This window comes from Gymnoscopelus braueri (assembly GCF_963280865.1).
Source record: "Gymnoscopelus braueri genome assembly, contig: SCAFFOLD_187, whole genome shotgun sequence".
Taxonomy (NCBI): domain Eukaryota; kingdom Metazoa; phylum Chordata; class Actinopteri; order Myctophiformes; family Myctophidae; genus Gymnoscopelus; species Gymnoscopelus braueri.
The window spans coordinates 1-58,998 of record NW_027660828.1 but is presented as its reverse complement, the minus strand read 5'-3'; the positions used below and the strand labels follow the sequence as shown (position 1 = coordinate 58,998).

At 40.7% G+C, this 58,998-nt stretch overlaps 2 protein-coding genes across 2 annotated transcripts; one reads left to right on the top strand and one right to left on the bottom strand.

Annotated features, from left to right (window-relative positions):
• Positions 1–6,441: 6,441 nt before the first annotated feature.
• Positions 6,442–12,754, bottom strand: LOC308081149 (Fc receptor-like protein 5). Its single transcript, XM_080457545.1, has 7 exons — positions 12,686–12,754; positions 11,167–11,208; positions 10,450–10,611; positions 10,228–10,332; positions 9,325–9,585; positions 9,081–9,230; positions 6,442–7,840 (listed from the first exon to the last, which is right to left on the bottom strand). Exons 1-7 carry the CDS (start codon positions 12,717–12,719, stop codon positions 7,779–7,781), a joined length of 816 nt encoding a protein of 271 aa, XP_080313671.1. The 5' UTR covers positions 12,720–12,754; the 3' UTR covers positions 6,442–7,778.
• Positions 12,755–18,228: 5,474 nt separating this feature from the next.
• LOC308081151 (NLR family CARD domain-containing protein 3-like) lies at positions 18,229–42,304 on the top strand. The gene is made up of 7 exons (XM_080457547.1): positions 18,229–18,346; positions 22,607–22,945; positions 26,500–26,772; positions 31,275–31,400; positions 35,108–35,137; positions 35,583–35,603; positions 37,032–42,304. Exons 1-7 carry the CDS (start codon positions 18,238–18,240, stop codon positions 38,762–38,764), a joined length of 2,631 nt encoding a protein of 876 aa, XP_080313673.1. The 5' UTR covers positions 18,229–18,237; the 3' UTR covers positions 38,765–42,304.
• Positions 42,305–58,998: the final 16,694 nt, after the last annotated feature.

Below are 58,998 nucleotides of genomic sequence, written 5' to 3'. Positions count from 1 at the left end.
AACATGATCAGTGGAGCTGCCTCTGGTGTTATGATCATGGACTTCATTAACATTTTGGAAGTATTTTGACAAATACAGGGGGATCCCAATGTTGTGGTGTATCTTGAAGACCAGGCCCATAGCAAGTTGCTGTACTCTGTCCTCAACCCTAAGCCATCCAATCCTAGCAAAATGAGCAGGGGTTAGATGGGTTCTGTGATTGAGGCCAAGAAGTAGCCTTACAAGTTTGTTTTGGGATGTTTGGAGCCTTGTTTTTAAGGCCTTGGAGGTGTTGTGATACCATGAAGTGCATGCATAATCATAATGACCTTGAATGAGGGCCCCTGCAAGAATCTTCAGAGTATTCTTACTGACTAGGCGATCAATCCTCCACAAATAGCGTGTTGTTCGGTTGACATTTTTGATAACTTTTTCGGCGTTTTTGTTACCAGAGAGGTTTGCCTCCAAGATGGAGCCCAGGTAGGTAATTTCATCCTTTCTTTTGATGACATCATCACCCACTTTGATCGTGAAACTCTCTGCCTTGCTAAGGTTAGGACTGGACCCAAAGAGGATGGATTCAGTTTTACCCAGGTGTAATGAAAGTTTGTTATCAGAGAGCCAGATGCAGATCTTGTTGAGTTCGGAGCTGATTTTTTGTCATCCCCACCTCCTCCTCTCATTAGTAGCTAGTTATTTTCCATTATCTCATTCTCACTGTCTCTAATTATGATTGAGTTATTATTATTGCCAATTATTCTCCTCTGTTGTCCCAGCGGGGCACAGAACACAACATGTTATTGCCTGCCAGGCTCCTTCCCGTACTGTTGCCGAGGACGTAACAGCAAGAAAGTATCATAGCGTTGAGGAGAACTCCTTCTACTCCTTCTACGCTATGGACCAGAGCAGACCCGCCCAAGTCCAACTAGTTTTTTCCACTGATATCTAACTTGGAACTAGAATTACATTACTTAGTTTTTATTTTATTTTCTGTTTTTTACATGAAGTACTGTAAGGGTTGTTTGCTAATTCTATTAGTTAACATGCATGAAAGAGTTAATTTAACCTTTCCATTTTAAACAGGCAAATAATGTAGCTTTTACAACTCGCGTCCCGTTCCATTATTGTTCTCAGTTCCGCCAGCAGATGGCGCCTGATAACGAGTTTTAAAACAATGTTGTGGTTCTCAACTTGGGGTCCGGGGACCCCCTGGGGACCTTAAGGGGGTTCCAAGGGGTTCCCCGCTATAAATGACTGATAATATTCTCCATTATTACATGAACAAGTAGGCTAAATAAATACTACATCTAGAGAATGTACAAAATGGTTGTTTTGATTAGAATGTCACTGTTATTTCTATAGGCTACCTGTACATACATGGTAAAGCAGTGGTTTTAAACTTGAGGTCCGGGGACCCCCTGGGGTCCTCGAGGGGGTTCCAGGGGGTCCCTGATAGAAGCTATACAAAGGTAGGATTTAGAATGCATGTCAACAGCTGCAAAAACGAAAACGACGATAGTTTTACATGCATGCAAGAATTAATTGAGTTTGTGTGTGTGTGTGTGTGTGTGTGTGTGTGTGTGTGTGTGTGTGTGTGTGTGTGTGTGTGTGTGTGTGTGTGTGTGTGTGTGTGTGTGTGTGTGTGGGGGGGGTTATGGCTTCTGAAACGCATGATCTAAAAATGTCCCCCTTCTACAATTAATAGTAATTCATATTTACCATTTGAGTACATACCTGCATTCCTCCATTCGTATGTACTCAAATGTTTTATGTTTATAATGTAACAGTGAAGTCTACCTTGAGTCCATATTTATAACATAATAATGCAATGTGCTTTATTAGTGACCTATGGAGTGGTGCATATCAGTTAAGATAAGATAGTCTAATTGTATAGGCTCATTTAAAAGTTGATACGGCATTGACATGGATTGTATTATGTAAGTAATCTTTTCATTGTAACCTCAGAGTACACCAGAGTGATACAGTACAGTGCAGCGCAGCTGTAAAAAAAGAAAAGAAAAAAAGATCAACATTTTGTAATGTTGATAATTCTTGTTGTGAAAGCAAGGATCTTATTGTAAAGATAGTCTGGCATGTCTACCAAATTCATGCAGTTTGAACATAATGCAGCACTATGTGTTTGTGTGGCCCTTCACTCACTTTATCGAAATCAGTATGGCCCTCTGGACATAAATGCTGCCCACCCCTGACTTAAACCCTCAATACTTAGAAAACTTGTACTTTGTCTGCCCCCCCCCCCTTATGATCTACAATCTCATAAGCTTGTAGATCTGTTATTTTTGGATCATATCGATCACTTGGCGACCCCTGTGTAGTAACTCCCCCCAAACTCCTGTGTTGGAGTTAGGTGGTTTGACCGACAGACTGAGGATCCAATGGAGTTAGAAGGTTTAGTCAGAAGCGCCTTTTAATACTTTTCATTTGTTCAATATTTGTAAAACCCACACGTAAAGGGTGTTCAATATAACTGATTTATTAAAGAAAATAAAAAAGTTGAAATACGAAGATACTGTAGGAGGTTTGTGCCTGACAGCAATAATATATTTATGTGCTACATTGCACACCTTAAAAATCAGTAACATCACTGCTGCATTTGTGGTTGGAAAGTTTTCTATGTGCTCTAAACACGTTGACACGAAGGATGTGTGAAAGGCGTGGGCTTCCTTTGTTTGAGTCATGTGGTTTTAAAACCTTTGTGTTCTTAAAAGAGACAAAGTGAAGAGCTGCACATGCTGTCAGTTCCGTGAAAACTATACCTCCATGGAATCAAAATGCGCATGTGTGATCATGGATTCCTTTTTCATCGAGGTGAAAACATGCAATTTAATGTCATTGTCTCTTATTGTAGGCTGCTACGTAGCTGCCAGGTTTCATTTAGGAGTATAACTGACATCTAGCCTGTTAGAAAGGCATTTTACGTACAGGTATAATAGGTTGGGTCTGTAATATCTCGGAATGAACCTCACAGGTCTGGGTCCGTCTTTTAAAAAAGAATGTTGGGTCCACTCGGATCTCGGAACCAGTTTCACCGGGTCCATCATTTGAAAAAAAAGCTCGGAACCAGTCAGATCGCAGAACAAAATTCACGGGTCCATTTGGGTTTGGGTCTTTCATTTTGGACCTCTGAAGAGCTCTACATTACAGTACTGTACTACACTCCTTATAGACACGTGTTATTATAGTACTGTAGATCTACACTCCTACTGATACATGTGTTATTAAAGTACTGTAGGCCTGCCCTACATGATGTCCCACATGACACATGTATCATCATGACAGTCAGGTACTAAGTATGGAGATCTCTCATCAACAGGTAAAACGGGTATTGCATAACTGGAGGGGCATGCGCTCCAATGAAGTATAAAGTACACAATCATATAAATAGTTATAAAAGACTATGAGGTAAATCAAAGCATCAATGAAGTCAATGGGACAGAAATACGATGTTGTCTGATGGCACGCACGCACGCACGCACACACGCCACGCACACAGGCACGCACATGCACACGCACACGCACACGCACACACACTCCTCTGGTGTCTGGTGCTTCATAGATCACGTGTAACTTGGACATATATATTCCATATATCGTACTAAAAGATTGACAGAGTTTAGTGTTTTTTGTCTGCAGGGTGGATCGGTGGTTTTAATTATCACACGAAAAAAGATAAATCACTCGTTAGTTGAATAGTTCACAGTTCACGTATCGGGTGCAACGGTTCTGGCAGAAACAGTATCTTAGAAAAGGTCACCGGCACTCCGGAGTCCTTTAGAATCTCTTTATCTTTATTGTGTATACCCAGCAGCAGATCACTCACGGACGGCCTTCCTCAGCGTGAATCAAGGTTGTTGTTTTTTTTGCACACTTCTGACTGACTGACGTAGGTTATGGCTGTCAGTGAGCAGCATCAAAAGCTAAAACTAAGAGAGGATGGGGGTGGGGAGGGGTTTACTCGTGTGGGTAGTGTGGATTCATAATTCTCTCATTCTTATAACTGGTGGTGATTGAATGTAATGGATGTGGTCTGAAGAACACCAACCTTTTAAGATCAGTAGATCTACAGTATATGATTTGCGTGTCCTGAAAAAAGACTAAACATTATACTTGTTGTGTTTAACAGGTAGCACTGAGCTTGGATTGACAGAATGGTTGGAACTGATTTATTTTCATTGATTAATTTACTTCTCTTGTGTGACTCTGTCCTGGATGTTCAACTGAGTTAGTGAGTCATATTGATGCTCTTGTTTCACATCCCCTCTCTCTCTGTGTGTGTGTGTGTGTGTGTGTGTGTGTGTGTGTGTGTGTGTGTGTGTGTGTGTGTGTGTGTGTGTGTGTGTGTGTGTGTGTGTGTGTGTGTGTGTGTGTGTGTGTGTGTGTGTGTGTGTGTGTGTGAGTGTGTGTGTGTGTGTGTGTGTGTGTACGTGTGCACGCGTGCGTGCGTGTTCTCTCATGTCTTTGGTGCCTGTACTTCTAGTGCACATGACCTACATACTGTACTAGTCATTCCGTGCCTCTGTGGTTTTGACTCTTACAGATTGTGTGCAGGCCTGACACAATCAGCCTGTCAGCCTGTCACAATCAGCCAGTCACCTGTGCCTTTTATTATTTACTGTGCAATATACTGAATGCAATTTTGTTTTTAGGACTTCTTTCAATCTACATGACTGATTTTAACTGATTTTAACATGCTGCTATATTTCAGGCTTTTTTGTGCTCTTCTTTTGCGTTCTCCCTTCTAGTAAAATAAGAATGTCACCTCACTTTTATCCTGTATTTATTTTAGGACAATATACATTTTATTGATTTGATTTGATTGATTGATTGATTGAAAATAAAAAAGAGCAAATGCAACAACAACCCTCTTCAACAGCACACTCACAAATAAAAACGTACAAATAAAACCGCAGAGCATTAAATGTTTATGACCACAAATACACAAATAATAACTAGTTGGTCAACCCAGTATGTGTCGAAGTGTCCCTGAGCAACAATTAATTAATACCTATCCATGACGTTTAATATTGTTACGACCAAGGCTAGGGGTCTCTAGGTGTAACATAGATAATGGACTCCCTCCTTCCCAGTCCCCAAACAGCCAGGCCACACAGGTTTAGAATCCCAAGAATTAAGGATTTATTTCATAATTTAAGTTTAATTTAAGTCATAACAATGTACACATTACCTCAGGGTGGGATCATAAAAGCCTAACTACAAAACAGAGGGCAAACTAATAACACAAAAGAGGTCACCCATTCTCTGAGTGGACTGCCCCTCTTGGTCTGGTGTTGTAAGGTGAACCTAGGATTTATTCGATGAAATGAGATGAGATGATGAAATCTTAAGGGTCTAAAACTTTGATGGTTTAAAGGTTTTAAAATTATTTTAGTGGTTTAAAGGCAGAGGCTGGTGTCTGATAAGAGGATGCAGAAAGTTAAAAGGTTCCTTTGGAACTTACAGAGTAGACACTGGAGGATCCTCCAAAAAGTGCAATAACAGGACAAGGGTCTAGACTAGAGGGTAGCACAGGTCCACCAAATTGGACCCAGTCCGAACGGACCAGAGGAAAAAAAAAAAAATCTAAATTACTGGACCCAGTCCGAAACGGACCTGTTGATAACAGGACATGGCCCAAAGCAAGACTGAGGGAAACTGGACCCAGTTCGAAACGGTCCAAGGATATTTATGCTAATTTCACATGGCATTCACATGGATGCTGGTGAGAATTATATAGAATTATATCTTTATTAGCATACACTTTACATCATGCAATGACTAGAATTTTAAAATATATATAGTTTACAATGATTAATACTGATTAATGTTTATCAATACAGACATGAAATTTAAATGATTGAAAATAGAAGGAAAATGAAAACTTTAACCACTTAAACCCTACATACTTTGTTGACCGGGGCCTTTTCCCCCTCCAAATCTCTTCACCAAAATTAGCTGATCTACAAACTGGGTGAGCTTGCATATTACACAATACACAATGTACAATACATACAATGAACAATCTTAGTTGTGTTCACCTGTTGTTCACCTGAAACTAACAAATGAGTGGGGCAGTGTGAATTAACACAGGATTGACCCTGTGTGTTACCTGTTTATTAAGCTACTACTATTTTTCAACCACATCTAATGAGACAAGACATCAGTTGAATGAGTTTGGGAACAGACCTCATGAGACAAAAGACATAGTATACAACACATTATTTCTTATGGAAAAAATTATTGCAACAACTATGCAGTAAGTGAAGAAAAAACTTGGAAAGACACTGTCTGACAAACCATAAATCATTTAAGACCTTTCCAGCAGACTTAGAGCTGAGAAAAAGGAACTGAAATCTCAGCCATATGTATTTGTGTACCATACATGGAACTAGATAAAGCTCTCTCATCATTATTCTACTGTAAGTATTTGTCTCATCAGCAAGAACTGCACAGTGATGGTGAAGAAAGAGAACTTGGAAAGACACTTGGGGACAAACCACAAGTCATTTGACTAGACATTTTCAGCAGACAGAGAACTACTAAGGAACTGAAACCATTGCCATATAAACATATCAAGTCAAGTGCAATCATCAGTATGTGGGGTGGGTGTAGGGTGGGTACATACTGTTGTAAATTTGGTCCGATCACGCTGTCTGGGACCTTTTTTGGCGATCGCAGATAAAACCCCCCGATCTGGCGCAGATTGGGCTTTGATCGGCGACATATTGCTCGCTGTGTATGAAAGGCTCTGCGAGAGGATCTAAACCCACGACAATAGTGCTCGGCGATGCGTTCCCGAGTGTTTCTAGATATCTAGCAGGTTTGATATTTGTCTCTGTCGCCGACTGGACATCATGCAGTATCATACAGTATGAAAGGGGTTGCGATCACTCTGCGAGGAGATCCGTGCTACAGCCAATGAGAGCACATTACAGCCACCGTGGCTATAGGGAGGGTCGCTGGACCTGCACAACAAACAGTCATAGTACCGCAATATTACCATCCAGTCCTGTATTAAGTTAAACATTATAAAACAGGATGAGAGAGTGAGCGAGCGTGCTTGAGGGGGGGCTGTTTATTTGAGAGGAATTGCACACACACAGAGAGAGAGAGAGACTGAGAGAGCGAGAGTGTGTGTGTGTGTGTGTGTGTGTGTGTGTGTGTGTGTGTGTGTGTGTGCGTGTGTGTGTCCGTGCAGCGTCGCCAGCGTGTGTCTGAACAATGTTGCCAGAGTTTGCGAGAGAAATAAGCAACCAGGTCTATGAAAACAAGCCAAACTAAAGTGACTAGGCCACATGAGCTTTTTAAACCAACGCGTCGCAGCCAGCGGTGTACTGGCAGGATGGTATTTTAATGACGTCACGAGCGAGCGCACACCGCTTTTTGTTTAGGAAATGTTTTTTAGCTTAGTTTGAGTCTTTTTAAACTAATACAAATTCAAGGAATGCCATGAATTATAGAGCTGAAACAAAAAGTTTGCTTTGAACGAGTATCTTTCTCTTCTTCGACGGTGGCTGAGGCATTGTTGCGTGCAGATAGGATACTGGCAGCAGCCCTACTGAAGCCAACATGCTGTGTACCGGCTCTGCATGTAGCCTAATAGATGCGAGGTATGAGGAATCTGAGGATTCCACACACACACACACACACACACACACACACACACACACACACACACACACACACACACACACACACAAGAAGAAGAAAAAAGTACATCTGCGGTGAGATTTGAACCTATAATGCTGTGGTGAAGTATCAGTTTCAATAGTTCTGATTGGCTACACAGCTACCTCCATGATGACGTCATTGTTGTCTCTTCTGTCCCTTGCGTTGGCTGCAGCTGAGAGAGAGAGAGAGAGAGAGAGAGAGAGAATAAGAGAGAGAGAGACAGACATAGACAGACCACAAAGAGAGAGAGAGAGCATGAGTGGATAGCGAGCTTGACAACAGCCCCCTGTATGCTGGAGCGGCATTTCCCCCCGCTCCACTCCGCTCGTATGCTCTGAGACACAAAATATTTTCTGCAGAGGAAATTAATCTGTGTGTGGAGTGAGTATTAATGAAGTGATACAATTATGTCAGGAGATGGGGAAAAAATCGCTCCGCTCACTGAAACATCACAAACGAGAGGTTGACCACTCACACTGACCATGATGCTCCGTGCTTTCTCCCTCTCTCTCCCCACTGAATGTGTCCATGCAAAGATGTATTCTCATTCGGACACATTAGGCTATTATTCATAATACATTCTTATTAGTGATACTCTTATTAATACACCCAACATTTGCTTCATACGCTCTAGCCTTTGATTGCCTTTCAATAAAACCATATTTGATAGACATAAGTATCACCTACATGTTACTGATTATAGAGAATGTTATATTATTGTAATCCATTCATTATTTCCAGCGCAATGGATGAATAAAACTGAAGTGTGTAATTTGGAGAGCATGGCATCGCACGCAGCACAAATTGTCTTCTTTGAATAGACTATCATCTTATATAAACACAATTGACACAAGGAATTGACACTCTCACTTCTGCTGATTATAGGACAATTAGAATCACAGAGATTCGTTGAGAATTAGGAGAGAGGGAGACCTCGAATGTTGTGCCGTTGTGCGCCCTGCCGACTCCCGACATTCCCGAAGTCGTGCTCTACCAAACGAATTTGGCATAGCGGTTGGTTTTAGAATCCGCTATGCGCTTTCCCGAATGTATATTTCCCGAATCGGGACAGCGCATAGCGGATTCTAAAACAAGATAGCAATTTTAGGGAAAGCTCAACAACACCCCCACGGGCACACCTCCAGGCGCAAATAACGGAGTCGGCAAAATGAATAGTGGGTATAGCGGCCGCAAGATACTGTTTAGGGACAGTGCCAGCTCCCTTGTGCGTAATTCATGGGTAGCGGGTAGTGCGAACGGGTAAGGCACTGGCAAAGATAGGGCCCCATATATATGCAATTGACTCCATATATGTGCATAGAGACATAGTGACAGGGGCCGTGGTCATCCGCTGGTAGGCCGGCCCCCTGACCCATTAGACATTTTTAACATAGGGAGGATGTGTGTCTCACCTCTAGCTCTGTCTCTCAGTATAGAGATGTAGAGGATGGTTGACATCACAAAAGGAGTGGCCACCAGTAGCTTAATGATCAATTGGGTCAGAGTGATGAGGGGTTCAGACTCAGAGGTTGGATCAGAAGTTGGATCAGAGGTGGAAGATTCTGTAAAGAGAACAATGGCTTTCAGTTTCCAAACACTGATTTCTCTTCTCATGGTGATAATGGTCAAATAATCTGACAAAGGTTCAAGACTCACTTGTCACATCCATCCAGCTCTCTGGTGACTCTCCAAGGTCGGTGATGATGCACTTGTAGAATCCTTCATCAGACTTGTTAATATGGTGGATGGTCATCTGTCCTGTAGACTCAGTGCTGAAGAGGGATCCATTTTTATAGAAACCAGCTGGGAGGTCCGAGGATGGTTTACCAGCTGTCTTGTCTTTGGACAGGCAGCACAGTTTGACGTTATCTCCCTCTGTCACAGGGAGTACAGGACTCTCCAGGATCACATCTCCACCTAGAACCAACATAGGTTGAGTTATGAACATAGGCCTATAGAGTAAAATAGGTTTAAAGTGGTTTAAACTGCTATATTACAGTAAGTCATTTAGCTGTGGTCCCCCTTTATTTAGGGAACGAAAGACCATTCATGAATGATGTAATTTATAATGGTTTCTGTTGAATGCAATTGTTCCTGAGTTAAATCGTCCCGATGTAAATCTAATCCACACTCTGGCAAAGACTGGCATACACATCTCTGAAATAATAAAACAGAGAGAGGGGAAGAGAAGAGGAGACTCATAGACATAGTACTGGATAGCTCTGCTGCTGTTATTTTGTTCTCAATTGGGGATCCGACAGGATGGAAAAATTAGAGAGGGTACAGTAGGCAAGTAATTTTACTTGGGATGGGGTGGAAGATTATACCGTAAGTTTTACTTCATCTCACTCCTTTTCGGATATGTTTAGATTACTTTCTAAAAAAAAAATCTCTTGTTTCTTTTTTTGCTATATTTTAATCTGATTCTTTTTTTTGTGATTTCGAAAGTGCAAAATATTGTTCTATTTTTATTAACATATTCGAAATAAACATGACTAAACTAAAGTGTTACCGTCTAGCCACTACAGTATAATGATTATGTAATTATATTGATTGTACCAGATATTGTTATGTCGATGGAACGGCTGACTTCTCCAGATGTGGACTGACACCAGTAAACCCCACTGTCCAGAGGATATGGGGTTATGATACAGTAGGACTCTCCTACACAGAATCACAATGAAAAGATACGTTATATACTGTAGGAAAAAGTCTGTCTGTCTGTCTGTCTGTCTGTCTGTCTGTCTGTCTGTCTGTCTGTATTTAGCTCGCTCTACGTACCTTCAATGAATCCAAATTCATTGTTGCAGGTTTCATCCACACTCTCACTGCTCTGCCGTTTTACAGTCCACCCCTGCACAGGGTTCTCTTCTTCCTCACAGCTCAGTGAGATGGTCTCATGTTCAAAGAACTGAGCTCTTTCAGGACTGACCCTGAGAGACACTGGAAGAAGAGAGAGGTGGACAGGGAGAAATAACAAAGAACACATGGATGAGAGGAGAGATGCATTCTACCTGTAGACATGATGTGTTGTTGTAATCATGTCCACCAGGCCGGGTCGTCTACCCATACGTCATGACCCCAGAGATAATGTGTACCAATTTGTGTGAGTTTTGATTATAGTTTTGGACTAAATCTGTAGGAGCATAGCAAAGCGTGTGTTTTGAAAATGCAATGTAATCTAGGCCAGGGCCCATATGGAGAGTGCGAATCCAAGGAATCCAGAGAAATATTTTTATGAGGCCGATGTGAAAATGTTGGAGTGGAGGTTATTCCTTGGCCTACTGTGAGTGTGCGTGTAAAGTTTCACAGCAATCGGGTGCTGCGTTCATTTAAGTAAGTTGGTCGGAGAGGCTTGTTGTCGCTTATCAGCCGGAGCGCAGGATTGTGGTGAGGTTTGAGAATTCCTGAATTATTGTTCATTGTGAATAAACAGGATGGCTGGAACACATCAGATGTCATCACTACCCATAATGCAATGCATTGAAGTTGTCTCACCATCTGGTTGAGCAGGTCCACAACAGATGAGGAGATACACCACTAGAGAAAGAGAGAGAGAGAGAGAGACACACACACACACACACACACACACACACACACACACACACACACACACACACACACACACACACACAGACAGACAGACAGACAGACAGACAGACAGACAGACAGACAGACAGACAGACAGACAGACAGACAGACAGACAGACAGACAGACAGACAGACAGACAGACAGACAGACAGTTAATGAGAGCTTTATGTGGTTAAATGGATTAAAGGATACCACTGAGATGCAAGCCAGGATTTTCACCTAACAAAAATGGCCTGTCACTGTCTGTCATTCTGTGAAAACCATGATTATTTCTTTCACTATAATCGCACCATCATCTTCCATAATTGTCCCATCCCCCACCCTTCATCACTGTTCCATGTCTACTCAGCTGTTGTACAGTGAAAGGATTATCCGCACTCTCTTAAGTAGTTCCTTATATTATATATTTAAGAACATAAAAAACTACTCAAGAGAGTGCAGATAGTCGTTTCACTGTATATCGTCAAGACTCTACAGTTGTGGGTCGTGGGTTCGAATCCACCATGGTGCATCCGGCTTTGTCGAGCGTCTACACGAACACAATTGGCCCGTGTTCGGGGGAGGGAAGCCGGACGGGGAGGGTGATATCGGTCATTGCACGTACTCCTACGGGCTGGGGCGGCACCTGTCAGCGGGGAGTGTTGGGCGGGAGGAGTAGGACGAAGGCTCTACGTCCTCCTGGTGGGGGCTCTACAGTTAAATTGTAAGAGACTACACCTCAAGACTCCCCTTGAGTTGAGCGCACCTTCTCCTGACTGACCTGATCCGGTAGGAGAGTTGCTTTACTCAGCTGTTGTCACATCCCTCCTCAGTCTGCTGCACTAAGACTGGACACTCTCTTCCAGATGGTAAGTTATGTCACAGTGTGATTTCTGTCTTGGCTCCCTCGTGGTTTGTAAATGTATTCAAGTTTTATATTCCCATCCCAGATTCTGTCCTCAATGCTCTCTAGTTTGGTTTAGCTTTCTGTCCGTCTCCTTAGTCCCTATAGTTAATTATTATTATTTTTATACTCTGTGTTTTTGCTCCTGTCCATGTGTGTGTCTTTGAGCAGCTATTCTCCGGCACCTTTGGACTGATCGGCATGAAACGCACACTCCCAGTAGGCCAAATCGGCCTCATGGTGGTGCTATAACAGGCTGCTTCACGTTTTGGCCCATACTGTAACTCCTTAACTGTAACCATCGATCATACCAAACTTTTAAACTGTTTTTAAACGTTTATGCTGTCAAGGCATCATAGCCTATGTGGTGCGTGCCCTAACCACTCGGCCGTCGGCACCCAAGACCTTCACATTTTAACCACACTTCATGTAAACTCGGTCCCCTGTAGTATTCCTGTCGTCAAATGATCGCTCTTTCAACATTATCTCATAAAATTTATTATTAGTAAAATCAATTAAAGTAAAATTTGAATAGTACTCACATGATACTATATAGGTTGGTGCAAAAGTCATCATGAAGAACTGCTTGAAACCGACTGACTGACTGACTGACTGACTGACTGACTGAGTCCCCTCTGCTCTTTGTTGGCTGAAGAGCCCATTTCCTGCTCAGTAAGACGCTCAACCACACATGTAAGCACACACAAACACGCACGCGCACACACACACAGCACACCAAGTGAACACATGCACATACAGAATAAACCAGAAGTGAAAACATGGATCTATAACATGCAACTACACGCACACCTTACACCCCTGTTGATGTGACTTAGGGATGCAACTATTGATTATTTTCTATAACTTTTTCGATTAATAAAATAACCAAGAAGCGGTATGAGTCACGTCAGCAAAAAAGTTCACATTCTCCAATGGAGCACACCAGACACAGCACACACAGGCCCCATGTCTTATGACATTGTCTGGAGGAGACATACTGACCAACTGCTGGCTGGATCTACAGCACCTGTGGAACCTCCAGCAGTGATCTCTGCTGAACCATCCCAGCAGATGAGCTCAGCTCAACCCACACTAACTCAGTGTGCCATCCATGTATTTCACAGCCTGAACTGTCACCATGGGAGGTGGTGGTGACACCTGTTCCTGTGTCATCCAGGGTGGACCCAACAGATGGCAGTGCTGTTCCCCAGTATCCTCAGAGAGATGCCTGGATTCATAGTTATATTATTATTATTTATTTATTTTCTAAAGATTTTATCCCTCGATTTTGTAACCCTTTTTTCACACGTGCCAATTTGCTAAGTGATCCTGGGCACTACACTCCCCCCACCAGCCTAGGGAGGCCAGGGCCGAGCTCATGCCTCCTTCAATGCATGAGAGCCAACTGACCTTCTTGTCACCCGACAGGGGGGAGTTTCCCTGGTTGGACGTAGCGCGTGGAAGGAACACGTTATTCCAACCAGTTCCCTTCCCCTCCATCAGGCTGGCTGACCAGGGGGAGGCAGTATAGTGACCAGGATTACTACATGTTTTGTGAGGGTATTAACTACCCTAGGAGACACGGGGAGAACATGCAAAATCCACACAGAAAGGCCCTTTCGCCAACCCCACCTAGGGTATGGGCGCTGATGACGTGGAGGAGAAGACACGCCCCCAGTGCCTACAGCATCCCCGGCGGGAATCGAACCCAGGACCTTCTAGCTGTGAGTATAGTTATATTAGTGACATAATCCCCAGGGTTATGTCAGGGTCTGATACTGAAAGCAATTACATTATCAATAATACAAATAATAATAATACATTCTGTATTAAAGGAATTGAATGCACTGATATTGTGTCTGGATATTGCTTACATGCTTTAACAGTTGAATGTGGACAGGAATTTGTTACTTGGTAATAAGCCTCAGTGTGTTTTCAATAGGTGTTGCCATGGTAATATTGAAACATTGGACTGTTGGACTATCCTCCTTTGAACTGTGCAGTATTTACAAACTAGAAAAAGTGCTCCTCAGAGCACAGGTCTCCGCCAGGTCAGGTTGGAAAAATCGGCCTCCTGGTGGTGCTAAAACAGGCGTGTGTGAACTTTCATGGCAATCGGACCCTGCATTCATGATTTGAGGCATTTTGCTCAAAACGTGCCACTCCTGCAAAGTTTAGATGCCAATCTTAGCCAATCAGAATGGAATATGAAATATGAAACAGATCCGTCTTGAGCACATGACTATAGACATAATGTGTACCGATTCTGTACAAAATCTGTAGGAGTAACACACACGCGGGAGGGCGGACGGACGGACAGACGGACAGGAGGTAAAACATAGTGTCGGCCACGCCTTCGGCCTGGTGAAGACAATTACTGATGCTACAGCTATTTATGTAGCTATGCCTAAACCTAACGTTATTACTAACCTTCACCTCAGTAAAACCATGTCTAAACCTAACCTTATTCCTAACCTTAACCTCAGTAAAACTATGCCTAAACCTAACCTTATTCCTAACCTTAACCTCAGTAAAACTATGCCTAAACCTAACCTTATTCCTAAACATAACCTCAGTAAAACTATGCCTAGGCTAAACCTAACCTTATTCCTAACCTTAAACTCAGTAAAACTATGCCTAAAACTAACCTTATTCCTAACCTTAACCTCAGTAAAACTATAACCTTATTCCTAACCTTAAGCTCAGTAAAACTATGCCTAAGCCTAACCTTATTCCTAACCTTAACCTCAGTAAAACTATGCTTAAACCTAACCTTATTCATAACCTTAACCTCAGTAAAACTATGCCTAAACCCTGAACTTATTCATAAACTTAACCTCAGTAAAACTATGCCTAAATCTAACCTTATTCCTAACCTTAACCTCAGTAAAACAAATACAAGAGTACAAGAACCGCTGGGGGCGAGCGGTCCGCGAAGAAAATGGGGGCGACTGTGTTTTGGGACGAGCGTTCCGGTCACCGTCTTGATGCCATTGCTATACTGTATAAACAAGAGCCCCCCTGTAGTGGTGTAGTACTACGGCGTATGACCACCTTTTTTGACCAACAGGCGGTCAGGCGCCCGCAGTTGCACTAGCGTGCCCGCTACCTCTGGACTAGAGCTACGTGCCTGCGAGACTGCATGCAGCATGCCCGCTACATCGGATGGATGGTTACCGGAACGCTCGCCCCAAAACACACTCGCCCCCATCTTTATGGTGGACCGCTCGCCCCCCAGCGGTTCTTGTATTCGTTTTACTGAGATTAAGGTTAGGAATAAGTTTAGGGTTTAGGCATAGTTTTACTGAGGTTAACATTAGGAATAAGGTTAGGTTTAAGCATAGTTTTACTGAGGTTACGTTTAGGAATACCTGGTGGCGACCGTTCCGAGGTTGCCGGATTAGACCTGGGCGAGCGTGTTTTGGGCCTGTGAATGCCTGGTGATGTGAATACATATTACCACTGTTCGGCACAGATTCGGCACAAACATGGGGTTAAATTTGTTCAACTGTTATGCCACCAAAATGTGGAATGCCCTACCAACAAACATCAAAAAGTGTGATTCCTTACCCTCCTTCAAAACCACCATAAAAGAGCACCTGTATGCAATTTACAACTGGACCTAGAAAAGTCTTCTAAGCTTAACACCAGAAATGACCCCCCCCCCCAATTGTTTTCTGTACGTTTATTGCTACTAGTGTTGATGATTTCTTGTACATTATTGTATGTCTTTAAATGTCTTGATGAATTGAATACATGGAATGGAAATTGTAATTGTACCACTGTACTATTTGCAAACTGTTAATAAAGTCTTTAATCAATCAATCAAGCAAAAACTGTAGTACCCTAGCATGCAGCTCTGTTGCTGGTAGAAACAGTAGACAGCAGCAGGGCGGATTAACCCTTTGTGGTGCCCTACAATCCATTCTGGTGCCCCTTTTTCCAGCAGGACTTGGCACGAGGGCTGGCAACTACCTGAAATTCAAATAAGGGACACAGTTCGGGGCATCCCTTATTTCCAAGAAAAATAAGGGCTGTCAAAGCGACCCCAGCAGTGCTGCAGGCTGATCACCTCCCTGCCACACTCCATTGATGCAGTAATTTGTGTAAAATAAGCCCCCATGCCGACTACTGAGTGCAAAATGAATGAACATTTTCACACGGTTGATATTTTGGTATTATAATAAAAACCTGGATATAGGTTGGATATATGAGATACAGGCTTGAAATATTTGTGTAATTATGTACTATACTTAAATAGCAGATGCATAAACGCACATAGCACGGTTTTGCAACACATTTAAGACATGCCCAGGGGGGGGGGGGCTTTACAGCAGATCAAGTGATTACAAGTAAATTGCATTCTCAGACACAAGTCAAAGTGAAAGTTTGCAGCTGTCTGCCTTGTTACTATGACAATACAATGTTCAGTGTTCATTACACAACCTCTGCTTTGTTTACAGCAGATCAGGCCATTTCCAGTAAATGACTCTCGACACAACAAAAAGTCACAGTATGCAGCTGTTACTAACACAATATACACAAAGTATAGGCTAGATATTCCGGGTAAAATATTACTTCTCTTCAAGTAAAAGTACTGGAGTACTTACTTAACATATTTAGGTATTCAAAAGTAATAATTTTAGTTAAACACACACACTCAATTCATTGCATGTAAAACTATGTCGTTTTGGTTTTTCCACCTGTTGACATGCATTCTATTTCCTACCTTTGTATAGCTTCTATCAGGGACCCCCTGGAACCCCCTCAAGGACCCCAGGGGGTCCCCGGACCTCATGTTGAGAACCACTGCTTTACCATGTACAGGTTAGCCTGTAGAAATAACAGTGACATTCTAATCAAAACAACCATTCTATTCTCTAGTAGTAGTATTTATTTAGCCTACTTGTTCTGTAATATGGAGAATATAGCGGGTCATTTATAGCGGGGAACCCCTTGGAACCCCCTTAAGGTCCACAGGGGGTCCCCGGAACCCAAGTTGAGAACCACAACATTGTTTTGTTTTGTTTTTTAAAAACGTTATCAGGCGCCATCTGCTGGCGGAACTGAGAACAATAATGGAACGGGACGCGAGTTGTAAAAGCTTATGTGCCTATTTTAATGTTGTTTTATGCTTTTGCTTTTATTTTATTTTTGTTGGCTTTATTGTTAAATTGGTTGTAACTGTAATTGTATTCTTGCTCTGTAAAGCACTTTGAGCTGCATGTCATGTCATGAAAGGTGCTATACAAATAAAGTGTATTATTATTATTATTATTATTATTATTATTTAAAAATGATGTGCCTGTTTAAAATGGAAAGGTTAGATTAACTATTTCATGCATGTTCACTAATAGAATTAGCAAACAGCCCTTTTACAGTACTTCGTGTAAAAAACAGAAAAGAAAAGAAAAACTAAGTAATGTAATTCTAGTTCCTAGATATCAGTGGAATAAACTAGTTATTGGGCGGGTCCTAGCTCTGGTCCATAATGTTAGAGGGAGTTCTCCTTAACGCTATGATACACTAGAGACGTTGTCCGCACACACCCGGTAGTGCAGCCTCTCGTCTTTAATACAAAAATAAAATACACTTTCGTTACTCACCAAAACAAAGACGGGTTTAAGAACTTAAAATCCTATTTTCCTTAGTGGGAAAACTCAGAGCCCCCCACCTCACGTCTAAAATACACTTTTTGGCCAGAAAATAAAATATTTCACCGGAAGGAAAAATCTGGTCAATAGAAAAAGTCCATTGGAAAGATCTGTAGGGGGCGCAGTGGAGTAACTGGAACAAGTTTTCCTTCCGGTGAAATATTTTCTTTTCTGGCCCAAAAGTGTATTTTAGACGTAAGGTGGGGGGCTCTGAGTGTTCCCACTAAGGAAAGTAAGCTTTTAACATTTTAAAACCGTATTTTTTTTGGTGAGTAGCAAAAGATTATTTTTACTAAAGACGAGAGGCTAAGCAGCCTGCGCTACCGTGGGTGTGCGTGCAAGTGCAACAGCTCTAAAGTACCATAGCGTTAAGGGAACTCCTTCTAACCCTATGGAATAATGGAACAGAGCCAAACTCACTAGACAAGGAACAGGAAATCATGTTTGTTGTATCGAGTCCTTCTCTTGAAATCAAGATGTGGAAATTGTGGATTAATTTCAACATTTTCCTGGTAATATGGACACGCTGTTACAACACCTCTGTGACAGGTAAAGTTATATACTGTTTGATATTCTCTTGTCCTTAATACATATATTTGACACCGGGGCAGCTACGTGCGCGACTGCGCGGCGACCCTTTGATGTCTTTAGGGTCTTTATTGTTAGTATGTAAAGGGTCTGCTGAGCGACGTGCGTTGCTCTAATGTGGATAACTACTACTACAAATATGTAAAGACAGGTAAAGAAGGGAGGCGAGGGGCTGCAAAGTTGTTTTTAAGGAGCGGCAATGGAGAGGAAAATGCATATTAAAATACATTCTCATACACATTTTTCTTCAACCAGTTGTTTTTATGTTTTTCTTATGCACATGTTGCGTAAAAGTGAAGGGAGAAAAAAAATACTTTATAAGGAACTTCTCTCCTTTTGCCCTCGAGGAAGCCGTTCCCCTGCATGGCAGCCACAAGCAACTAATGTTGCAATGCTATCTGCATAAATACCCTAGGCTCCCTTTACGTTGATAGTCCATTCATGAAACAGAAAAGTCCTTTCATATCTGATTGTATTAAACCATAAACCCATCAATATTGCTTGGTACAGCTTGGGTCTCTGTCAAGACTTTGTTTGAAAACAATCCATTGTTGTATGAGCAACTTTCTGTCAAACTCCGTGCAGCGATTCGTTTTATGTGTTTGGAAGCGCTTTATAAATCAGTTTCTGTTTCTAAATGTCACATAATGCAGGAGCCAGGGGGCTCGAGTGATTCGAAACTCGAACACAGAAGAATTATCTCTGCATTGATTGGTTGATTGAATACTTTATTAACAGTTTGCAAAACAAAGGGATGCTAATAGGATAACCCCAAAAAAGCCTACATGGCTTATTTCCATTGAGGTCCTGCATGTGCATGACAGGATAGGTGGGCAACAAAACCATCTGGGCACTAGGGGCGAGTGGGCACGAGACAACTGGGCGCCTTGGACGAGTGGGCACTAGGGACATGCGGGAACTTGGACAAGTGGGCACCAAAGCCTAATCCCCATCCAGCTCCAGCTTGTCTCAGAAGACAAGCTACGCCGCTACCAGCGCAAATGCCAAACTAGTCTTTTTCAGGGCAAACTGACCAACTTGTGGTCTGCCTATGAGACGGAACAGCTGACTGTCTGACCTCAGTACCATTTTGGCAAAACTCTTATATTGTACTTTTGACCTCGTTGTTGTGTTGTGTTTGGGGGTTTAAAGAACAGTGGGTTAAATATCACTTAACAACAACAAAGCAGCATGCTATTTAAAGTAAAAAATAAAACACTTGTGGACACAAATCCTAATTCTGGTGCCCAGTCTTCCTGGTGTCCACTCGTCCTAGTGCCCAGTTATCTCCACAACTCTAAGTGCCCACTCGTCCAGGTGCACACATGTCCTGAGTGCCCAGTTATCTCAGTGCCCACTCGTCCAGGTGCCCAGTCATCCCAAAAATATGGTGCCCTGCAGCTGTCCCTAGTGCCCACCTATCCTGTATTCCTGTGCACAGATTGAGTTTATTGACAGAAAGTTACTCATAACATGACAACGGTGGATTTTTTCAAACAGACTTGACAGAGGAGAACCTTAGATGCAGATAGCATTTATAGCATTTAAGTTGCTTCAGGCCAGAAGAGTGGTAGCCCTTACATACATACAATACATTTCATGTCTTCCATATACACAGCCATGTAACTGGTCGCGCTGGTTTGACTGGTTTGACTTCGTCAGGTTTGACTTCGTCTTTCACCGCTGTTGCCAGATTGTGCGCGAGCAACAAGCAACCAGCTTCATGAAAAAACACAAAGCTGCGCACTGCGCATGCGTCGACGCACTTTCTCTAACCAATTACACCCACTTCACGCTTACAACACCTGGACATGGCAACCCAACCTCACTCTCCGAGCCTATCAGCGTCGTCGCTCATCGTTCTGTGATTGACAGCAAAAGTTGGCTAATCAGGTGGCGAGTTCGAGTGAGCCCGAATGGATCCGAGTGCAGCCTCAGTGCAGCCGACCAAACACGAACGGCAGCCATTGTTTCTGTGGCCAGTTTTCTCCGCACTTTTCTCAGCTGTTTTAGAACTTCAAAAAGCTCTCAAACTTCTTCTTTGAGGCACGGAATTAACTTATAAGATATCGTTTGGATAGAATTTAGTTGTTTCACTTCATATATGTGGTCAATTAATCATGACAGAGCCTATTTTTTTTATTTATTCAGAGAACCGGCAGGGGCGGGCAGTCACACGCATGTATCCGAATAAGGCAACCTATTTTGGGCATGGCCATCTCAAAAAGACGGACCCTCTGGGTATTTTTTTATTTTATTTTTTTTATCCCATGATTTTGTACCCCCAAACGATATTTTCTTTTGGGGGGGGGGGGGGGGGTACTAGACGTATCTTCTAGTACAATACATTTCATGTCTTCCATATACACAGCCATAGATCACTCCTATGCCCTCGTGTGTGTGTGTGTGTGTGTGTGTGTGTGTGTGTGTGTGTGTGTGTGTGTGTGTGTGTGTGTGAGTGTGTGAGTGTGTGAGTGTGTGTGTGTGTGTGTGTGTGTGTGTGTGTGTGTGTGTGTGTGTGTGTGTGTGTGTGTGTGTGTGTGTGTGTGTGTGTGTGTGTGTGTGTGTGTGTGTGTGTGTGTGTGTGTGTGTGTGTGTGTGTACTCACCCAATAATTTGGAGACAGATATTGTCGTCTAGTTTCATATCCATTTGAATTTGAAAGTTGTGGCAGAAATGTGTGTTTTGGAAAATATCTCCACTTTTCTATGAGCTTCACACAGAGCACATTCTCCTATCCTGCGAGACCCGAAATTATTGCAGGACTGATTAAACTTCCTTTGGGGAGCACATCCGTATGGGGCACATAATTGAGAGGTGCATTGGGTTGTGATTGATGCAGGGTATTTAATCACACCTACATGCCCCATAGTATGTGCTCCCCAAAGGAAGTTTAATCAGTCCAGCAATCATTTCCAGTCCCGTAGGGTAGGTGAATGAGCTCCAGGTGAAGCTCGTAGAAAAGTGGAGATATTTTAATAAACACTCATTTTCTGCCACAACTTTCAAATGGATATGAAACTAGAGCACAAGAGCCTTTTAACTCTGCTCATCAACCAATGGTTTTACAAAAATTCATAACAAAACAATAGTCAATTCTCTCTCTCTCTCTCTCTCTCTCTCTCTCTCTCTCTCTTAAATTGCTTATTCTGTCACAGTATTCTTGTGAAAAAATGGTCGAGCTCACCGGCTCATTCGTACTTAGCATCTGTGGACAAGCTAACAGCATAATGCTAGCCTGGTTCCAGACGAATCTGCCTTTGCAAAATTGCATCGCACTTTAGCCCTCGGCAGATTAGGTCTGGCCCCCCTCAATAGAGATTTCATTTAATTTTCTCTCCCTCCGAAGTCGTGAGGGACCAATCAGGGCCCAGTATCCAAATGTGGGCGGGCTTATCACCTTATTTGGAGCAATGACGTACAAGGAAGCACTGCTCTGATTGGTTTGTACAAGGAAGCACTGCTCTGATTGGTTTAGGTCTAACCAATAGAGTCCGTTTTGTAACCGCCCCTTGGAAAAAAATCTATCGTTGATAGGGACCAGACTAATATCCACGCAGTGTGTCGTGTGATATTGTCTGGCCACGCAAGGCTAGCATAATGCTGTATCGAAATGAGTCCGGAGGGAATTCAGAAAAATCGTGCACTTGGTGACAAGTTTTTGATTTTTGGTATGGTGTTAGGTATGGGCATAAGGTTTTCAAAAACCACCGCAAGCAAGTTGGGATCGCCCCCTAGTGGTATGCTTGCAATTATTCCAATATTAGATTGGTCAGTATATGATTGAAAATCCAAATAATTGATAGAAAATATTTTTCAATGGATTCTGTTAGTATTGGGCATGCTAAAAAGCATACACAAATCTAGGAAGATTTTAGTTGTGGAAAGGCATTATTTTCAAGATGGCGTCCGCGATGGCTGCCGGGAGCTTTTAATGGCTATAATCTGGAAGGGAATGTAAAAAATCATACAAATTGTGCAACTATACTGACCAATCTAATATTGGAATCACTGCAAGCAGACCACTAGGGGGCGATCCCAACTTGCTTGCGGTGGTTTTTGAAAACCTTATGCCCATACCTAACACCATGCCAAAAATCAAAAACTTGTCACCAAGTGCACGATCTTTATGATTTGGGCCGAATTGCCTCCCAGCTACAATAAAGATGATAAATTAAAGATGAATATCACTACACTAAACTCATTCTGTTTTGTTTTAAGGACAACATCAGGTGATTGGGTCTCAGGACGTGCTGGCCAAACTGGGAGATGATGTGATCGTTCCTTGTCACATTGAACCGTCTTTCAGCGCAGTCAGGATGACAGTGGAGTGGTTGAGACCTGACCTGGTGCCGCAATATGTGCACGTTCTCCAAGATGGACGTGACAATTTCCGCCTTAATAACCCACTGTACAATCAGAGGACATACCTGTTTCATGAGAACTTCCCTCATGGTAACATCTCACTGAAGCTGTCCAGGGTGCAGCTCTCAGACGAGGGGAAGTACAAGTGTAATGTAGTAACCCTGCAGAGCAGCAGTTTGATCCAGCTCTTTGTTGGTAAGATTGGTGGATGGACGAAAAGAGCAGGGAAAAACATAATTGAATTTCTTCCTCCTAAAAAATCATTATTATTTTTTGTGTTGAAATCCCCATAGGGAAATCTTAGATCACGTCATATAAGGACTGCGTTCCAAAAATAAACAAATCATCTGGGAATTTCTGTCAGGGGGGTGGCTCTGTATCGTTTATGATATTCATTCATATTTGATACACCTGTTTATGGAGAAAAAAAGTATTCTGCCTTAAAAATAGCACACTCTAGCGGCAGTGATGTCAGGACTCTATTGTATGATTATACTAATATAATATAATGTAATATATCACTTTTTTTCAAAAAAGTGTACAGAAAGTGTTAAAATCATGTTTATATGTGGACACACCCACTGTTCGGATCTTTCAAATCTTAAGCCCTCCGAATAGGCTGACAGGAACCACACATCTTGTCACAACTCGTGTTTTGTCTTTTGTAGTTTTATTTTTAACCAAAATGACCACAGATGACCACAGGTCATAAACCTGGAAATACAGGAAAATAACGTTGCATTACCATATATTCATAGCATATAAGATAATAAAAAGGTACAAAACTAAGCAGCATGTAATGTAACACACTCTCAACACAGTAGGACCGAAATAATAAAATGACTACATTAAATCATTAAACCAAACTAACGTCAACACAGTAATGGACGTAAACATTCACATACATGCTTTAGACATTATTATCAGGTTGCATTAACAACCAGCAGCAACATAAACAAGTAATAGGCTACGTTAGCAGCTAACAATGTCGACAACGTACCAACTGGCTGTGTGATCCTGACGTAGGTATGATTTGGAATGAGCGTCTCCACCATGTAAAGACGACTTGTAGCATCTGTGCATGCGCACAAGTATACCAGTCTCACTTAACATAGCATTACTGTTACAATTATTGTAAAGACTTAGACAATGAATAAATGTAAATATAAAATGTATCAACATATGAAATGTAAATATAATGTAAATATATGAAATGTATTTTTTCCAATTTTCCAAGTCCAATTATTTAGACCCAGTAATATTTTTACAATACTTTCACCAATACTTTTAATTTGAGTGACCTAAAAGTCTTGACACCCACCAGTTCATTATGTATACCTGGTTTTCACCGTAGCACCACCTAATGTACCTGAACTAGTCCCTCCTCATCCTCATGAAAGGACTGCCCATGGCTCTGCCCAGTTTTTTACAAAACGCTCTAGAACAGTGGTTGTCAAACTGGGGTCTGGGGACCCCCAGGGGTCCTTGAGGGTGTTCCAGAGGGTCCCGAGCTAAATTAGTTTAGCATCAAAATCAGTGTAACCAGTTTAAACCTACCATATATACATTGGCTATTTTCAAATAGCAGATCTACAAGCATTGCGAACCGTTGTGAGCTTGTAGATCTGCTATTTTCAAATAGCTAATGCATGGGTTTAATTAAATCTGGTTACACTGATTTAGCTATTTTCAAAACATCTTAGTTCAAAACAATATATATTTTAATATTAATGCATAATATTTTAGAGGGAAATAGTATTGCCCTCAATGACTTGACTAGGCCTATATCATCCACTACATCAGTGATATTATTTACAGCATCACTGCACACATTTTACTATTGTTACAGTGTAGGGCATACCTTCAACCTTCCTTTTCCATTGAACTACATTATTTTAACATGCCCTTATCTTGGAAATAGAATGCAAAGTTGCAAACTATGAAACTCTAATCTAGCATTTCACAGCCTTTATGTATAATGCTGTTTCAAATGATACAGCAACTCAGGGGTTCCATACAGAAGCGAAAATGTTAGATTACAGTATGTATGGGAGATAGGCTGCTTAGTATAAACATAACTGCTCTCATTATGTACATTAATGCTCTCATTATGAACATTAATTGGAGTCATCTCCACCTTTCTATTTCCTCGAAAATACACTTATTTTCACGAGGAGTACTTCATGTCCATTGGTAATAGTGTTGCGTGTATTATAGGCTATTCAAAAACACGTTATGTCTCCATCAACTAGCTCTGATGCCCAAACTTGAAAAAACTTGTAACTCGAGTGGGTCCCGCGTCGGCAAGGTCCGGCGACGCAAATGTCCAATTATTTTCTTCCTCTGAACATTGTATTAAAAATATATGTCTGTAGTTCCGACGGTCTGGAAAAATGACTGGATGTGATGAAACAACGCTTTGAACCGGGGTTTTATGCCAGCCTGCCTTGAATTTAACATGCAGAGACGCTCCTAGTCACGCATGGGTGTTTAACATGGAGCCCCGCTCACAATAAGGAACTAGCCTGCATGTTAATTCAGTGCATGCTGACAAAAGCAACCCAGTTTAAAAGGTTGTTACAACATCAGAGGCGCCGATTTATGTGCGTGGCCATGGGGGCTCAACTCGACCCCCACTAGCCACGCCCCCCTGCCACGACCGGAATTTTATTTTTATTTTTTTCAAAATAAATAAAGCGGAAGTGCTCTACAGAAAAAGCAATAATGATATAACAATAAAGCAAAAAGAGCAAAAACAACATTACAATCAATGGTAATTCATTTGGGCCCCGACATCTGAGATTCATGTGAGGGCTGATCATTCCGGGTGGGGGCTTATGCCCCGAGGCCCTCATGGTATCGGCGTCTATGCAACCCATCGATGCAAGTTTTTCAGACCGTCGGAACAACAGACATCTGTAGGTTACTGCGACTGCCTTAAAATTTTTCATACGTTGTTCAGAAGAAGGGATCTTATGTTCTTCACGCAGAACCGAATCCCGTAGCTACAGCGGACAGCGAGGTAACAGACGGCAAGACTCGAGTCAAACAGTTTCATGTTTGCTCATTACTTTTATTTGTGTTGATAGATGTTTTAACTCACCGGTAACACTCCTGAGGTGGTGCTTTCTGTGTCCTCAGGATAATGTAGGCTATATTAAATTGTTGGGCCAGTGAACAGTTGATTTTGCAGATATAGAGATAACAACCTGGTGTCCCGTGATCAGTGTGTGAATGGGGTGTCACAGTCACACATGTGTGCTTGAGTTACCCACAGCTGTTGTATGATAATAAGGGGAGGGGAGGTTTTTAGCGCCTAGTAAAAGCGGTGTATTTCGATTGGGCCTTTTGACACAAAAACTTTCAGATTACAGGAAGAAACCAAAAATACACAGGGAAGACTTATTTGCATATTATAACCACATCAGGGGCTCTATTAGAGTAATGTAAACTTCATAGAAAAAAATGGAAAAGTACAAAAACCATGGCACCCCATCTTTAAACTGTTTGTTGAGCATGACTTATAGAATAGAATGTATGTATGAATGTATGTATGCACACTCACAGACTACTTCATTAGGTACGTCCAACTGCACGTTAAAGCAAATTTCTAATCAGCCAATTACATAGCAGCAACTCGCAATGCATTTAGACATGTACACATGGTCAAGACCATCTGTTGCGGTTCAAACTGAGCATCAGAATGAGGAAGAAAGGTGATAGATAATCATGTTTATGTGGTTTTATAGGGTCAGTGTCTCAGCCAGTGATCTCTTCAAATGGACCAAAAGACAGTGGTTTATCGTTGACATGTGATTCTGGGTGCTGGTATCCACAACCTGAGATGTCTTGGCTGGACGGTGATGAAAACCTCCCTGCTGGACCCTCAGTGACACACAGACCGTCTCAACGCTGTTACATTGTCGAGAGCAACGTGACAGTGAAGCGAGCAGGTCAGGTGACCTGTAGAGTCCACCTGCCACGCTTCAACCACACTGCTGAGTCCCATCATGTCATCCCAGGTAATGAACATTTCATCACTCTGTAACACCTTGAGGAACCTCTGTCCTACTGTATTCATTCACTATTACCTTCTACTGTACTGAATATACATTCTTAAATACTACACTGAAATAAATAGCTAAACAGACTAATATTGTGCTGCATTAAAGTAGAAATACTTCCTTATGTCACGCTAGTATGTAGTATGATATTCTCTCTTGTACTCCAGTACTCCACTCTATGGTGAGTTTATCAAAGGTGTAGTAACACTGTCTGACAACAGGAAGTAAGTTCTACTTTAATTGAGCACAATAACTTCTTTTTTTTTAAAGAAGAGTAAAATATAAACAAGTATTGTTTATATTTGTTGGTAATTCTTTCATGGTGCAGGTTTGTGTTGTGTTCAATGTGATGATCAGTTACTGTAGCAAAATGTGTACATGCAACCATATACTGTGGCGCGTTTTACCTGCTATTCATGCACACTTTGTTTAGCTAAATCTGACATTTCTATGGAATATCTTAGCTACAATGAGATTGAGCTTTTGTTTCAGTTGTGTTCAGTTTGGATAAGTTGGCTGAGTAGAGACTGACTCTGTCAGACCCCATCATGTATTTCCAGGATAACAGATGACACTCACAATACGATTGTTATTTTGAAAGCAAAATAACCCACAATATGAATACATTTTTATATGTTTCATTCTGATGGTAACTGTTGTATAATCGCAATATTACACTCGAGGGTGCATGGCTTTCTGTGATTATTGGCACTTCAGTGATGCTTGCAGAACTCTGCTCCGCCTGGTTCCTGACCACATCACCGTCATGATGCCAATAACCACGATAACGCACACCCTCTGGTGCAATATTGATTAATTGTGACAGCAATTAAGCAGTTGCTTAAATGTAGGCACTCCACTACCTACATTGTATCAACATTGCATTGCGTTTGACGTCCAAGATACATAATCACCAAGGTTCGATTTGTGATGACAAATATCTAAATATGTATCTACTCGCATAATAAAATGAATGAGATGCATTGTATTATTGTTTAATTGTAGAATTGTATATTGGTTGTTTTTCTGGTATAAGCTAAGGCTGGTATAACATTCTGGACAGTCCCAAATTATGAGCAGTTTCCTCAATGCTGAATTTGCCCTGCTTGTGCCAAAAGCCTTGAGAGTTTTGATTAGTCTGTAGCCTACGCTGTAAAATCCTCAGTGTTAATGTAACTCTGAGAGTGTACAAAATAGTACCGTGAGGATATTGCAAGTGGGCCCCCAAATAATTGGCAAAATGATAATATAACATCAAATAATTTGATATTCATTTTATCAGACACGCCCCCTTCCTATACAAACCCATTGTAACTTCAAACTCTATTTTAACCATGTTAGATTCATTGAAAACACCCGTAATTAATCTCAAGCAAGTTTGAACAGTAGCGTATAAGGTTATTCTTAAAATGTCCACAGAGGCTGCAGCTGTCTTGTAGAAGGGCATTCCAAAACTCGAGCTACAGCAAGGCTGAGCTACAGCCTGAAAGGCTCCGTCTCCTTTTGTTTTTAATTTGGTACGGGGAACGACTAGCAGCCCCTGGTCAGCAGACCTAAGGGTCCTGCTGAGCACATGACGTTGGAGCTGGTCAATATTCAGGGGCCTGACCGTGCAGATCTCTATATGTGAGCACCAGAAGAACCATGTACTGAACCCTGATGTGTGTGTCGAGGGTTATACTGTAGACCAAGGGTCTTCAAAGTTGTTCAGGCCAAGGACCCCTTAGCTGAGCCAGATGCAAAGCAGGGACCCCCACTACATATATAAAACGTTTCTTTTCTAGAAAGCCTTCCACACAACTTGATAAAAGACTTTCAAAGCTAGCTCACCCAGCTGATTATCTCATCAATGTCAGACATTGATGAGACATTGATTAATCAGCTAAATGTGTAGGAGGACGTAATTAAGGTAGGGTAAGTGATATTTTTAGGTGAACATTTTTTTTTTGTTCAGTAAAAGGGGTCTCCCCGTCTCTCCTGCTCTTTAAAAAACTGAAAATTCATTTCAGGTAGGTAACTCATTTTCAACCAATCAGGAGAGAGTACCCATTTATCAGCTTCATTTTTATAGTGTTCCAGTTCCAGTTGTGTCATCACTTCCAATTTCACTTGTTTAATCTGTATCCTGTGTGAGTCCTGATTGGATAAAATTGGTATCTCGACCTGAAAATACATTTTCTGTTTAATAAAGAGCTGGAGAGACATGGAGACTCCTGTTACTGAACAAACACTCTATAGCAATGATTACTATCACAATATAGAGCTATTTAACACTGTTACTGGGACTTGTTACCGGGACTTGTATTCAATTCATCAACGTAGCAGTTTTGTATTAGTGTCTAGTAGTGATAGTGTAATAGTGTCTTAAGATGTAAATGAGCATTCTTGCTAACTACTTATATATTTACTCTGCTTCCTAACTGTACTGTACTGGATTGCAATGTTCATTAATATATTGTCGCTGTTGGGCAGAAACTAGCTATCTCCATTTTTTATTTTTTTATTTTTTATAAATCAGTGCTATTTGAACACCCTTTACAAATATTGAACTAATGAAAAGTATTAAAAAGTAAAAGTAAAAGCGCTTCTGACTAAACCTCCTAACTCCATTGGATCCTCAAACTGTCGTTCAAACCACCTAACTCCAACTTGTGGAGATGGTTGTTTTGTCCGTCATTGATGAGACTGACAGAAGTCAGACGGAAAACATTAATGGTCAAAAACCTCCTAACTCCACTGAGCTGTATTTGGGTAAAGTGATGATAATATAAGGACACATTCAAGTATCTGACAAAGTATAAAGTCACCATACCAACATTAATGAGGCAGTATTGTGTTGGCAAGTGTAGCCATGCAAAAAACGTTAGAGAAAGTGTATCTCATACGCAGGAGGATGGGCTGGGGGCAGCAAGAATGTAGACTTCAGTTCAAATAGCCTTTTCATGTGATAATGTGGCATCTGAGGTGAAGGCTTATGTGTGACTATTGTTTTGAGGTGATAATGACCGCTGGCCGTTGAAGTAATTTGAGTTTTGAAGTAACTCACACATTAACTACTTAACAATAGAGCGGTTATTTCATTCGCCGACCACACGTGCCGTGCGTGTGGGAGGGAATAATTATAGTATGCCCTCCAAAAAAGCCTAGAACACACCACTGATGGGCTGTAACCAGTGGAGTTATGGACAGAAGTATTATGTGTTTGATTGTGTACATAATCTACATATAATGAGTGAAGTGGTTGTTTTTGAAAAGCAGATCTTATTAGTGAAGTGTTTTTGTGTAAATGACTACGATTGATATAAGTACAATGTAACTGATGAGTATTAGGTGATATTTGGGAGTGGGACTATGTAAAAGTGGTCCCTGGCAGGCAGACCACACACACCGACAGAGACTTTGGCTACGTGGAGAAGTGGCTGTGGTTGCCGGTTGGTGTAAATACTTTGAAATCTAGAGCAGATGAGCGTGCACACACACACACACACACACACACACACACACACACACACACACACACACACACACACACACACACACACACACACACACACACACACACACACACACACACACACACACACACATTTAAAGTCCAGTTCACACTCAATGATTTTTTCAAAGACATAGTACACCGCATGTGTTAAGTCTTCTGATTCTGTGACCTGCCGTCATTGCAGTGATGGCAGGACGCGACGGGGCATAAACAGAATTCGATAGGTAACCAAATGCGGTGTACCACCGCGCTGGTACGTGTGACACATACGTGAACGCACCACTGCCCCACATACAATCTACGCGCTGTCGTAGATTATATTGGCAAATTCCTCATACGTTTCATGTCCCGCGGCCTTCAATAAAAACATCCATACAGGCTTGTGCACACACACGTCTAGCATGTAACCCTACCCTAGTAACAGCAAGAGAGGTATAGTGTGTTGAGTATGCGCAGCTACTACTTGTGGCTGAGTGGTGTTTGCTTGTTCTGTGCACCGTGCGATCCGGCGCATGGGCAGTAGAAGGTGTGAGTACTATATCGCCTCGGTGGGTAAATAAAAACCAGTGTGAGCATGTGAAAATGGCAAACATGTATTGATTATTAGAAGTGGAGACGCATGTAACGGTGGAAAAGTAAATGGTTGTCATGCCAGAGCCATGAACGATTTATGTGGAAAGTTTTAAGATAATTGGACAGCTGCTGTTGTATAAGTTTGTAGTCCGCATATATACGGCTGCCTGGGGCCAGGCTTCAATTAAATTAATGGTAGAGAGTATGTATTTTTATGCATAGTGGCTTTAGGCTTAGTGTAGCATGCAGACAAATGGCTGTTAATGGAGACCAGACAGGAATCAAACCTGTGAGCTTTGTACCACGGGACTGTAACAATTTAACACCACTGTTGATTTGATTGATTTAATTTTATGTTATAACAGTTGTGTCATTACTCACTGTGTTTCAGAGAGTGTGATTCACAAAGTGGAGGGTGGAACAACAGCAGGAGTGATTGCAGGGATTGTTACAATGATTATCATCATCTTGGGGGCAGCAGTACTGGGATATGTATGCTGGAAAAAGAGGCATCCTGGTAAGTCTTGAACTGATTTATTAATGTTCCTTTTGAAATCTACTATAAGATAAATCCATCTATGTATCTATAATGATAATAAATCTATATTAATATAAATCCATCTATGTATCTATAATGTTAATACATCTATATTAATATAAATCCATCTATATCTATAATGATAATAAATCTTAATATGAATCCATCCATCTATGTATCTATAATGTTAATACATCTATATTAATATAAATCCATCTATATCTATAATGATAATAAATCTTAATATGAATCCATCCATCTATTTATCTATAATGATAACAAATATATAATATAGCTGCAAGCAGCAATAAGCGGGTTCGAGGCATAAGGCAAAAAGTTATATGCAACAATAGCACAATAAGACATAGAAACAGAATAGATTGAACTTGAGACAAAGCAGCCCATGCAATTAACAAATGAGCATTCTCAACAGCTGAGCAGAGGGATTGTGGATAGTACGGAGGGGAGCAATTGGGGTTGAGAACTCACTCATGGACACTTCAAACCATGGCCATTGACAGGAATCGAACCCTTGACCTTTGGGACTCATAGGCTGGCACATTACCAGCACTTTACCGACTGAGCTATTCGATCCACAGACAGACAGCAGTGAGAAAGGAGCACACAAAGATGTTTTTTTTCCCTTTTTTAATGAAGCCATGCCCTTTACAATATTATTTGGAGAGAGAGAGAGACTAATGAGGAGTGAGTGAGGGCAGGTGTGATTATGGATTGAGAGGGAGTGACAGCAGGTGAGGTGGGTGGATCCAATCCATGGGAATAGGCCTGGGGGAGTGTTGCACACTAGGATGACTCTTTTCTACAGGAACATGTCAGAAAATTGACAAACGAATACTGTCAAAATGCCATTTCATCTTGTCTTTAAAAAGTGAACATGCATTAATTAACAAAGTCATGATTTTTGTTCAGTAAATTATATTTGGACTGGTTAAATTGGGGTTTGAACCAGGGACCTACAGACTGGCAGGTAGGCAGTGTACTGACTGAGCCATTGGATAGACCGAATTGGATTTCATGTGTGGTAACTTATCATACAGCATGGATTGCTTATTATATATACAAGCTCATAACGCGTCACATTGTAGATCGGCCGTATGTGGTTACTGTAGGTGTTGTATTAATAATTAAATATGCAAAGTAACAAGTAACTAAAGTTGTCATATGCTGTAATTGTAGTAGAGTAGAAGTAACAAAAATGGAAAGTGAAGTTAAAGTACCTCAAAATTTTACTGTGCATTGTAAGCACTTGTATTGGTACTTGAGTAAATGCACATACTTTTCAGCACCATTGAGGAGCCAATGACTGACAGGCTAGGTCACCAGGTGCACTGATTGCTAGAGTGCAGAGGGACATGGGTTGATATTAATGGTCTTAACTCAAAATGTATATATCACACAGCTTAGTTTTTTGATTAAATCGGAGAGTGATGTAAAAAGCATCTGTAGTGTAAAAGTTGCACGTTCATCAAATGTCAATGTATAATGTTTCTTGTGTCTGGGTAGCTCAGTTGAAAGAGCTCTTGACTCTGAACCGCAAGGTCATGGGATCGGATCCTGGCAAAAGCAACGTTACAGGTATAGACTCATGTGTTTGTTAATGTTGCTACCCTTTAAATGGCCATGGCCAATAACGTGGCATTGGGCACTTAAAGTTAAATATTTGAAAAAACTACACATTATTTCAAAGAAAAAGAATAGGTGGTCTCCATTTGAATGGAGTTTCTAAGTGAAAGTATGTAAGAGGAGTAGGGTGCTAATGTTTTGAGGAGAATATAGTCTATAAATAGTGAAGATATAATAGTCTTCTCACTGCTCCTTCAGCGAGCCCACAATAAAGACCGTAAACGTAAATGATTCCAACAGGGGAACTATTTTTCAGCTTGACCCAGCTGAGGTGGTCATACATAGGACACAGGGGGGCAATCCCGGGTTAAGAACCTCCTCGAAACCGAAACTGGTGAAAGTAGCCGATCTACAAGCTCAGAAACACGTTGCTATCTGAAAAGTTGTGAGCTTGTAGATCGGCTATTTTCAGAATGAAGTATGTCATACATTGAAAAAACATACTCTCAAATAAGCATTTCACGTTATCTTTAACAATTGCATTATACATTAATTGATGCAGTCGTGTTTTGTGCGATGAAATTGAAAAGTAGCCTACCCGAGGTGAGGTTTGAACCGGTGACCTTGCGGTTGTGAGGCAGGTACTGTAGAGTGAAGCCATTTGACCATCAAACCTGAACTGGTGAAAAAGGAGCTCATAGATATGACACAGTTTCAGGCAAATTGCTCAGAAATCCTGGGTTTAAATGTTTTTCAAACTGCCTAATATGGCGGAAAATCTAAGGGTGGAGCTTACTGGTCAAAGTGATAGATGTTTTCCTCATTCAGTCAAGGCACATGTGTAAGCAAGTTTCATGGCTGTCGGCCAAACGAGGCCATCTAGATTACTGCAAAGTTTCAAACAAATGTGAATCTGCATGTATGTGTTAGGGGAAGACGAATCATTTTCATAAAACTGCAATATTCATTGGCTCATTAAAGCTTAATGTTTTCATTTATGGAAAATCCGCCACTAACCTTTTGTCGGCATAGGTCCAAAGTACATGTGTAGAACGTTTCACGCAAATTGCTCAAAAATCACTGCAGAAACACAGGTTTAAGTGTTTTTCAAACTGCTCAAAATGGCGGAAAATCTAAGGGCGGAGCTTACTGGTCAAAGTGATATGTGTTCCTCATGAGTCAAGGCACAAGTGTAAGCAAGTTGCATGGCTGTCGGCCAAACGAGGCATGACTTTTACCTGTTTAAAGTTTGCATTTTCAAAAAATTGCTATAGCGCCCCCCTTTGGCCAATTGGAGTAAGATTGGTTTCAGTGATATTTGGAATGACCCTCTACATTACTGTAAAGTTTCAAACAAATGTGAGTCTGCATGTATGTGTTAGAGGCAGATGAATAATTGTCATAAAACTGCAATATTCATTCGCTCATGAAAGCTTCATTTTTTCACTTATGGAAAATCCGCCTCCCCAGTTTGTTGGCATAGGTCCAAAGCTCATGTGTAAAAAGTTTCGTGCAGATTGCTCAAAGATCCCAGGAGGAGATAGATTTGTACTGTTTTTCATATAATTCAAAATGGTGGGAAATCTAAAGGTCAGAGGTCAAAAGTCAGAGTATGAAAGTTGTTAGGCATGAGGAGACGCATGTGTGTATTGAAGTTTCATGGCTGTAGGTCAAACAGGCCATGAGCTGTACCTGTTCAAAGTCAATTGAGTGAAATAGCGCCACCCTTTGGCCAATAGTTGTGAGTTTTGTTTCTTAGCTGTTTGCTATTAGCCCTCTACCATATTGCCGAGTTTCGTAAAAAGCGTATGCATGGTTAGGCCAGAACTGCAAAAACGGCGGAAGAAGAAAGCCAAGAGATGCAATAAGGCTTCGAGCCTTATAGGCCTCGAACCCTTAATTAACATAAATTCATCTATGTATCTATAATAATAATACATCTACGGTATATTAATAGTAATATAATTTCATCTATGTATCTATAATGATAATAAATCTATATTAATGTATAAATCCATCTATAATGATAACAATGTTAAGATCAAAATGATTATAGTGTCTCCACATTGACTAATCACTGTCTCACATCTCTACTTTGACAGAACGAGACACCAACTCCTGCAGATATCGAGGTAAGTGTGCGTGCGTGCGTGCGTGCGTGCGTGCGTGCGTGCGTGCGTGCGTGCGTGCGTGCGTGCGTGCGTGCGTACTTAAAGGAGTAGTTCACCCAAAAAATTACTTATTTTTAATCAATTACTCACTCATTGAATTCATGGAGATTCTTTATTTGTTGTCACATTCCTAAGCCAATCATTTGATTACTACCGGATGCTAATGTATCCCGTAGGAGACTCAAAGGAGACTCTTTGGGTCTCCTACCGGAGAGACCGCCAGTCATCAAATTATTGGCTTAGGAATGTGACAAAAAAAAAAATCTCCATGAATTCAATGTTTCATGGGTGCGTAATTGATAGAAAATAAGTAATTTTTTGGGTGAACTACTAACTATTAACTGTGTATACATGAGTTATACACTCCGTATAAATGATAAGCTAATCCAATATTTCATGTTTTCAGGTGACGAAGAGGTCTTACTAGGTGAGAGACTGAACCTTCAATATATTGATCATATTGATGTGTTGTAAACATTGTAGATGTATATTTTGAGTTTGTAACAGTATATTGTCCCGGTAACCTATTACTCAATAATATAATATAATAATGATAATAATAATAATTATTATTATTATTACTATTATTAGTCTTATTATTATTATTATTATTACTATTATTTATTAAGTTAGGGGAACAAGAACTAAGATTAAAAAAACGAAGCAAAAAGTTAAAATATAAGATATATATATAAGTAAAAATGGGATTTGAGTTAAGTGGGGAAGGCACGTCTGAAGAGGTGGGTTTTGAGTTTTAAACGAGGAGAGGGAGCAGCCTTGATGTGTGTTGGGAGTGAGTTCCAGAGGGAGGGGGCAGCAACAGAAAAGGCTCTGTCACCCCAGGTTCAGTGCTTTGTCTTGGGGACCACCAGGAGGTTGGCATCAGACAACCTGAGGGAGCAGGAGGGGGCTCCTGGATATATTTCCATCATCAAGGTTCCTTGATGATGGAAATATATCCAGGAGTGGTGGGGGCATTTAGTTGGTGGATTTTGCCTGTCAGTCTGCTACCCAGGCCAGCAGCGAGTGAAGGCAGGCTAACCAACTATGCTAGCTAGCTCTGGTTTGTCTGGTAGCAAACACAAGTAGCTTTCTGAGTAGGCAGCAGTCCCAGCAATGAGGGCTAGCCGCACCGCAGACAGTGGGAGACTGTCCAGGGAAATGTCTCTCAATGGCGATGAAGAACTTTGAGTCCAATTGTGATGGAAAAGTACAGGATCAGCAGAATGCTCACTGAGTAGGCATCAGTCCTAGCAGCAGCCAGGCTAACTGCATGAGACAGCAGGGAGGGCGTCTTTGTATTGCTGCTGGTGTGATTTGTAAGCCTCGGAGTGGACAGTTAAAGCGGTAATTTTGGCAAGCAGTTCGAGCAGGCGGCCCTTAGCTTTGAAGCCCATGTCCACAGTAAGCCGAATTTTGAATAGAGTTTCTAGGTGAAAGTATTTGCTCGCTGAAGCGAGCCTACAATAAGATCATGAATGATGTGTCAATCTGTATGTTAATATGTAGACTATGATGGGCAGTGATGTCGCAAGCTCCCACATCCGCTGCCATTAATATCATATTAGGCTACAACAAGTAGGCTAGAGTGTTAGTAGTAGACTATCTCTGCTTGTAGGATGATATGGTTTGGTGTGCTTGACAAAGTGTAATGTGAACACGAACCAAATTAAAAATGCAACAATGTTGCAACTTCACACCCCAATTGCACTGAGTCTACCGAACTAGGAGGGGGACGACGACGACATCCAGTCACAACATCCTGTGCATTTTCAATTACCATTTGATTGCTGTATTTGTATTTGGTCTGTTGTAATAAACCCTGATTTATGTCTTCTGTTATTTGGTTATTCAGGAAATCCTGCTGCTATTAGTCAAGGACAACATAAGTCTAAACTGAGGAAGAAGTTTCAGTATTTATTGGAGTGGATCACAGAAGCACACAGTACAGATCTAGATCTGGATCAGATCTACCCAGAGCTCTACATCACAGTGGGAGGCAGTGGAGATGAAGAACATGAAACACCATTACAAGACATCTTTAAAACTTTACCTGGACAATGTGGCCCAATTAGAACAGTGATGACGATGGGAGTGGCTGGCATTGGTAAAACAGCCTTAACTCAGAAGTACATTCTGGACTGGGCAAACAATACCAACCAGGATATCCACTTCGTGTTTCCTTTCACTTTCCGAGCGCTGAATTTGATGCTGAAGGAGGAGAAGAAGTACAGCTTGGTGGAGTTGATTCATTACCTTTTTGGTAAAACCAATGAAGCAGCAATATGGACCACAGGGTCCAGCGTGTTTATCTTTGATGGCCTAGATGAGTGTGACTTTCCTCTGAAAAATGAAACCTGGACTGATGTCACAAAGCCAACCTCAGTGGACGTGTTGCTGACAAACCTCATTGAGGGAAACTTGCTTCCATCTGCTCACATCTGGATAACAACACGACCTGCAGCAGCCAATCAGATCCCTTCTAAGTATGTTCACAGAGTGACAGAGGTGAGAGGGTTCACTGACCCCCAGAAGGAGAAGTTCTTCATGAAGAGATTCAGTGATAAGAACCAGGCCAGAACATTCACCTCACACATCCAGACATCACAAAGCCTCCACAGCATGTGTCACATCCCAGTCTTCTGTTGGACCATTGCTGCAGTTCTGGAGGACAGGTTGGGAACAGAAACAGGAATGCTGCTAAAGAGCCTGACAGAGATGTACTTGCAGTTCATGCTGGTTCAGTCCATACACAAGAAAGACAAGTATCACATCCGTTGTGATACTTGTCTTGCTCAGAAATGTTCTGACTGGAATCGAAAGAATACGAAGGCCATTATGTCTCTGGGAAAACTGGCATTTGAACAACTGGAGAAAGGTAACCTGATCAATGAAGCAGACCTGACAGAGTGTGGCATTAATATCAGAGATGCCAGAGATGCAGCAGTGTACTCAGGAGTGTTCACACAGATGTTAAAAGATGAGCCTGAAGAGAAGGTGTTCTGCTTTGTTCATCTGAGCGTTCAGGAGTTTCTGGCTGCTCTTCATGTCTTTGTCTCATTCATCAACGATGGTGTCAACCTACTGTCAGAACCACAAACAACCTCCATGCCGCCCGAACGTGACATAAATCACCTCTACCAGAGTGCTGTAGACAAGGCCTTACAGAGTCCAAATGGACACCTAGACCTGTTCCTCCGTTTCCTGCTGGGCCTCTCATTGGAGACCAATCAGAGTCCCTTACAAAGACTGTTGGACTTGGGACAGACAGAAAGTATGTCACAGACCAATCAGAAAACAGTTGAGTACATCAAAGAGAAGATCAAGAAGAATCTCTCTCCAAAGAGAATCATCAATCTGCTCCACTGTCTGAATGAGCTGAATGATAATTCTTTTGTCGAGAAGATCAAACAGTACCTGAGTTCAGGAAGTCTCTCCACACACAAACTCTCTCCTGCTGAGTTGTCTGATCTGAACTTCATCTTGTTGTCAGAAGCTGGAGAAATGCTTTCCGTCAAGGCAACTCTCCACCGCACCGATATCGGGCCGACTCGGCGGCGGGAGGCATTGGAAAGCAAGCCCAAATAAGCAACTACACTTCAGAAACGAGCCCAAACAAAAGCAACCTGCAACTATGAATATTTACAAGCGACTTTACAGGAAAACAAGCCCAAAGTCGCTTATAATAAGCAGACCTGGCAACACTGGCAGGATCTTGCAGGCCAGCCTGCCAGCTCTAAGGCTTTAGCACAACAATGTGCACATCAGCCGACAGTTTGTGCTGAACTAAATGCCAACTTTTGCCAACAGACTTCCTGTCTATTGTAGTCTGTTGTAGTCTAAAGTAGTCTGTTTGGTGAAGTCACCTTCAGAAGACGGAGGCTCCTCTGTGGCTGCTGCCAGTGATCAAAGCCTCCAGTAGTTTAGCTGATGTAATATGCATCAGCTAATGGGGACCTAATAAACTCAAACTCAATAGATTTCTGTAGATACACTGTACACAAGCATTACCCACTTAAACTATTTGACATACTTTGTTATAACAAATAGCAAAAATTGCAGAGCTACAAGCTCACAACACATCAATTTGCAAGCATTGCATGCTTGTAGATCTTTCCTATTTTCTATTGTAGATTTTTTTAACATAGTGAAAAAGACAATGTATGATTTTTGAAAATGTGTGAAAAATGATGCCTATAATGACACACATTCACACAGTAACAAAAACACACGCACACAATCAAAGTGAGAATAGCGATGTAAATAAATTAAATAGATTATATTTTTGTATTCATTTTATTGCAAAGTAGAAAAGTGTGCTCCTCAGAACACGGCTCTCCACCAGGCCGGGCTGGCTACCCAGGGTCCATACATTTTGGAAGTCATCCATAGCCAATTGGAATGGAGTATGAAAAAAAGTTAAAAGCGTGTTTTGAAAAAATGCTAAATGGTAGAAAACCTATTCTAGCAAAAATGGGCAGGTTCTACACGGGGAGTTTGGTAATGATCCAAGGAATCCAGGGGGAAAGTTTTGATGGTACAACCTACTGTACGTTGAAGAGTTATAGGCCAAAACATGAAGGGTCCTATAATAGCACCACCATGAGGCTGATTTGAAAAAGTTGTGTGGATGTTCTTCCTTGGCTTTCAAAGTTCCACGCTGATCTGTCCTACGGTGCCGGAAATTAGCTGTTCACAGACAGATGGACGGACAGAGGCGCCGTCCAGCTTGGTGGAGATAATAATTAGGGTTATGGTAGATTATTGTATTATATGAAGAATCATTTACCAGATTTTTGACTTGTATACAACCTGGACATATTATGCAATTGAATTATGGTAGGAAGTGATTATTGTTTCCAACATCTTCCTCACAACGGTGACAAGTGATGTTTTTTGTTGTTTTTATAAAGTCATTCGTGTTTTATTGACACAGCACTCATCTCACACAAGTCGTCATTTTGACTCAGTCAGGTTTTCACTGCTGGCTAGAGAGGCTAGTTGGACTCATAACAAAATATGTCTCTTAACTACTGGAATAATGATACAACATGGACAACATAGTACAAAACATGGGTCTTCAACAGGGGGTCTGGGACCCCTAGAGGGTCATCAGAGTTACTAGAGGGGGGCTGCCAAATCTTTGTGTGATTGAAACTTTTGCTTTATGTTTTTATTAACCACTTGGAACGCTAGCATCTCTATTCTGAGGGAACTATTTGCAGAAAATAGGTTTGGTGTAGTAGAGGGAAAAGGAGCAGACCAAGTACAGAGCCAAAGGTCATGTTTACCAAGTATTGAGGGTTTAAGTGGTTAATGTCTGAAAATACATGCCAACAAAAAACATTACATTTACACAACACTGATAGTGCTGTCCAACAAGAATATGAAGCTATGAAATCTATGTAAAAGTTTAACCTGCAACACAATCTTATAATACAATTGGGATGCAGGCGCATGCGCGAGTAATTGGTTTGTAAAAAATAAAAAACTTTCTCTGTGCCATTCGTCTTTCACCGGTGTCGTCTTTCACCGGTGTTGCCAGATTGTGCGCGAGCAACAAGCAACCAGCTTCATGAAAAAACATGAACACAAGGTCCCACGAAGCGCGCCCTACAAGCAACAAACGAAGCGCCTTCACACATATACATTGCCTCTTGGAAAACAGCAGATCCACAAGCTCGCAACGCGTCCCCCCACCCACCTGCACTTCCACAACCAACGCCAACACTCCACCACCAAAATTGCCCCTAAACCGCTTACAATCGAAGAACATGGCAACACCAACTTGGGCCACATTCCATGATTCCCTACGTCCCCTTCACCAGAGTTGTCAACACTGCCCTCATCGTACACACACAGCATTAGCTGCTAACGTGGCCTGCTTGTTAATGCAGCCTGCTAGTAGTGTCTAAAGCATGTATGTGAATGTTTATGTCCATTACTGTGTTGCCGTTAGTTGGGCTACATGGCTATTAGCCAAGCGCTGCCTATAATGAGCCGTTAGCGTGTAGCTAAGCTAACGAATGAGTGGCGTTCGCATGCGGTTAATGCTAACGCTGTTGTCGTGACTGAAATGGCTATGTTACACATCCTACCAACAACCTTTATGAACGTTAGTCTGGTAAATGTCATCAATGCTACCTAATTAGCCCGTTAAAGCAGGTGTCTTCAACAGGGGGTCCGGGACCCCTAGGGGGTCCTCAGAGTTGCTATAGGGGGTCCGCCAAATCTCTGTGTGATAGGATCATTGTTTTTTACATTAACCACTTGAACAAGGACAACTTTAGCCGAAAATAGCCGATCTACAAGGGCGAGGCGTTGTGAGCTTGTAGATCTGCTGTTTTCGGCAAAGAGGGAAAAAAGAGCAGACCAAGTACAGAGTGAAATGTCTGAAAATACACATTAATATGAATCCAACATCTATGAAAAGCTTTAATCTGCAACACAATTTTATGTAATATATAGTGGGGGTCCCTGCTTCATCTCTCTCTCAGTTAGGGGGTCCTTGGCCTGAAAAGGTTGAAGACCCCTGGTTTAAGTCGTTAAATGTCTGAAAATACACATTAATATGAATCCAACATCTATGAAAAGATCTAGAAGAACTACGCGGGCCGAACTTCTAGTTTTATACAAGTAGATTTTCTATTACGCTGACCAAAGTTGAGTTGAGAGCAATGGTCACCGAGTTATGGTCATTTGAAGTGTTAAACACTGCTGGAGTGCCTCGTATGTGTGCAATTTAGTTTTTTGGATGTGACTATTGAACAGCGTTTGTGCCGAGTTTGGTGTGGATTGGAGCAACGATGGAAAACATTGAACACCCCTGTAATATAATTTGACTGTTAACATGTCACCATAGTACTGTGTATGTAATGACTTCACATGTCACCATAGTACTGTGAATATAAATGACTTGACATGTCACCATGTCAGCATAGTACTGTATCACTGTTAACATGTCACCATACTGTATATAAATGACTGTCAACATGTCAGCATAGTACTGTATATAATATCACTGTTAACATGTCAGCTTAGTACTGTATGTAATATCACTGTTAACATGTCCCCAATAGTACTGTATATAATATGACTCGTGGCATGGACAGCATAGATGTCTATGTAAATGTCTTTACACCTTTTCTAAAGTCTAAAATGTATGTAAATGTTTTCACTGCACTGATAATCTGCCACAATGTGTTTGTTAACCTGTTTGAATACAATAAAGATAATATTTAGACTATATGGAAACATGCTTTATATGAGATTCAGTGTGAGAGTGTGATGATAGGCCCATTTAGGCCTGTCAGGGCCTGTCATAATTAGTTTTGCATAATCAGAATAATTTCCATTCATGTACAAATGAATGTTGAAAAATAGCAAAACGGTTGTAGATTGGCTATTGATTGATTGATTGCATGGCCTTTTCTGGCCTGTTTTGATTATGGGTACCTTACCTTTTGTAAACAATAACAAAACCAGATATGACGAATAACTTAAATATACAAAGAAATGACTGCAGATTACCGGTAATCATAATAAAAAGGCCAGAAAAGGCCATGCATTTAATAATTTTCCTTCAAAATTAGAGGAAAGAGCCGATAATTATTTCCATGACAATTAATATTTAATTACAGCCCTATAGGCCCATGTTAGATTTTGTTTAATGTTTTAACATCATTATTTTTTTACTTTGTCACATCACAGGTTACTGCACGTGTAAAGAAGTGGGTGAAATGTGTTTGTGTTAGTTCTGTCGTTTTCAGAAAGAAAAAGAAAAGAGCCGGGGGTCAGGGAGAGCAAGGGTAAAAAGAAACTAAAAGATAAATGATGTCAAGGATAGACAAAAATCTATGATATCTACATATATACATGTAACGCAGTGTATGTCTCTTAGACTACGCCACCCTTTACTTTGGCTGAGTTAAAGGGAACTCAATAAACACAGTATAAGCCTCAGTCAGGCTGTCAGGCTGTCAAATGAATGACAAACAGAGTATACAAAATCATAGTACAATGGTAGGCTACTGATCTTTATTACAAAATAGGTTAGAAGATGGATTAATATGAAAAGATAGCAAGGCACGATCACAGGGACCCTGGGCAATCCAGTGAACCCGTTATACACTACTATACACAAATCCCAGTTGGTTCACACCAAGTTGAATATAACAGCCATACTGACTAAAGGCTGCTGATGTCATGTAAATGACTACCCTTCTTTCAGTGATCATAAACTGATACACTGCACTCATGTGGGAAGCAGCCAGACACAAAATACAATAAATAAAAAACAAAAGTACAAAATCATAACTTAAAACAAAGGCACAATTAACAGTAAGGGTTAATACTGTAATAATACTGTAATACTGTTTTCAGCAAAACAAGGCAAAACGAAAAAACAAGAAGCATCAACAATACAGTGCAGTGGTAAACGGAGGTAAAAACTAATTATCAGTGCAATCATGCCAAACAAAAAGTGTCAATTTGGTCAGTGCAAAGGCATGAGAAGTGAAAGTGCTCACAGAGAAAAGCAGCACAAAGAACCTGTATACAGTTTAACCACCTGACCTATACCCACCTGTAGGCTACACATAGACCTATTTATCTACTGATGGAGCCCATATGTTACACACACAGAGTGAGAGCATTGGGTGGCATATATACCAACTTAATATTATCCTACAATCACACACCATGCATATTAAGCATGTATCCATGGATACATGCTTAATATTAATTGTTTCACGGATGGAGGAGCATGAATGTTTAGGAATCAGAATCAACTTTATTGTCTCATGACTGGTTTACAGATGCAAAGATGTGGGTGTAATTGGTTTTACGTGGGGGGGGTGTTAGTTTGAGGTAAATAAAAAAATGAAATGGCAAAATATGATCTGTTCTTGCACCCTCACTTTTTACACACTGTAGGCTAGTAGCCTACAGTGTATGTATATATATATATATATATATATATATATATATATATATATATATATATATGTGTGTGTGAGCGAACACACACAACACACACACACACACACACACACACACACACACACACACACACACACACACACACACACACACACACACACACACACACACACACACGTTGTGAGCTTGTAGATCTGCTACTGCTACTTAAAATAATCTCATAAATCTCATTCCTTAATCCAGCATTTCAGCCAATCACCCAACAATACAAACAGTAGCCAAAAATCCACTCACATGCAATTATTTTCATTCTAAAAACTGATTAATTATTCTGGAGATTAACTGGTGGTGTAATAAACATGTTTATTATATGTTTATTATACAGTATATCTTTTCTTCCTTTTTGGGATTTTTAAACTACTGATTTGTGCTGGTGATGATGATGATGATGATGATGATGATGATGTGGTCAGTGTTGTACTGCACTTACCTTCTCTTTTTTAACTCTTTCTACACACGTGACTCACTGAGCTATCACAATTGACAGAAATTCTCCACTATAGACCGAGACCAGGACAGCGGTTCAATGCATTGTGCTGAAGCATTTCTGGGGGGGTTCTGGTACCACAGCTGTGTTGCTTCAAATCCCAATGGAGTTTGTCTGTGGGGAGAGTAGGCCTATGTGTGTCAAGTTTGGTGTTATGGTGTTACTTGGGGTAATTGGAAAGGTTGCACCTATACCCTGAAGTCCATCAGTATGAAGGTCAGACCTCTACCCAGAAGAGAAGAGCAGGATGAACAGACAGATGAATAGATTAATTGTCTGACACTTCAAACACAGGTCAGGACTCTAATGTGTTAAACCTAGTTCATAGACTGTCATATGCAGTGGTGGAAAGTAACTAAGTACATTTACTCAAGTATTGTACTTAAGTGCAATTTTGAGTTACTTTTACTTTTCTTGAGTATTTCCATTTTTTAATATTTTATGCTTCTACTCCATTACATCTCCAAAAGCAAATATTGTACTTTGAATACTTGATTCCACTAAAATAATTTGAAATGTGTAGTTTGTTAGTTTATAGATTTTGATCAAGACTACAAAATATACAATGGGCAATTATGCCCTATATTATTATCATATTATTCAAAAATAGCAGATCTACAAGCTCACATGAATCTCATAGTGACGCGTTGTGAGCTTTTAGATCTGCAATTGTTTTTAAAGGTTTCACAAATTATGAAACATTTTGAACAAGCTATTAAAACACTGGTGTCTCCCAAGGCTCTAGACTTGGTCAGCTCCTTTTTTCCCTCTACACAAATGTATTTGTCTAAAATAGCCGATCTACAAGCTAAGACTTCTAGCAATTATTACATGACTCCTGAACCTTCCTGTTTGAACTCCTGCCTGATTACCTGGTTCTGAATATCTGTCTGATCCCTGTCTGTTACGTTAGTTTCATCTCCTGGTTATGACTCTTGCCTGTATACTGGATTACGTTCTTGGATTTATTTCATATTTCACATGTTTATAAAATATAATTATTATAGACAGTTTTTAATTGTAAAATGTGATCATATCACAAGTTAAACTAATTAACTCTATGTTATTCCCTTCTCTGTAATGACTCTAATGAAACAAGTAAGCATCATAATTTTTCATGTATTTTCATTCATTTATAAATACCATTTTGGGGCTATCAATTCATTATTACAGTAGGTGTGTGACTGACGAAAATACGCTCAGTCAAATTAGTTGTAAGTGAACATACTTTGCCAATAAACAGATTATCCTTCTCTTGTAGGACGGGGTGTTAGTTAGTTTTGTTAGTTTTAACGTTTTTTGTAAAGCCTTATTTTTTTGTCAATCATAGTTTTCGTTCTTTCATTAGTTTTAGTCTAAGGGTGCATTTATATTTATGTGTTACATCGTGGTATAGCTACTTTTACTTAAGTAAAATAAAAATTGGAGTACTTCTAACACCACTGATAATACATAATAATGATGGTTAGAGCAGCAACAACACTATCTGCATATCAAGAACAACTTTCACTGGAGGAGGTAGATCACCCCTCCTCCTTGTGGCTGACAGACAGGGAGGGAGGGAGGGAGGGAGGAAGGGAGGAAGGGAGGGAGGAGTGAGACACAGAGGAGGTGTCTTAAGCCCTATTCAGAATAGGGCTTTATAGAGCCAGTCAGGGTACAGTATCTGTCACTGCTGTGGTTTGTTCCATGACCTTTCTAGGATCACAATATTGTGTGTTCACTGATCTAGGATCATCTGATGCGTGTACTCTTCAAGAGTAAAAGTTATAGCACAGACTTACTTTCTTACTCCTCTTCATAGGGGACATAAGGCTTCAACGAGCGCCCTCCATTGCATTGGGTCCCTGGCAGCATGTTGTTCCCCTCCCCATGACAGGTTCATCTGTTCCAGCTCTTGTGTCACAGTTCTGCGGCAGGTGGTTTTGGGCCTCCCAGGTTTTATTTTGCCTGGTGGTGTCCATCCTAAGGCCACCTTTGTGATGCGATCCTGCTCAGCACATGCACCAGCCATCTCAAGCGTCTGTGTGTAATCTCCATGGTGATGCTCCGGCTCCCTGTTTGTTTGTACAGTTCATTGTTGGAGATTTTATTAGGCCAAAATATCTGGCATATTCGTCTGTTGGTATCTGTTGTGGAACACTTCATTCTCCTCATGTCTGTTTTGACCACTCGGCATATATGATATCTCGGAACTACAGCAGAACAGACTTGACATTGAGTTGGGAGACGACAACGTGAGCCTTTCCCATCTTCTTCTACATCTGACACAACATCTGCAGTATTAGTGTAGCTATAAAATGTTCATGAGAAAGGATTCATTTATTACAAGGGTGTTAAATTAACACTGAGTTTCAGTCAGAGCTTTTCATCTTTTCCTGTTATTTGGACTGTTGCGCTCGCTCCTTCTGTATTTATCATGACTCTCTCACATGTTCACAGACACCAGGTTCTGTTTGAATGCAGTATTCGAATTGCATCACAGGGTGATTATTCTGGTAAGAAACATTTGCAAAGGACATTCTCCATTCCAGCAGTCTTTCAGTGCCTGGTAAATCATTCACCTGTGACGGAAACACATTCACCGTGAATGTGTTTTGTCTATAAACTTGTGCCAAGTAATAAAGAGCTATGAGGAAGTTGGCACATAAGAAAATTATTTTAGTCTCAAGGGCCACGTCTGTAGGATGAGACCAATTTCCCCAATAAAGCAAGATTAGAATACAGTCAGATCTCTCAATGTCATTATATCACCTCTGTCAGCTTTACAGGAGTGACCTTGTTTCCAGTTTTGTAAAATTTTTTCATATTTGTTTTTTGTAACAGCTATCACACACATTTACACACCCTCACCTGCACACATATACCCTTGCACTTGCCTAGTTAAAAATAATAATAATAATAATAAAATAAAATAAGCATTAAACGAAAAACAAAACACATTGTCTACAATTTCTTTACCATATGGATTTTCAGTTTCCTTTCTTCTTAAAGTAATGGTCTCAGTCTCCATAGCATTAATTTATGGCTCCCACAACTGGATCAAATCATTCTGCTTACCCTTAACTATATAAGTTTGTTGTTCCAGGCCGCTACAGTTCCATGAGTTCTCTTTGATGTTGGAGCATCCGTGTTTTTGAACAGTGTTTTCAATGTTCATTCATTTCAAAAATCATTGATTGAATACTTTATTAACGAGATACAGTACAGGTAGTACAGTCAAAGCTTATACTAAAATGATAACCATTTCCATTGTACTCAATTCATACAGTATAATATGTAAATGCCTGAAGCACAAAGCAGAGAGATGGCTGCAAAAAGTACAGATGGTCAAGTTGAAACCAATGTCACAAACCCATATATGGCTGAGGGCTCAGGGGTGGATAACAATCTGATGGGGTCTTCATGAACCACAGTATTTTTTGAGTATGTGTGCGTGCGTGCGTGCGTGCGTGCGTGCGTGCGTGCGTGCGTGCGTGCGTGCGTGCGTGCGTGCGTGCATGCGTGTGTGTGCGTGCGTGTGTTGAAAATGGGTGAAGTGTTCCTTTAAGTATTCAAAATGCAAATTACAAAGTACATTTATGTGTTTATCAATGCATTGCTATATTGACATTTAGAAAAGAACAAATAAAAGAAAAAATCAGATATTGTCACAGATCTAGCTCGATCTAGCTCACAACATGTTGCATCACAACCTATTGTGTGAGATATATATTTAGGTACAATAGGCTACTCAAGTGAATGCACTTTGTCCACATTTGTGTTTTGTCAATAAACTTACCAAGTTCCAAAGAACAGAATTTGACCCATTTTTCTTACGTGCCAACTTCCTCATTTAAATATGTATATGACAGGTAAGAAAAATGGGTCTTTATTACTGTTTACTAACAGAATGAGCCCAATGTTTGTAATAAAGCAATAAATCAAGATTAGACGTGTTAGATCTCTCAATCACATTTAAGCACCTCTGTCAGCTTTATGGGGGGCACCTTATTTCCAGGTTTGAGACTGACTAGTTCTTTCACCTTTCATAAAATTTCAAAATCTTTACAATGAAAGCTTATAACAATAGCGATTTGTGCTTTGTTAATGACTTGAAGGGGTATTTCTCTTTAAAACAGGTCTGGGGTCATTTTAAGGTATACTGTGTGCTTTCGTGTGCACACCAGACAGGTTTTTAAGTTGCTTAAATATTTCGATATTTCAATCCAATCCAATCCACTTTATTTATAAAGCACATTTTAAAACTTGTTCAGGGTTAACAAAGTGCTGTACAGAGAAAACCAAATACACTGGGAAAGTTAAAAAACACAGAGACAAAGCTAAACACAGAAGCAAAAACATAAACAAACGAAGCAAAATAAACAACAGAAACAACAGAAAGAAACACATCACTGAAAATATGACGCAGACGTGTCAACAGACAGTGAGACAAAACATAGAGACAAAACGTAGACCACCGAAACACTCAAACAGGGTCAAACGCCGAAGCATAAAGGTGGGACTTAAGGCGAGATTTAAATATTTAAAAAATATTTGATATTCATTTGATCATATAAAAACTTTTTTTTAAGTAAAAGTTAAAAGTAAGAAAGTTGCAAATGTATATGGGAAGAGGGTGTGTCTGATTAAAAGAATATCAAATATCTAAATATTGATCAAGCAACTTAAAAGCTGTGTGGGGTGCACACAAAAGGAATATTTGACTAAAATGACCCTAGAAGTGCTTTGAAGTGAAATACAGTACCCCTTTAATGTTAAGCACAATGCAGAGAGATGTCTGCAAAGAGATGGAGCACAGGCTTTCAAATTTAAATTGACCTCAGGAAGGAGCAAGGAGCAAGCTGTTGAAATGAACAAACCCTACATAAAATTACGATAAAATGATAACAAAAACAGGAAAAGCTTTTAATAATGAAATAATCTGTCTTACTTTGCATTATTTCTGTTGACAAAGGTGAAAATAAATTCACACAGTTTGAAATATGTAAAGAGTTGAAATCTTGGAGACCAGGGTTTGGCTCTTTGAATTCAAGAGACACTATAGGCTTACATTGACTGTTATACTATTATTTGTAGTGGGGTGAATGTACAAACTTAACCACTTAAAGCCAAGCATCTGAATTCTGGGGAAAACTATTGCAGAAAATAGCGCCACAAAGTGACATGTTGTGAGCTTGTAGATCGTCTATTGATTGACACTACAGGTCACACAATGGACAATTGCTATGCATCTAGGCTCATTCCTATGTCAATCCTATGTTAATTCATGCTGGTGTGACAACCGGCGGTCGGCAGCCTTTGTTAACTTTGTTGAGGTGTGAATTTAAAGTTATTTTAAATCTATGCATGTGCCTGTGTGCCCAATGCATCCCTGGTCATGATCTCTTCTGACAAACAAGATACCTTACCTCATTTCCTAATATCCTGGGGCAGTGGTTCTCAAACATTTTCATGTCAAGGACCCCCAAATGGATATGTATTTGGCCGCGGACGCCCATCTGACAACATTTTGCCAGGGACCCTCATAAGAGACGATTTGTGTTCAAAATGCTCTAAAAAATAGCAGATATATATCTCCAACATTGTCTTTTCTATCGCAAAATCACCTAAAATAAAAGGAAGTTTGATACCTCACAGTATTGCCTTGGTACGGGGCAAGGTAAATAATTTAATTAATACACTCAGCCTCGACACATTAAACATAATATGTTTAATGTATTGTATGTATGTATTAAAATGAGATAAAGCTATATGTTTTGTGTATGAATACTGTTTATATTTCATTAGCTAAGGACTGGTTTTTGATCTAATTCAATAAGTAACTGATTCTCCACAATCTCTTTTATAGCACCATAATCTTTTTTTATCTGTGTCTTGCTGTTTTCTCTACAGCACTTTCTGACCTTGTTTTGAAAAGCGCTATCCAAATGAAGTTTATTATTATGATAGTTTATTATATTATTAGCGTGCCAAGTAATCACATTTCCTTGTTTTACGGAAAGTCACGTGTTATATGGCCCCAACAGAGACTTATAAATTCTCTAACACCACCACTGCAAGGTAGGAGAAGCAATCAGTTAATGAAGTTTTCTATTTTCTGGTCCTAAAAATTAAGAGGTGATTTTCAGGTGTAGTGATTTTCAGGTGTGGTACAATTAAGTAAAATGTTCCTATACCTCTGCATTGAACCGGGCATTTGCATTGAGCCGGTTATGACAGTTTTTGTTATGATGTTGTCCGTCTAAAAATATTGTTTGTATTATTTTTCAACAGGTTTGTGTCAGATCTCCAGGATGTGGACCGCGGTGAGAGTGTCAGCTGTTCTGTTGGTTCTGTTCATACAGAATGTGACTGGAAACAGCCCAGGTAAACGGCCTCTTATTGAGATACATCTGATGCTTGTCTGTGGCTATTCCTTCTCTAGTCAAACAATGGTCAAACCATAAAGACGGCTCGCAACGCCTGTCAGATGCTCCCATGGTTATCTTTCTTTATCAGATAAGACAAAGATCCCCTTTGGTGATCAAAAATACTGTCACTGCCATTGTAAAACTAAATGTTGGAGTATCAGACAATTATTGTTCTGAGACAAAAACAAATTAATATAGAGAAGCTTAACATTAATATTAGATGGATGTCCTGTTGCTACGGATACTACATAGACTTTATTGTGATGTCATGGATTCAAGTCTGTCTCATGACCTGTGCCACATTTATCTCCTTGCTCTCTATCCTTGCTTTCTTGTCTATTTACAAATGCAAATACTAGATAGTACTGTGTCATGCAAGACTTAAAATATACTAAATGTATATGCCAATACTTTCTTTTCAATATAGTACAATATTACATTAAAGACGCAATTATTATTAGTATTAATTCTATTAATATAGAATTATAATAAATCCTATGGTGGCTTTGGAGATCTGAGTGCTGTTTTCCACTTTCCACAGTCGAGAACCTTGCAAAACCTCCAGGAACAGAGGCCATCCTGCCTCTGGTCTCTAGCAGGCGCACAGCAGAGGGGGAGATTCGCCTGGCAAATGGACGGAACAGCTGTGCTGGCAGAGTGGAGGTCTACTTCAGTGGACAGTGGGGGACAGTGTGTGACGATTCCTGGGACGCGAACGATGCCCAGGTGGTGTGTAGACAGTTAGGATGTGGCAGGGCACAGTCAGCTACGAGCAGTGCTCATTTCGGACAGGGCAGTGGGCGCATCTGGTTGGACGATGTCGCCTGCACAGGCAGTGAATCAGAGCTTGCACATTGCAGACATAGAGCGTTGGGAACCCACGACTGTAGTCACAGTGAAGATGCTGGTGTTGTCTGTGCAGGTAAATATGAATACACACAACATTATGAGCTGCCATGCCTCTATGTCAGGGTCTTCAACAGGGGGTCTGGGACCCCTATAGGGGGTCCTCAGAGTTACTAAAGGGGGTCCGCCAAAATTTTTATATTATAAAAACATTACATACATTCAAAAACATACATTTGAAAAACAATCTAATACATCCTACAACAAATATTTACCCAGGTGTTTCTTTATTAGCTTTTTTAATAGTGATTTCTGTGTCAGTTTGGTCATTAACAGTGGCAAAGAATTCCATGTTTCCATTTCTACTGTGCGCTTCAAATAATGTGTGTTTGCCTTGGGAAGTGAAAACCGGCCTTGTGTTGCCTGTCTGGTGGCATATGTATATGACTCTAAATTGTGTTTCAGCTGACTGTACCGAAATGATAAGGTTTTGGATTGTAAAACCTTCCATGTTGAAAGTAGCAGTGCAACATTTTGTCTTTAACTTTTAGCCTTTCTAAATGGAAGTGCATGGTGTTGATGTTAGTTCTAAATGGACATTGGAATGCAAGCAGTGCTGCCTTTTTCTGCACTAATTGGAGTTTGCTTAAATCTTTCTTTGTGGCATTCCACCTTATTATTTGGCAGTAATTAAGCTGTAAAAGAACAAGTGTGTTTAGCCAGTTTAATTAGATTAGGTGTAAAATATGTTCTGCCTTACCGCCTTACCACTGCTAATGACCTGCCCATTTTCTTTACCAGAGAATCTATTGTTGTTAAGGGGTCCCTGCTACTCTCTCTCAGCTAGGGGGTCCTTGGCCTGAAAAACGTTGACCCCTGCTCTGTGTTGAGATTAGATTGTGCAGTCATTTCCTCCTATGTATTTATTAACAACACTATGTTATCTCTCTCTCTCTCTCTCTCTCTCTCTCTCTCTCTCTCTCTCTCTCTCTCTCTCTCTCTCTCTCTCTCTCTCTCTCTCACACAGCTCATTCCCCATTGAGACTGGTCAACGGCTACTACGACAACCCCTGTTCTGGCAGAGTAGAGATCTACCACGGTGGACAGTGGGGGACGGTGTGTGACGATGCCTGGGACCTGAGCGACGGCCAGGCGGTGTGCAGACAACTGGGTTGTGGGAGGGCCGTGTCAGCAAAGTCTTCAGCATTCTTTGGACAGGGCACCGGAACGATCTGGTTGGATGATGTGAACTGCGCAGGAAACGAGAACCTTTTAACAGACTGCACACATCGAGGGTTCGGGTCCCACAACTGCGTTCACGATGAAGATGCTGGCGTGGTTTGTGAATGTAATTATTGTTTTATTCTTTCTTTCTTTTTTTGCTGTAAAAATTCTTCCACCTTGCTCGCATCTACTGTAAAATGCTGAATTTATTTTCCTCTTGCTCTGTTTTTTTTCTTCTATTGCCCCATTACCTTTCTAACGTTCTCCTCTTTAATCTATCACCCTCCAGTTTCTGAAGTTGCATGTGGCCAGACTCACATGCAAATAGGCCTGCGAGTGGCTAGCCTGGAATCCTCTGGTTTTAATGGATCCTCTGGTCACCTGGCCGACCCGCGGTGTTCGTCTTTCAGTGTGCGCGATGGGACGGTGTGGTACCAAGCGGAACGTGTGGCTGGCAGCTGTGGGAACGTACTGTTCCTAACGCCTACGGTGAGGATTTGTCTGCTACTTACATGATGATGACTTCATTGGCTGTGAAGCCAATAAGTATGTGTAAGCATATTTTGTGGTTGGACAAAGAAATTACCATGTAAAACCATGAATGTAAAAAGTTCAAAAAGCATTATCGTTATTTTATTACCTTCATATTTCAATCCTTTTGTTAATATTAATTGTGTGGTGAATACTGGTACTTTGGGTCCACTGTCCAGCAGGCTAGATCATTGACTGGACTGACTATTCAAAAATAGCAGATATACAAACTCACTGCGAGCTTGTAGATCTGCTATTTTTGGAGAAAAAAAATCTTGAAAAAAAAAATATATATAGAGAACATCTTTGAATATATATGACTGCTCGAAATAATTAAGGGAACACTTTGATCCCTCAATTCTTTTGAGCAGTTTTTGTTCAAACTCAAAATAATTAAGGGATCAAAGTGTTCCCTACATTTCTTTGAGCAGTATATTTTAAGTGAACATTTTTATTTTTATTTTTTCTTCTGGAGGTCCCTGGAACAAAATATTTTGAGATTGGGGTCCGCACACATATAATTTTGGGGGTCCTTGACATGAAAAAGTTTGAGAACCACTGATATAGCGACATAGGTTTTTCAGAAAACTGTTAGGATTTAGAAGACATTTGTAGAATCGGCCTCAGATCTTAATGGGTTAACCTCTGTCTTTCAGACCAGCAGCATCCATGCCATCTACTCCAACAGTTTAACAGTCTACCCTGCAAATAAGCTCAATGTTGGTGTTCCTATAACTGTTCACTTCTCCTGCGCCTATCCCATGACTCCGGAATACCAGACCAAATTAAACCAGTCTATTAGAACACAACTTCAGTAAGTAACATACTTTCAAGGTTAAAATGAGAGTGATAACAATATGCCTATACTGGTATATCTTAAAAGCAGATCACTGCACTACATTGCACCAGCACTGAATCCACAGATTGAGTAATGACAGACATCAGACAGTTAAAAATACTTTGAAATAAGGGATAAGAATTGAGTCACATTTTCGTTAATCTACCATTGTTGTAATGGCTTTCTTGTAATATCTTATGAAGAGACTACAGTAATTTACATTTCTGGCTTCAATTTGTCTCTCCAAGATTGAATCCAAGATGACTAACATTATTAGGCTACTATGGCACAAATAGATAAATCCTCTAATAGTGACCTGGGTTTTTATTGAAAGGAGGCATATATAAGAGAGAGGCCTATATATATATATACACACACACACATACATACATACACACACACACATACATACACACACACACACACACACACACACACACACACACACACACACACACACACACACACACACACACACACACACACACACACACACACACACACACACACACACACACACACACACATACACACACACCCACACACACACACTAGGGCTTTCACCAACTAGTCGACTAGTCAACTAGTCAACTAGTATAACCACTAGTCGACTAGTATAACCACTAGTCGACCTTGTTGGTACTAGTCGAATAGTTAAACATTTTACAAAAACGTTTTTATTTGTTTTTTTTTTATTTGTTTTAATGCCATAGTAATATCTTACTATTATTATTATCCTCCTGACTTTATTTTTTATCAGAAGGGGGTGAAAATGCCCAATAAAAGCCTATTATTGGGCAATGGGGATCCTTGGAGATGCTGCTGTGGTGCTGTGCTGCTGTGCCAGAAGCGCTTCCCTTAAAACGCCATAAAAATAAGGGCAGGAGGATAATAATAATAGTAATATAGTAGTAGGATGGCATTAAAACAATGCCCCCCCTAAAAAAAAATTTAAAATGTAAATTTCAACTAGTCGACTACCACTGGGTCAAATTAGTCGACCTGTAAAAATCTCTAGTCGTGAAAGCCCTAACACACACACACGCACGCACGCACGCACGCACGCACGCACGCACGCACGCACGCACGCACGCACGCACGCACGCACACACACACACACACACACACACACACACACACACACACACACACACACACACACACACACACACACACACACACACACACACACACACACACACACACACACATATATTTATATATAAAAAGAGGCTTGTATTAGAAGAGAGGCTTTTAATCCCCCGGTCATTAACAGAGACACGGTTTTTAATTGAATAGAGGTCACTATTAGAAGATTTACGGTAAATACAATGTTTTCAACAATTAAAGGATATTGGTGCAGAACAGTGAATATTCCATGTTTCCTTGGACAGGACTGAAGGTGTTAGGACTGCAGGTGGCATGTCAGGTGTGGGTTTCCAGCCCAGCGTCTCCGTGTCCTTGTACCACAACTCCAACTACACAGAGCCTTACCCAGCAGGCCCGGTCTCCCTGCCAGCGGGCTCTGCCCTGCATGTAGGAGTGTCTGTAGGGGAAACAGATCCAGGGTTCGTGGTCGTTCTTGACGACTGCTACGCCACTCACTCCTCCAGCCCTGATGACCCCATGCGACACTTCCTCATTCAAAACAGGTATGTTTCATTCTTCAGCCTCAGCAGATGGTTTGTGTCCACAATAAACAAGAAATGACAGAGAGGGTTGGGATTGGGTTATGGGGGTGTGGGGTAGCAACTATAATGTGACGGCTCAGTTAATCATTACATTAGTTCAATGTCTCTGTACAGTATGAATGTGAAATCATTTATTTAAGTAAATAATAAGGGATAAAATAGTGATAGGCCTGCAATCTGACCCTTCTTTTTAGAGTTGTTCTGATACCCCAATACCAGTATCGGAAAAGCTGCCGATACTGCCTAAAATGCTGGTATCGGTATCTAATCGGCGAGTATGACAGTCTATGCCGTTCCGACACCACGTAACTTATCACATGATGATATTTCATTTACAGTCATATTTTGATTGCTTCAGTTGATGTTGCTCGACTGTTTTATACTCTTACAGCTTTTGATTGATTGAATATTTTATTTTATTATTTTACGTCACAATTACATTTATAATACTTTGTCTAAAAGGTCTGTCCAAAAAAGTCCTTGCGGTCTTGTTTACATTGAGGTTGTTATTCAGTTCATAGACATATATAGGAGCAACCAAACAGTTCAAATATTAATTGAACAGTACTGATTGAACAGTACTATTTAATACTAGTATTACTTAGAAAGTATTAATGGGATTTTTATTTATTCCTAGATAAGCGGTTCTCAAACCTTTTAATTTCAAGGACCCCCATTCAGGGCCGGCGTCACGGGGAGGGGGTGGCGATGCCCCCTCAACCGAACCATCTCGCCCCCCTCAAAAAACCTTCTGGCATTTTTTTATTAATAGCGTCTCGGCATCAAGCCTTCCTCAGCGTGTTAAGAAAGTGGTCAGTGGTGTTGTGTGTACTGGGAGGGACTGATAGACAGACATACATGACAAGGACTTCAGCTTCTGTGGGTAAAAATAAATATATATTTTTTAAAGCGTGCGCATGCTCGCCCAGCCACAAATGTACAAATGTTTTGTACACACATTTGTACACTCTGAGTTACAGACCTGTAAAGGTCAATTTGGACCCCTGAGGGTCCCTGGACCCCACTCTGAGAACCACTGTCCTAGATTTGTTTAAATGACACAGATCTGTAATCTGTATCGACCGATACGCAAGTTATGGGCATCGGCATCGGGAAGGAAAAAATGGTATCGGTATACATCTCTACTCCTTTTCTCCAGGTGTGCTGGTGACCATCGTCACGTGTCAGTGGTTGAGAACGGCTCATCGCTCCAGGCTCGTTTCTCTGCCCTGCTCTCCCTGTTCCAGGCAGATAACGGAGAGATCTACCTTCACTGCAGCCTCCACCTGTGTGACCAGAGAGCCTCCTCGTGTGCTCCTGTAAGTTTCACACTCCACTACCCAGTGGTGGAAAAAGTATACTCAACAGTGTTTTTACTTAAGTAAAAGTATCAATACCGCAATGTAGAAACACTCCGTTATTACATGTAAAAGTCCGGTAATCAAAGTTTACTTGAGTAAAAGTACCAAAGCGTCTGCATCAAAATATACTTAAAGTACCAAAAGTAAAAGTACTCATTATGAAGAATGTCCCGTTTCACAAGTTATAAAATGTATGACAAATCTTTTGAAAATAGCAGATCTACAAGCTCACAGCGTTCAGCGTTGTGAGCTTGTAGATCAGCTATTTTCAAAAAGCCAAAGTTCAAATAGGGCTGCAGTGGTTAATGTATGTTTTGTAATAATAATCAAAATCTACAAAGTAACTAGTAACTAAAGTTTTCAAATAATTGTAGTGGAGTAAAAGTATAATATTTGCCTCCGAGATGTCGTGGAGTAGAAGTAAAAGTATAGAAAATTGGAAATACTCCAGTAAAGTAAAAGTACTCAAAATTGTACTGTACATGTACTTAGTTACTTTCCACCACTGATACTAGCACTGCAGATGGTCAGGACGGGCTGTGAATATACTGTAGATGTTTTGAAGATCTGTTGTGATTCCTATTCGCTTAACTTGTGTGCTTAACTGCTATTCCTTCACCATTCACAGGTTTGCTCAGGGAGGCGTCGTCGCTCCGTTTCCAGATCTGTACCCATCAAACCCATCACCATCGGGCCAATCACATGTGAGTATTAATCTGATACAAGGATCTGAAATACTGATATGTTTCATTTTAGAGTTTAACTAAATTGTTGTTTTTTTCCCTTTTTCATCATCAGGGGACAAGCCAGCAGTGTGAATCAGTGGACAGTGGGACTACAAATAATCATACAGAGTGTGTTCCAGAAAATTGCTATTAATTGAATTTCTCCTGTATGATACTCACTTACTATTAAGCACTTTCTGGCAATTTTTATAAATAATAAATAAAATAACCCTGTTTGGTATGAAATAAAATACAATGTTCAAGGATATTAACCATTCTTTGTACATAGATAATTATTATTTCTAAATCTTTATATGTTTTCATTGTATAGTTTTTATACTCTGACTTTATCTTTGTTTTGTAATCAATACACCATATGGACACTGTTTGAAAAATGTAATAAAGTAAGTAAAATTACACAGTTTTAAATGGTCCTTCATTAGCTGTTTAAACACAAAAAGCCATATCATGAAATTATGTCCAAGTGGCATGCTACTGCCCCCACTGTCTCTTAGGGGCTAAGGTTAGCCTGGCACTAGCCAGACTGACAACGCAGATCCATCCACGCATGCTACAGCTAAAGCCTGCTACAGCCTGTATCCACGCCATCAGTCCGGCTGATGCCAGGCCAGGTTAGTTGAGATGTTGCAGCTGGTGATGACACTAGGAGGTATGACACAGAAGTAGGGGATTTTCAACACAATAC

Excerpts from the sequence above, each read along its gene's own strand:
- LOC308081149 (XM_080457545.1), bottom strand. The coding sequence starts at position 12,719 with ATGATGACTTTTGCACCAACCTATATAGTATCAT. Across the intron at positions 11,209-12,685 it reads ACCAACCTATATAGTATCAT|TGGTGTATCTCCTCATCTGT; the intron begins GTGAGTACTATT and ends CTCTTTCTCTAG. Across the intron at positions 10,333-10,449 it reads TGAATTTGGATTCATTGAAG|GAGAGTCCTACTGTATCATA; the intron begins GTACGTAGAGCG and ends GATTCTGTGTAG.
- LOC308081151 (XM_080457547.1), top strand. The coding sequence starts at position 18,238 with ATGTTTGTTGTATCGAGTCCTTCTCTTGAAATCAAGATGTGGAAATTG. Across the intron at positions 18,347-22,606 it reads TTACAACACCTCTGTGACAG|GACAACATCAGGTGATTGGG; the intron begins GTAAAGTTATAT and ends TTTTGTTTTAAG. Across the intron at positions 35,604-37,031 it reads TGACGAAGAGGTCTTACTAG|GAAATCCTGCTGCTATTAGT; the intron begins GTGAGAGACTGA and ends TTGGTTATTCAG.